This window comes from Dipodomys merriami, unplaced genomic scaffold, assembly GCF_024711535.1.
Source record: "Dipodomys merriami isolate MVZ:Mamm:240054 unplaced genomic scaffold, mDipMer1.0.p SCAF_20, whole genome shotgun sequence".
NCBI lineage: Eukaryota > Metazoa > Chordata > Mammalia > Rodentia > Heteromyidae > Dipodomys > Dipodomys merriami.
In genome coordinates this window covers 2,688,479-2,752,590 of record NW_027203382.1, presented here as the reverse complement: position 1 = coordinate 2,752,590, position 64,112 = coordinate 2,688,479, and the positions used below count along the sequence as shown (strand labels likewise).

The 64,112-nt window shown below is 34.9% G+C and overlaps 1 protein-coding gene, 1 long non-coding RNA gene and 1 pseudogene across 2 annotated transcripts; 2 read left to right on the top strand and 1 right to left on the bottom strand.

The window, feature by feature from the left end:
- Positions 1 to 7,402: 7,402 nt before the first annotated feature.
- Nudt12 (nudix hydrolase 12) lies at positions 7,403 to 21,833 on the bottom strand. The gene is made up of 7 exons (XM_070030972.1): positions 21,750 to 21,833; positions 19,218 to 19,425; positions 17,515 to 18,104; positions 15,575 to 15,742; positions 13,537 to 13,650; positions 10,891 to 11,090; positions 7,403 to 9,602 (listed from the first exon to the last, which is right to left on the bottom strand). The coding sequence occupies exons 2-7, from the start codon at positions 19,421 to 19,423 to the stop codon at positions 9,492 to 9,494; spliced, it is 1,389 nt and encodes a 462-aa protein (XP_069887073.1). The 5' UTR covers positions 19,424 to 19,425; positions 21,750 to 21,833; the 3' UTR covers positions 7,403 to 9,491.
- Positions 21,834 to 21,894: 61 nt separating this feature from the next.
- On the top strand, positions 21,895 to 44,785 carry LOC138832856 (uncharacterized). The gene is made up of 3 exons (XR_011373712.1): positions 21,895 to 21,994; positions 37,693 to 37,829; positions 44,545 to 44,785. It is a non-coding gene; the product is annotated as an uncharacterized lncRNA (long non-coding RNA).
- LOC138832779 (large ribosomal subunit protein eL33-like) lies at positions 38,831 to 42,871 on the top strand (annotated as a pseudogene).
- Positions 44,786 to 64,112: the final 19,327 nt, after the last annotated feature.

The window sequence follows — 64,112 nt, the reverse complement described above, 5'->3', positions numbered from 1 at the left end:
GTAAAAAGCAGAGCATGAGATCCTGTCTACAAAATAACAAAGAAAAGCTAAATGGTAGAGACTAGAAAGTGCAAAGCCTTTTTGAGTTCTTATTGTGGCATTGCCATGAAACAAAAACAAAAACAACAAAACAAAAACAAAAACAAAAAATGCACACAAAGTTTTAGTTGCAATGCAATGCACCAACTACTTATCAAAACAATTATTTAATGTGCTTTGGACAATATCATACCTCATAATACTAGGTAACATAAATGATCTTTAATTTATTTGTGTCGTTTTTAAATAAAATACCCGATAAGAATATGAACCCAAGACATAAAACTCCAAAGATGCTTCAATCAAAAGATTTTAAAGAAATCTCAAGTTCTTCTATAATCGCCATTTTAAAGCATTTTCTAATTCATGTTTCTCACTGAATTTCTGTTGCTTAATTCATCTAATTCAGGTTTTTTGAAATCCAGAAAAAGGCATTTATTTAAAAATGTATATGCCTGATACTTTCTTCTGACCTTCTTTCTATGTAGCTTGAGCTACTGACTGCTTTGATATTTTCCTACTGCCATAAAAAGTTTGCAAATTGCAGTGTATCCAATGATGAAGGGATGGACAATTATAGCCAATGAAAAGGGAATGAGCAATTATATTTAGAAATAATCTTCCAGGTTAACTTAATCACTTTATGATTAAGTTTATATTGAACATGTAATCAGTGCTAACATTTCATTCCTTCTTAAATTCTCTAAGGTCTGGGCAGCCTGAAGAGACAGGAATAATATGTCAGTGCATTTTATTCTGTACATACAAATATTCACAAATCACATCTCACTTAAAGGTTTTATTCTGCACTTGGTAAAAATATTGGGGAGCAAGACCACGAAAGGAGATATCATATGAGATAAAAGAGTAGAGATATCTGCCCCATTGTAGTTAAATTCCTATATGTTAGAGACTCACTTGAAATCTTGGTCACTGAACAATATTTCCCCTGAAGAGAAGAGAAAAACTGTCTTGTTAATGGCAACTCCTTTGTATAAGTACTTAAAGTTAATAATTAATACTAATAATCAGTAGTACAGAAAACAAAGACTATCTTGTGAGTATCCTCACTATAATTTTATCACAGTGATTTAAATTTTTGAAAAAAAGACTTCATTAAAATTCCAATTAAGAAGATTAACTGCTAGCAACAAAAGATTATTTTTAAACAAAACTAGGTAGTAGAGATTTTCCTGTTTGCTTTCAAATACAAGATTTTAAGGTATATAAGTAATATTATTATTACAATGATAGAAAGTATAATCATTTTTAATGTGCTGTTTCTGGGGCTTGAACTCAGGGCCAGGACATTCTCCCTTAGTTTTTTTTTCTCTGAAGGATGGTGCTCATCCACCTGAGCTGCAGTTCCATTTCCAGCTTTTTGCTGCTTATTGGAAATAATGTGTCACAGAGTTTTTGCTCAGGCTGGCTTCAAATGCTGATCCTTAGATCTCAGCCTTCTGAATAGCTAGAATTACTGAATCCCTGTGCATGGTCAAAATTAGTATCTTTATAATAGAGTTCAGTACTGTAATCTTTAAATAGAATAATGTTTTTCTTTTGCAATATGGGGCTTGCACTTTTGGACCTTGTATGGACTAGGCTAAGTGGTCTACAACTAAACTACACACTACATTTTCTCTCACATCCAAAATCTAGACCTGGGGAAGTGGTGGGGAGGATGATATCAGTGTAAAAGGATAAAGGTTTAGGAAGTAGAATCATTAGGAAGGGTAAGGGACAAAGGAGGTGATGTGGTGGGATATGATTGAAGTGCATTATAAACAAATGTATGAAGACAGAATAATGAAACCAACTCTTTTTAAAAAATATTTGATTTGGGATTATTAAAAACAGAAATTGGCCAGCATATTTTGTTTATGAAATTTATCTAAATCACAGAGTAATTGAAATTATTATAGAAAACATGCTCATGTCTTTTTTCTTTACCTCAGTTCACAATGTTTTTAGCAACCAATATAGTTCGAAAATTAAATGCAAATACCTATTTAATATTAAGTACAAAATGAAGACAAATTCAATGAAAGTAGATGAAGAAATCATTTTGGTGATTAGAGAGTTGAATGCTACAATGGAAACAAAGCAGATTATAGGAATTCAAAACAAGGTCTACTGCTCAGAAATGAAGCTGACCCTTCTTGCATTCAGAATGAATTTCAATTATGCTTAGAAGCCTAGCTTGTCAATTGCATTTTCCTTGCTTTCCAAATGCACAATTTATCTGAAACAACCAAATTAGGATACGGATAATGGCTATTCAAATGAGCATATGATGTCTTTCTTAGTGTAAATAAAAGAAGCCTAAACAGACTGGCTATTTACATTATTTTTTTGGATGTCTCTATATTATTTGTTAACAGAGTAAGTAACACAGCTGGATAGTTTGTGATTGGAAGGAAATTCATTGCTAAATTGTCTTCATATACAGCATTCAAATACTTTCCCCTTTGGTCTTTGTCTTTGCCAAGCAATTAATTTAGGACAGTGAAGTACAAAATGCAGAATACTTCTCTCAAAAAGGTGAAGTAATACACACACACACACACACACACATAAAATCAGCTCACCTGGATGAAGCCTTCATAAGTTGCTCAGCTCTGAGGAAAAATAAAGGGAGTGCAAGTATCTATTTGAAAGTTTAGAAAATGAAGGAAAGACTTGAGCCTCTGTCTTGTTCTACTTTGGATTTATTTGGGCTCTCTAATACAAAATCTAATTAGCGTATTAGTCTAATGCAGTGTCAGGAATGGTCAGTCATCCTTTAATCATTCTATTATTAACTGTCTTAGTCAGTCCTAAAAATAAACATATTTTAAAGAACTTTTAGTGACTAATGATGAACTGGTGTGCTTTTGTGGTTTATAAGCTTCAATAGAGGTACATATGAATTTCACAAGGAGAAGAGGAAGTAAAAGTATCAAAAAAAAAAAGAAAACTCCTATGATCTAGTTTGGCTGTCTATGAAGATTGGGTTAAATATATTTCATTTGTATGGTAAACAGGGAAGCAGTATGGGGTATGACATGGTAGGAACCATGTTGACCTTTAGACTCAACGTGCTCATTTGTAAACTGGGTTAAATATTATAGGCTCTGATTTAGGCTTCTGAAGCTGTAGAAAAATGTAAGTGAAAATATAGTTTAAAATAATAGTTTAGAATCTTTAAATAAGCAAAATGATATCTGTACATATGATCCAGGTTATAATTCAGGTTACCATAATAGATAGATAGACAGACAGACAGACAGATAGATAGATAGATAGATAGATAGATAGATAGATAGATAGATAGATAGATAGATAGATAATTATGTCACCAAAACAGGCCTCATATTCTCAACCTGAGTCTTCCAGTCTCAGCCCACAAGTACGAGGCTCACAGCCATATGCCATGCCACACTTTCCCAGGTTACCTTTCATGGATGTTATTAATGAATTCATAATGAAAATACTGATTTTCTACAGTTTTCTGCAAGGACATAGGTATTGGTATATGTATATATGAGATTGAAATCAATGGAAATGGTAAGTTGAAATGGGAAAGTTGGAGAGGTTGGCTACTCTGACCTCAAAAATGGAAGTTTCCTTTTTCCAAAGATGTCTTTTTGAAGTTTTAAATAAAGAAAATATTAGATAAAAATTTCCTCAGAAAGATATCTTTGGCTGCATGTGAGGAATAGATGGTAAGTAAAAAGTGACATGAGGGACAAATAAAAGATGTAGAAACCTGATGAGCAGATAAGAGCAGTGAAGTGAGGGGAGGGAAGAGAAGGAAAGGAAGGAACAGGAGAGGGAAATATAGAGATTTCAAACACGCCCAAAGTAAAAGAGAGAAAGGTACCTGGCTCAGTTACTCACACCTTTAACCTTAGTTACTCAGAAGGCAGAGAATAGGCAAAACTACAGGCCTATACAGGAAAAATAAACAAATGCAAAATAGGGGTGGATGTGTGGGGCCAAGTGGGAAAATGCCTGCTTACCAAGGGTGACATCCTTTATTCAAACCCGAGGAACACTTAAATAATGAAATAGATAAAACCAGATCATATCCCTGGGTTTGAGCTGCACTGATGTGAGAAATAAAATAGGCAAGTTAAATATAATGCTCAAACTTCCTTTCTAGGAAAGACTATTAACATAGGGAAATGGTTGGGAGAAAAATAAGAATTTTAGATGTGTATTATTAGAGATATCCAAGTAGGTATGTCTAGTGGACAGCTGGGAGATAGAAATTTGTAAACCAAATAATAAACGAAGGTGTGGTAGAAATGTGTGAAGTGTACTACGATGAAAAAACGACCAAATTTACATGCCTGAAAGAGGATATTGAGATTGAAAGTGCTTTATTCTGTATTAAGAAACTTTGTTCCAAGCTACCTGGGAGGCAGAAATCTGGAAAATCATAGTTTGAGACTAGCCTGGGCAGAAAGCGAGATCTCATTTCAACAAAACAAGTAGAGAATAGTGGTCTGTGTCTTGTCATTACAGCTGTGTGGTAGGTCATAAGAAGACAGTGCGGAGCTGGACAAAAAGTGAGATCCTAATTCTTGCTACTCAGGAGACTGAGATCTGAGGATCATGGTTCAGGAAAGTCAGTGAGACCCTCAACTCCAACTAATGTCAGAAGTGGAGCTGCAACTCAAATGGCAGAGTATGAGCCTTGAGTGAACAAGGTCAGAGGCAGGGGCCAAGCCCTGAATTCAAGTCCCACAATTGGGTGGGGGGTGGGGGGGTGGGGGAGAAAGAGAGACAGAGAGACAGAAAGAGACAGAGAGACAGAGAACTGAGATCTTATCAGAAAAATAACCTAGTGCTGGTGGCTCAAGCCTGTAATCCTAGCTACTCAGGAGGCTGAGATCTGAGGATTGCAGTTCAAAGCCAGCCCTGGCAAGGAAGTCCAGGAAACTCTTATCTCCAATAAACCACTCAGAAAACTGGAATGGTGCTGTGGCTCAAGTGGTAGAGTGTTCACTTTGAGCTGAAGAGCTGAGGGACAGTGCCCAGGCCCAGAATTCAAGCCCCATGACGGACAAAAAAAATTTAAAAAAGGAGGAGGAGCATGTAAATATTGCCATAACTATTTTAAAATATATTAGAAATATGCATAAGTTAGAAATTTATATTTGGATACACCAAACAGACAGAATGTAGATATTGTTTTACTGTTCAATCCCTAAACAAAGCTATATATGATAAATTTATCATCACAATAAAATAAAAAAATGTGTTTATTATTCGTGAGCATGTATGAAATGACTGGGAACTACAGAAAGAGATTGGTATGGCAAACCTAGACATTTGTATGAAATAAAAGGATTCTACCACCAGAGCCATGAAAACTGAGGTACACAACACATGTGCCTATTTTTTCCTCCTGGTGTCACATTCCACAGATTCCTGCTCACTTCCTATTTAGGGGTACACCTATTAGAGGTCTCAATTTGCTCACAATATTGGGACATCTTTTCTTTGGTATTTCAAACTGCTTGGTAACATTTCAGCTTGTTCCATATAAACCTGTTCCATAAACACAATTAGTAAAAACAAGCAAAATAACTCTGGAATAAAGCTGTTGGCCACCTTGAAAATTATCTCACCATCACTTCAACTCACCACTAGGTAAGAGCAACAGTAATGTAAGGTGTTCTACTGAGATGTTCGGAATATTAGTGTTCCCATGGACTACAACCTGAGGCTATAATGAAAGTTTAAGATTGAAAATAAACAAAGTAACATCATTTACTCTTTCCACTGTGCTCTTAAATAGGGAAGAGAACCATTTTATATTTCTATTCCTGGGTGGGATATCCTCATTACTAAATATGAAACCATCTCACAGACAAGTGGTAAGAAGAGTGCTCTTATCCCATCAGGGGTGAAACAAGGAGTTGGACTGATAGTTCCCTTGAGCCAAGGAATGGAAAGCCAGGTCAAATTTTCATTCTTCATGCTACAGTTTTTTCTCTTATCATCATTCTAGTTAGAAGGAAAATTGTTTTCAATAGCAAAAAGGTTTTTTTTAAAATTAAAATTTGTTTTTACAACTGTACAGCCATCCTTATTACTCTGGAAACCATTGGCTGATGCTATAGTTTGTCCGTTTAGCAATAAAAACTGAAAAGCAGCATTCTGGAAGGAATAAAGTGAAAACTGCTACTAAGGAGTACAATTATAGGAAGTGGTGCTGTGGCTCAAGTGGTAGAGCATAGTCGCCCTGAGCTGAAGAGCTGAGGGATAGTGCCCAGGCCCAGAGTTCAAGCCCCGCAGCTGACAAAAAAAAAAAAGTGGATCCAGGAATAATGTGCAGATATTTGTCAGTAAAAATAGAATGAAAAAAAAATCTACTTTTTAGCCCAGTTAATATATCTACATACTTATTTTCAATGGTTGAAAAAAAAAAACTCAAACAAGTAAAAGAATTCAGTCTGCTGAATTCATGATACAGTCTGCTGATCATTCGTATTTTTCCAATACCATCTTTTATTACTTGAATGACCTTCCTTTGGCCATTTCTATCATAAGAAAAATACCAAGTTATTGTATATACAATCTATTGCATATCTGATGACAAATTCCTTCTTTTAGAAGCTGTTTTGACATCTACCTTGAATGGACTGAAATTGAAGAAAAAAGAAAAAAAATAGAGTAGAAAAAGAAGATTATTTTCAGTATTATTTTTCAGAGCAATTCTCCAGTTAGCTCATAAATGATGGCTTTCTGGAAGATGCAGGCATTTAGTATCACTACTATGCCTGTTTTCTCAAAATACAATCCATCTCATCTACCCTGGTGGCATAAAAATTTGTGCTTACCCCTTCTAGCTCAGAGTCCCATCCTCTATTGTATCACTTGTTCCCATTTTCACCCCACTTCTAAACTGGATCTCTGATAGACTAACCCATTTCTCCAAATAAATGAAATGTGTAGTCTTTTAATTTTTAATGAACAGTAAAAAATTCAAAATGTAAAGACATACAATGAGACAACTACACAAAACACCTATCATTATGCTAGAGATGTAATTTTAAACCAAAAGATTAAAATTATTGATCATCCAAGTACATGTAAGTCCATGTGTGTATATGTCATATATGTGCATTTTATCCCAAAATACAAATTTAAAATTTAAATAAGTTTTTTTCTCAGTACTGGCAATCAAATCCAGATTCTTCTGTTTACCCCTGAGCCACATTCCTATTCAACTTTAAGGTTTTCTAAGTACAAAAAGAGACATTTCACTTTAAAAAATACATCAATTTTAAATGGAGATTAATGACCAAATTTTATTTTTTCTTTATAAAAAGAAATTGGTCAAACCATTAAAAAATACAAAACACACAAATCAGAAAATAAATAATTTAATGTGTTGTTACATAACTTGATTAGAATACATTCTTGTCACTTACACCTCTACCATTTTAAAAAATGGTTTTCATTTATATTTAGCTATTCACCTCTTAGAGGTTAGAAATTTAGGAATCATTACTAAAACAATATTTTACTTACTGATTTTTCCTAAGTACAGTAGTGTTAACTAACTGAAATAAAATTTATATCTGTATTTATTGGCACTTTATATTTTACATTTGTATCCTAACATTAGGGCAGTCTGGAATTTTACAATTTAGTGTTAGAATCTGCAAATATTAAAAGTATATATGGAGTAAAATTAAAGCAAAAGTCAGTATATTTCATGATTAAGGCACATAATTTTCAAAACAGTAATGTAGCTATAAGTTTATTATGTACATAAATGTCTTATGTAAGAATTAATTTGGTTTACAAAGCTTTTATTATTTACTATAAAACCACTAGTAAAATAATTTTATGTGAGAATGTTACCTTATTTAAATAAATTTTCAAGACTATCTAAAATTTAATTTACAAATCTGGTAAACTAAGTGCTTACTATTCCTTCTTTGAATGTTCTGTACATACATTTTTGGTAATTGCTCCATTTCTTATTACAGTTAAAAATCTTGTGTTGGGTTACACAGTGTATACTACCACATTCATTTCCTTCATCAAATTATTAAACCCTCAGAATTTCTTCTTATGTATAAAAATGGTATATGACATACTTATATTATCTCTAAGGTTTTTTTCAATTGTAACACAGAATAATAAAAAGCAAAATTATAAAAATTTAGATATTTATAAACTACCTTATAAATAATTTAAAACAATGTGTTAAAATACATATTCCTATGTTAAAATTATTATAATTATTATAATTTTATTTCTCTAAAATCTTACTGTCAGTTTTAAATTACACTTAACAGTTTAGTTCTAAAATATACTCATCAAGGTTTCTTAGAACATACTGATATAAGGTCAAAACCATGTTCTAAGTATTACAAGCACTGGTGATAATTATTATAGAATTCTTTTGTCAACACAGATATATCCATCACAACAAAATGAAATAAAATTAGAGCTTTTAACTGAAAATGTAAACATACCACAAATTTCTGTCTCTGACTCTTTCTTTATCTCACTCAGAGAACTCAGAGCCTGAGCTAGCACTGGCTTTATCATTCAAGTCTAGCTCTCTATAATGTGAGCACATCTCCAGTTTCAGCTTTTTACTTGTTAATGGAGATAGGACACTCATGAACTGCCTGGGCTGATTCCAAACACCTCTCCTCAGATCTCAAGGTCTCCTGAGTAGGTAGGATTATAGGAGTCATTGACATGAGACAAACAGATTTATTTACTATATGACCTTAAAGAATTCCTCTCAAATATGTTTAATTTCAGTGAAAAAGTAGAAAATCTTGATTTGTCTTATGAACAGATAAGTAACTCATAAGTAGGTGCATTCAGTAGATTTAGGTTTAAAGACAAGTGTCCTCTTATTTTAGTTCCCTTTTCATGTTTGTGTTATTTAAAGTTTCCTAGTAGTCTTGTTAAAATAACAAATTCTTAACACTGGTCAAATGAGACAAGAAGCAACACTTAAGGGTAGCTCTACTAGAACAATATGAAGTGGGAATGCAATGGGAAGATAAAAATAAGGTAGTAACAACTTTGGGAATAACATAAATATCAATCCAAGTTTAATACTTCAAAATTATTGTTTCATTTCTCAAATTATGAAAATCTGGTAAGACATCTAATGCTTTTGAGAGGCACTAGAATGTATTACTTTACAATGATATTTATTATTAGAAATGTGACTTCTTGGTATAAAAGTTTGAAGTATGACTACAAAACAATGTTCAATGCTTCCCCCAAATTTAGGAAAACCTGAGTAATGTTTTAATGTATTAAAATAGGAGTTCTATGGTTTAATGAACACTTAGAGAATATTTTTGGGAACCACTATGATATTCTGTTTTATGACAATAAAGATCACTGATAATTTCTGATCCCACTTGAGGAGTACCTGTATTCAAAAGCAAATCATACTCAAAGGCTAGTTCTTCAATTTAGAGATTGGGATTCATTCCAATCCAGTGCTTGATTAATTGATGCGCAATAGCTCGGCTTGGTGGTACAAAGAACTTTTGCTGCTTCCCTTTAGTAAGAATATCCACAACCTAAAATATACCATAATAAAAGAAAATGGATTAAGATCTCAGCACTAGCATATTTAAATACTATTTCCATGACTATATTATTTATCTAAAATGTGATGACCTTTACAGTGAGTAACGAGCAGAAAGTGACATCTGTAGCATCTATAATTTAGTGTAGCTTCACTAAATTATTGTTTGATTTTTCAAATCCAGAAAAGCATATAAACATGGGATCACAGAAAGGCAAATGGTATTTTCACATTTAACTTCAAACTAAAGCCAACTTTTGAGGCAGGTTCATTTCCTTTCCCCAAATTCTGAAACAGCCATCTAATTTCTCATTTTATATTCAAATTCCACTTGAATTTCTATATTAAAACTGAGCAGCTGTATATTAAAACTCCTTTTGGAGTTTTAGCATAAAATAAAACTAATTTTATATAGGCAAAGTCAGATAGGATTTCAGGTCTTTACAATAATAATATATTCCTTTCTTAAACATATCAATGTTTTGGATCACATAAAACAAGGCAGGTAATTTATCTTTCACTTTATTACTTAGGGTTATATTTTATTTTATTCTTTATAGTACAAGGGTTTAAACTCAAGGCCTTGTACTTGTTACAGAGTACTCTACCACTTGAGCTCTATTTTGCTTAAGTTGTTTTTCAGAGGGCCTTGTGTTTTAGCTTTGGCCTGACCTTAGATTCTGACATTACTACCTATATAAGCCATGGCTTACTTGTTGAAATGGAACTTGGTTTTTTTTTTTCTGAGCTGGACTTGAATTCTACCTTCTCAATCTCTGTCTTCCAAGGAGGTATGACTGTAAGTGTGAGTCACCACACTTGGCCCAGGCATGTTATTTTAAAATGTTCTTGTGAATGTATATTTGTAATGGATTTAAGCCATTTTTGTCTTTTAGAACAGTTCAAAATACAGACTTCAAAAATTGTAACTGATATTTGACTGATATTGTTTAATATCATAACCTGAAATATAAAGTATCTCAGAATAAGTATTTACCTCTTAACTTTAAATTATCATTGATTTGAATGAATAGAATCTAAATTTGAAATGGCATGAAATCATCATCATTAGAAAAATCTCATAGAATGACCTAAAACAGGATACACAGGGGGAACACACACTTTTCCTATATGGAATTATTAATTACATTGTAAACCATGCATAATGAGAGAGCTATAGCCATTCACCCAACTTACTGAAATATGCTTCCTTACTACATGCCCAAACCAATACTGTCAGGGAACAATCAATAGAAGAAGGAAATTAAATTGAACTCTACCTGTTCTCTAGTGAACCAGCGGGCATCCTCTATTTCATTCTTGTCAACTTTAATTTCTGTAGATACTGCAACAGCTAAACAACCGATCATTAAGGAAGAGGGCATTGGCCATGGCTGACAAGAGACATACTGAACATGGCCAACTTTGACTCCACTTTCCTCTTCTACTTCTCTCCTAACAGCATCTTCTATTGTCTCGCCTAATGAAACAGAGCAAAAGAACAAGTTGTTGATGAACATGCTTTGGACATTTTGTGCTACAGTTTAAAAATTTGGAAATCACTTTGGAAACATACTCAAATAAAAGAATCCTAATAGAAATGAAAAATCATTACTTTTAGAAGTAGATAACTGCATATAGACTATATATTCAAACAAAACTCACTTTTCACCTTTTTTTTAAAGGCCTGTTACATTTCAAACAATTATTTTTTATAAGAACTACAGCTATCTGTCCTACTGACCAAGTTTATGTAAACATATTGGATATGCTATCATATTTTATATTATACCTAAATTATCTTTATTATTTTTTACAAATAAATAGTTTTCCCCATTAGAATATTGAAGCTCTTTTGGAAAATTATATTATCAATTACTACAGATCATTCTTTCCAGGTCACTGAAAGTTGTAAAAACATGTATCATTTTCTTTCAAGGCAATTCTTTTCCTCTAAATTAGTGATGACTAATCTATGATAAAGTGATATGCACAAATATTTTTTATATTTTTTATTTAGTTGGAATTGGGAATTCAAATAGAGGAAAATATTTGTAAATAAAATTAACCTAGATATTTAGAAATATTTTGTTAAATACAGGAATACTTAGCAAAATATGTATTTAAATAGTTTTCTATTTTATATAGATTGGTACATTTCCTCACAAAAATTAAGAACTTATCATAAAAATGTCATTTGAAGTCATATTAGCATACTTTCAATACATTAAAAATTAGCATATGACACATACTTAAAAACTGCTAAAATCAGCTAGTCACTGGTGACTCACGCCTAATTCTAATTATTCAAGGGCTGTGATCTGAGGATCATGGTCCAAAGCCAGCCTTGTTAGGAAAGTCTGTGAGACAGTTTGAGGCCCCTTATCTGCAATTAACCACCAAAAAAGCTAAAAGTAGACCTGTGGCTCAAGTGGTAGACCACTGCTTTGATCACCAAAGCTCTAGGAGAGTGCCCAGGCTTTGAATTTAAACTGTAGGACCGCATACACACACACACACACACACACACACACACACACACACACACACACACACACATACATACATATACACACATACCCTCCTACCCAAAAATGTACTAAAATAAATTAGAAAACAACAACTAACCAAAACAAAAATAAACAAAAGTTATAAACATCTAAAATTCAAAGAACAGGAATGCTAGATGTATAGTACACATTTCAAAATACTGTTCCATCAGCAGAACAACAAAATGAAAATCACATTGATATTCTACTTTATACCTCTAAAATGATAAAAAGTCTGAAGATCCTAAGTGGGTGATAATGTAGAATAATAGAAAATTTCCCACACTGCTGGAAATACATGGCAATTCGTAGAAACATTTGAGATGGAAACTTGGACAATATCTAGGAAAGGTTAACATAGTTATATCATATGTGCTACTCATTCATGTATATAGTCTAGATACTCTTGGAAATATATATATATATATTATATATCTTAAGAGAAGCATAAAATATTCACTGCAGAACTTTTCGTAATAGTCAAGAACCTTGAAATAACCTAATTGTCTGCATCAGAAAGTGTGAATAGTGTAATATCGATAAATGGAATACAATCTAGCAATTAAAATTTAAGCTAAAACTGTTTTTTTTAAAAAAAAACAACAACAGCATACTGATCAAGATCAAGGACTCAGAAGTAAAATGGCCTTAGCCTGAATCTCTTCCCTTCACTTTTAATTAAGTTATTTATTCCCTGTGCCTTACTGTCCTCATCTGTAAAACTGCTGTAATAGTACCTTGAAGATTTATGAGAATCATATAATTTAAACATGTAAGACTTCTAAACATACCCTGGCTTTGCATGTTTACTACAGATATCATGTAGCATTTCAGATTACAGTAAAAATTGAGATTAAAATATAATCACTCATTTGTTTTACAAATACTATCAAAGCTCCTATTGCAAGAGTCATCTGAGGGCTTGGGGCATATAAATGAACTGTCCTTATCAAACTGGCATTTTAGTAAGTATAGAAAGAAAAACAATTAATGCATTCATATCACCTTAGGTGACAATGAGTGCTACAGGAAAAAAGTCATGTCGGGCCTAAGAACTGTGAATGCAGGATACAGGGATATTGGCACAATTGCATATAACCTCTTTGAAAAGGTGACAGTTAAGTCCAATGAAGGGGTGTATAAATCATTTAGATACATGAATAAAACCACTCAGATACATGTATGACAAAGCAAATACTGAATATTTGATTAATGAATATTACTAGCAAAAGCATGAAAATTACCACATATTTGGGTGTCATTAAAGTGATACATATTTGAAATATTTTAAATAACTCAGTTTTATAACATGATAATTTATATCTGAAACACTATTTTTTATTTACAAATTATAAAAATTATTCAGAAAAGGCTTACCAGGCTCAATAAATCCAGCAAGACAAGTAAACATTCCTGGGGGAAATCTTTTCTGCCTGCCTAGAAGACATTTAGTCCCATCTGGATGAACAACTTGCATAATAACTACTGGATCTGTTTAAAACAATCAGATATATGAATGACAGGAAGAAATAATTTAGAGTCACTGTGCAAAGAAACTGTCTGTAGAATAATATGAAAGTATAGCTTCTGTAGGAACAAGATTCTTGTTGTTTTGTAAGAAATTGATCCTTCCTGCTGCGATGTGGCTGACAATAAAGTATATGAGAGAAATTCCATAGAATATTGCCATTAAGCATAAGAAAGATTCTTTTTTTGTCAGTTGTGGAGCTTGAACTCTGGGCCTGGGTGCTCTTCAGCTCTTCAGCTCAAGGCAAGCACTCTACTACTTGAGTCATAGTGCCACTTCCGGTTTTCTGGTGGTTTGTTGGAGATAAGAGTCTCATAGATTTCCTATCCGGGCTGGCTTTGAACCGTGATCCTCAGATCTCAGCCTCTTGAGTAAATAGGACTACAGGCATGAGCCACAAGCACTTGGCAAAAAAGATTCTTTTGCCATCATATCCCCAACTTTTAGCAATGTTTATTCTTTTTTTATGCTATGTGAGGCATATTTTTATTTTTTAATGAGAAAAAAGCTTGAGTGGCAATATATTGACATGGGGAGAATTCAAATTTTACTAATAAATACAGCAAATATCCTCCTTTCTCTTCAATCCTTAATAAAATAGTTTTACAAGCTAATGATTCAGTTTAAGTTATTATAATACTAAAAATTACAGTTTACTACTGAAGCTACTAGTCCGGCAAATTCTCCTGAATAGATTATAATTGAAAAGGAAGAAATAAATGTAAAAATTCTCCTGAGAACAAAACTAGATGCCACTAGGCCATAATTTATTTCCTAGAGGCTTCCTTGTGTTTGTTGAATAGATCTATTCTTTTTTTTTAAGTTTTTAACGGGATAGATATCAGATATCCAAACTTACACATAAAGCAGAAACTAGAATGAAAGAAGATATAGGCAGATATTAGTAGGAAAGAGGAGCCAGTTCCCAGTTGTACTGCTTTGGTAAAGCCATAATCAAGCCCTGAATTGTTGGATGTATTATCTGTCTCCATAAGGAGCCAGATCAGCTGGCTTTTTCTTTCTCTATAGTATTTTCAAATTATGACCCATTTAAATGATTCACATAAGAAAACAGGAATTCGCAAGCCGGGCGCTGGTGGCTCACGCCTGTAATCCTAGCTACTCAGGAGGCTGAGATCTGAGGATCACGGTTCAAAGCCAGCCCGGGCAGGAAAGACTGTGAGACTCCTATCTCCAATAAACCACCAGAAAACCGGAAGTGGCGCTGTAGCTCAAGTGGTAGAGTGCTCGCCTTGAGCTGAAGAGCTGAAGGACAGCGCCCAGGCCCAAAGTTCAAGCCCCACGACCAAAAAAAAAAAAAAAGAAAACAGGAATTCGGTGCCAAGGAATCAAACCTCAAGATGACTATAGCTTCTCCTTTATGTAAGTTCCCAAGAGGACCAGAGTACACACTATGACACATGCTCTTCTTCAGGGTGAACTGGCCACTTCTTATCAAGAACTAGAGTTTATTCCTCCTTTGAATCTGGAATGGCCAGTGAATAAGATAAAATTACAAGAGTCAGTGGAAGTGACTTGGTGAGACTTCTAAGGTTAGGTTAGAGAAGGCCAGCCTCTCTTGGATTCTCTTGAGAGATTTAATGTGGGGACCATTAAGATACCTAAACTCAACATGTTGGAGGGGCCACATGTAAGCATTCTTGTTGACAATTCCAGCAGAATCCAACCTTACCTTTTTCCCTAACAACTTGTGAATGACAAAGCTAAATATTAATAGTGGTCCCTCCAGCCTTGGCACCTAGCCACTCAAATCTTTTCAAGTTAATGCTGCAGACAAGTTCACTTCTATCCAAATTACCAACCCACAGAATCCTTGATCATAATGAAAGGTCCACTGTCTACTGTTTTAACACAAACATGACTTACCAACTCTTGGGTATGATGTATTATGAACACCTTGGAGACTAGGACAGTCTTCTTTCAAGCATACTCTTTTATAGCCACCTTCTTCAATTTTCGTTGCACTTCCACAAGTTGGGCAGAATTTATATCGACTATGCCAAGCAAGAACAGATCTTGCTTGAGCTACAACCCCTTATGAAAGAAACACAAAAAATTTCATTCTTGACCAATTGTAAAAGAAAATTAATATGTGTATGATGTTCTTGAGCTATAATAAACACCACACAATATTTTCTGAATAATTATATAATGAATGGTTTGAGTATTTGTTTTTATGATTTGTACTTTTTGTTATCTTTCAGATGTTAAAAATCAGACTTAATTTTCACTTGAATAAAATATAATTCTCTTTTAAGACAGACAAACATATATATTACATATATATACATGTATATATTACATATACATATATAGGTGAAGCTTTTATTATAGATGACTTTTAAATTTAGCTTATATGATCCTAGTGTATTTACAAATACAACTTTCTAGTAGTAAGTTTTGTAAAAATGTTATAGCTGGGCTGAAGCTGTAGCTCAGTGGTTGGGTACCTGCTTTGTATACATGAGACCCAGGTTTGATCCCAGACTTTGGTAAAAATAAATACAATAGAGCAATCTTAACTTAGATTTGAATCTTAAAGGAAATGCTACTAGGAAATTATAGATGTCTATCTCTATTCTGCTTTTTTTGGTCATTAGGCTACTCTTGGTCCATGCCAAGGGGAACATACTCTGTTTTCATTTGGAGGATGCATTTATATATACATATATTTATAATATTTCTATTATAGCATTTATATATCTACTAGAATAAATCTTAGAAAAAACATACTTTGGCTACAGCTTTTTACACTGGTACTTAAAAAAACAGAATGACATCACCAGAAATATAATAAGCATTAAAACTAGAAACATTTGAATATTGAATTATTGTTGAAATATTTGAACTTGCCTAAATGAACTTGTTCTCCTTCACATACATTATTTGGGTCATGAAATTGTGAACAAATAATAAATGACAACAACAATATTTAGAATGAAATGAACAAAACATCAATAAGAACAATTATAACACTGAAATTCCATGAACTAGACAGCCTTAAATAATTGCCTATTACTTTGTAATATGTAATTCAGTTTTCACTAAGATATCTACATTATTTCAGGATCATTACATTTAGAAAAAATGGACATTCATTAACTACCAAATGTACCAAATGCCATCTAAAGAACTTTATATGAGTAATTTACTTATTTTATTTAATGGTTAGAGTAATTCTATGAGGGAAGAAAGTACTATTATCCTTATTTTCTAGAAGAGGACTGATGTACAGAGAAGTGACTGTAAAGTTAAACAGTAGGTGAGCTAAGGGTCTTGGTTTCCTTACTAGTAAAATAAGAGATAAAAATGCAAATAGCTCATCTGTAAGATTTTTTTTTTTAAATCTCAAAATGATACATATATCTCCAAGGGAAATCAATTTTTAAGTTCAGCTATTCTTTCATAGATGAGGAATATAAAATACAGTCATTCCAGACTTTGAAAAAAACTACCTAGTTGTCTCTAGAAGGGCTCAGCATTATGCCCTAAGGAAAGTCAGACATTGTTAAGTGATCCCCTTCTTAATCTCTCATTAATTGATCTGGCTACTGGTACTTCCACTCCACTGATATTCCTTCTGTCGAATCCAAGAAAAGCTTCAGTATATCAAAACTAAGATCCATGAAAACTAATGTCTTCATCTTACTGTCTTCCTTGATGAGACTCCTTTGACAAAAACTTCAGAAAGTTCCTAATGGAGATAGCCTATCTTCACTGCTTACTAGAAAAGGCATGTTATCTGGAAACTGCAAATAGCAAATCAATCCTAAAAACCAGATTATTACCAATACAGGGTTTCTTACCAGCTTCTTTTTCTTTCAACTGAAGAAGAGCTGGCATTGGAGGATGAAGAAAGTAACAATTTTCATGTCTTTGCTTAAATTCTTCAGCAGCCATGGGATCTATACCTAGAGCAAACCAGGCAACCAACCCATCATCCTCCTCTCTTGGAACTTCTCCATTATAATTATTTAACTTTTTTTTCATTTCAAGTTCTACTCCAAGAAAAATCAAGGTGATCTTCTCAGGCTGAGCCAAATAATCCTTTATATCTGTGTAATTCAGCTGACAAAGCCTGACTTCTGGCTGTTGAAAACTTTCTTTATTGCCACCTAGAGTAACCAAGGGATTTAATTCTGAGAAAAGGATATAAACTGTGGCTGGATGGCTTTCTTTCGCTATGAGCCAGTCAGTATTATTTCTTTTTTCACTTTTCCGGTCCAGTAGGGTTCTGCTAAAATAATTCTCACCTTCTTCCACCTCATTGGTTAGGAACCAAGGCTTCTTCCCACCTTTAGCATTAGCTAGTAAGTTAGCTATATGCTTATAACCCCAAAATGTAGCAATATCCAGTGCAGTTTGCCTTGATTTATTGACAATTGATCTGTCACACCTACAGACGGAGGAAAATATTGAGGAGGAAAAAGAACAAGAATTCAACTTTCAAAATTTATTTTCAACAAAATAATTCCAGATACCAACATTGTTACTCTAATGATTACTTTTGGTATCTTGTTTAGTACATGGTTTGTTACTGAGGTAAAAAAACTAATCATATAATGATTATAAGCGATGGAAGGTTAGAGACAGTGGATACTGTAAAATTCTGGATAGCTATTTGTAAAATGCAAATCAACAGTTTTATATGTCATAAATAGATAACAAAATTCTACAGATTTCTTGAAGGCCATAATAAATTTGGGAGAGAACGATTAAACCTATTCATAATTGATTTACTATAAAAATGGTTATTCTCAATAAGTTTAGGGAAGTAGCTCAGACATAGAGCACTTGATTCCTATATATCAGGTCATGGGTTCAATCTTCAAAATGCAAACCATAGGCCCAGCACTGCTGGCTCAAGCATATGATCCTAGCTACTCAGAAGACTGAGGTCTGAGAATCACAGTTTGAATCCAGCCTGGGCAGGAGAGTTGGTGAGACTCTTATCTCCAATAAACTACTCAGAAAAAGCCAGAAGTGGAACTATGGCTCAAGTGGTAGAGCACTAGCCTTGAGCCAAAGCTCAGGGGCAGCACCCAAGCCCAGAGTTCAAGCACCAGTACTGGCAAAAAAAAAAAAAAAAAAAAAAGGAAAAACACAGGCAACAAAGCTATTTGCTAAAATTATGCTATCTTTTATTATGTATAATTAATTGATAAGTTAATTATTTAAAAGCCTAAAATATTAATATGGCTACAAGAAAAATTTGAACTAGATATGGTAGTACATGCTTGTAATCTCAGATACTTGGGAAGTGGAGACAGGAGTTCAAGATTAGCCTCTGAAAAAGGGTAGAAAGACATTGTCTGAAAAAAAATTTTAAAAAAAGGCTTAATGGTTATAGTAAAAGCATTTGCCTAGAATGTGTGAAACATTGAGTTTAATCCCCAATACTAAAGAAAAAGGGAGAAGAAAGGTAAAATAAAGTTTGAAAGTAAATATGTAGGATGAAAATTAAACACATTTTTTTACGAGATAAAACGGGAGATATTAAGATGTTTACCCTTTCTCAAGCAGAAGTTGGACAACATCTGGGTGCCCATTCCTTGCAGCATACATTAAAGCAGTCCAGCCATTTTCAGAAGTTTCATTGAGAAGAGATGGAAAATGATGGAGAATTCCTGTTAGCTTGCCAATATCTCCTTCTGCAGCTGAATTGTGTAGCTGGGAGATTATTTCCTGTTTTGAACTGCTTTTTACAGAAGACATTTCTTCAAGAAAAGGAAAATAAGGGGAAAATATTACTTACAACAGCTTTTTGTGTCAATGGAGGAACACTAAGCATTATCTAACTAATGATAAAATAATGGCTTCCAACAAAATACACTCTTCAAAAGATGGTAAATTGTATGCATTTTAAAATTATTATCAGTGAGAACAAGGCATAAAATAGTGTATAGATTTGGTAGTACAGATGAAGAGGCTTGAGAGGGGAGTGAGAAATATTTCAAAGAAGACTGGGTATCTGACGTAGATCAGATAACTTTAGCAAGGATATGATAGGAATGGGGTCAAAGTGGACAAAATTAAAGGCAGGAGTTGTTAGCAGATGACAAGTAGTATCCTTTGATTCTGCACTATCAGGTATAAGCAATTACATTGCAGTTAATTAGTCAAAAGCTTTCTAAGATTCACATAAAGCATAATATATTGTGTTATACAATTAGTTCTCAGTCCACATGGTACTGGTTTTCATTCTTAGTCTACAGTGGACATTTGTTCATACCAATTGGTAATTCACATGACTCAGCACTATTCTTGAAATTACCATCTTTGTTGTGCTGAACTGCAGCATTATTTAATCTATTATTGGAAATAAGTTTTTTTGGGGGGAGGGGGTCCGGTTGTGGGGCCTGAACTCTGGGCCTGGGCACTGTCCCTCAGCTCTTCCGCTCAAGGCTAACTCCCTTCCCTATCACTTGAGCCACAGTGCCACTTCTGGCTTTTTTCTTTTATTGCTTATGTGGTGCTGAGGAATCGAACCCAGGGCCTCAGGCATGCAAAGCAAGCACTCTACCACTGAGCCACCTTCCCAGCCCCTGGGAATAACTTTTGTTGGATGCCATTTTGCCCTTGAACCATAGAAGCTTTTTCAATCATTAACTTTGTCTTCCTTGTCAATGACATTTCAACGGAAAAAGAAAGTATTAGATTCAAACTTCTTATTAATATTATCTAATTATAAATTACATGAAGGAAGGCACACAGAGTTATTTTTTGTATGTGATAGTAATTCATGTTTCTAATTTCTATTACCTTCTCAAAGTATCTTTTCAGACAATTAAACATATTTGGGATTTTAACTATATGCTCATCATTCTAAATAATTGGGTAATTAAATGAAAAAGAGGCTAGAAATCATTTTTCATTACTATTGTTTTTTGTGCTCTGAGTATAAGGTGAACAACTAATGACTATTTTTTAGTGTCTTTCCACGTTTCTTGTTTGAATCTTTCTGATCTGTTTACAAATTAGAACTGATATCTACATTAGCAATTTTTATTTTGCTTAATTTACTCTAGATTTATTTTCCCAATTTTTTTCACACTAAACTTTTTAAATACCATTAAAATATTGTGAATAACAAAAACCATATCTTTTCAGGACTACATTTTGAAACATTGCTTCAACCTTTCAAGTTATCTTTATCCTAAATTTATTTGCCATAGATTCTTATTATACAGTTTCTGCAGTAAGGTTTGCTTTGAGGAATATTTCATTTCCTAGGTTCTACTGACTTCTCCCCTCTCCAACGGTCACAAAGTGATTACAACATTGTCTTTGAAAATACAATGTTTTTCATTACCACCAATGCATTGTTTATACATAGAGATTCTTCAGGAGAAAGGAAGGAAACATTTCCATTTATCTCCTGTTCTATTTTTCAATAGAAAAGCAACCTAGGAATGCTACCATTATTCATTTCAGAAAAGCACAGAGATTCTTACAACCAACGACTTGATTTAGCATTTTCATTTTTTGGCAGGTCTCAGGGAAGGATTTAAAGCAGGATAATAAAGGGCTTCGTAAGAAGTTTACGAAGTTAGGTTTCAAAGGTCTGAGATATTCAACCAAACCAAAGTCCACTTTTTCTGATGAATAAAGAAACCAAGGGCCCAAGGCTTGTTCAAACTTGCATGGCTCCAGTGGCGTTAAACAAGGTCTCCTATGCTCCTGTCACTTAAGTTACCAACTACCAGGTAAAAAATTCCATTCTTGGGCACTCAAGAATTGCATCGATTTTAAACACAAGCCTTTGCAGGGCCTCGAGTAGTTTACTTTTCCTGTCCTACTGGGCGATTCCTTCTTGGAAGGTAAAATCCTCTCCGAAGTAGCGGTTCCTTAGCCCTGATCCCCAAGGCAAGGATTCACGGCGAGCCCGGAGGCCCAGCGGCCGGGGGCCGACGCTGCCTCGCCTGCGCCCGTCAACCCAGCTACAGCTCACGACCTCGGGGGGGGGAGGGTGGTCCCAGCACCTGGTCACCACCTCCAGGGGGCATCTGAGGGACCGGGGACTGGCTACTGTGCTACTAACCCAAGAATAACCGGAGTTGAATAGGCAATCCGGGTACGGTAGAACGGCTGGCAAAATCCAAGTGTCACTTTTCCCACACAGCGCCGGAAGTAACCTTCCTGACTTCCGGCGAAGGTCCAGAGTCCTCGCACGGCTTTATGGGAAATGTAGTTTAACAGTCACAGACAAGGATGGCGCTGTGGTGGTGGTGGTGTCTCACAGCCCAACCTGATTAGTGGTGGGTTAATGCTTCCCTTGAGATCAAGGTGTGTGAAGTAAAGGGTAGGTAGGGCATGGGAGAGCTCTATCTGTGGGAAATACTCAGTTTGTCAGTATTTCTCACTCAGAACCAATTTTGCCCTCAGTCCAGTGCAGTCGAATTGTCAGAGCAAGTCTGTTGGGCTATTTAAACCAGAAATGTTGACTGGGTTGACAACGTCAACAAATTATGTCTATTTTCTTCAGGATAATTCTTTTAAAAGTATGTGTTCAACTCCTCCCACAAAACTCCTTGTTTGGGGTTTTAAAATGGTGTAATGTATGTAAAGTTCTTAGGTTAGGACCTAGAACAGGGTTGGCACCCACTGTGCAATTATTGTTGCTGTTATTTCATTTCCTATGAATTCACTCTCCAAAGTCTACAAAAATTATGCCAGTCTGAGAATACACAGCGAGGAGGCATTATCAGTATTCAGATCCTTCTCACAGTGAACATGGTGTGTGTGTGTGTGTGTGAGAGAGAGGGGGGGGAGGAGGAGAGGGAAAGAGGGAGAGAGGAGGGAAGGAGGGAGGGAGGGAGGGGAGAGGGAGAGAAGGAGAGGGAAAAAGGGAGAGAGGGGAGAGAGAGAGGGAGAGAAGGAGAGGGAGAAAGGGAGAGAGGGGGAGGGGGAGAGAGAGAGAGAGAGAGAGAGAGAGAGAGAGAGAGAGAGAGAGAGAGAGAGAGAGAGAGAGAGAGAGAGAGAGAGAGAGAGAGAGAGAGAGAGAGAGAGAGAGAGAGAGAGAGAGAGAGAGAGAGAGAGAGAGAGAGAGAAGCGCCCACGTGAGTTTCTGGGAGACCTAGAGCTTTCTACAAACAAGATAAGCACCTTACCACTAAGTTAGCTACACGCCAGCACAACACTGTGCTCTGATAAGTGCTTTTTTTTAGTCTTGTGCTATGCTGCTTTCTGTGAGTAGTTGCTTTCAGCCTTTAAGGACTTCATTGATCAGACAGGAGGTTAGAAAAATCCATTTCAGTTACTTCACTTGTATTCAAACATAACTGGAGTAGACAAATTAGCATAATGAGCACCCGTATATTAATAATCCAGCATCAATAGCTATTATGTATACCACTCCTAGCCATTAGGATTCTTTTGAAATAACTTCAAGATGCCATATCACTTCATTCATATTTGTAAATAAGCCTTTTGGAGTTTAAAAATATGTATCTAAAACATATGAATTTTATAAAAACATAATAATGCAACTAAAATTTTAACAAAAATGTGCTAACAAAATAGATCTTCAATATCAAATCTACCCAATTATTTCTTGTTTTATTTTACTGCTTTATTTAAAATTTAAGACATTACATTTCATGTCTTAGATTCATGTTTTTTTTTCATCTTGCTGTTTAAGAAAGTTGCTTTTTTGTAAGCAACATTTAAAGAAATGACAACAAATTTTGGTTACAGAATTTGATGAATAATGATCATTTGGTCTGTTGAATCTCACACATTCTTATCTTTTTAAATTGTATTTTTATGGTGTCTTTTTCTTTTGCATTTATTATAAGGCAGTGTTAAAGTACATGATTATTTAGGTAAAGGGTTTTTTCTTTTTTTCTCTTACACAATGCATTTATTATTTTTTAGTTATATCACAAAATGTAGGAAACTAGCACATTAATCTATTTGGAACAAAACAGTATAGACAGTCATGCTGTGCACAAATTCTAGTAACCATGGGATATTAAGTAACAACAGCCTGTACCACACCAAATTTCAAATCTCACACTTTATTAGTTTAAAAACCATTTAAACAAGTATATTAAAGTTATTGCACTAGTTTTGATCTATAATTAGAAGATGTACATCATGATGATAACAATGCTTCCAATGTCTGTTGGTGATTGGTCACTGGGCCTTTCTTTTTCGGTTCACATATAGGCATTAAATATTTCTGAAATAATATGGCATCTTGAAACTATTTCACATATCTGTTCACATACAGACTATAAAGCATAAGGTTGCATTTCTTTTTTGTCTCTCTGTGATAACAGTGCATATAACAGTACAAAACAATAGATAAGGAAATGAAGAAATCTGTTAACAAAAATGAAAGAGCCCCCAAGGAACCAAAAAGTAAACACATTAAAAGTAAACTTTACATCGACCATGAGTAGCCTGGAATGTTGACCATTTCAGCATTCAATGACTACATATGTAGCCAAAGAAACTTATTGAAGAACATGTGACAAAGCTTAAGAAAGTAATGTGATAAAATAGATGATATCCCAAATCAGTTACAAGGGAAACATTTACTTTTAAGGAACTTCCATACATGTTTTGTTATATGGAAATTGTAATTGATATTAGGAATTAAAAAGTAATATGAACATTTATAAGATTTGTTTCTGATTTTATTACATTTGTACAATATTTGGTTTTCTCTTTTTTGTTATGTTATAAATAATTCTTGGTTTTAAATGTTGTCTACTTGATAAAGTTCATTCACAAATGTTCCTACTTAGCTAATTATTTTACTAGCTACTTATCTCATTAGAAGGTGCCAAATAGTGATTAATTCACTCCATAATAACTAACAGAAATTATTTTATAATAAGCCATTTCTTTCTTACAGAAAGTTTGTAAGGAATAGTAAGGTAAATACATGATTTTCTTCTTTATTACCTGATTTTCCAAATAGTTTCTTAATATCCACAATATTTAAAAGCTTATTTTAAAATTATAGATGTGACATTTTAGTTATTTGAAATAGTTATTTAAAATATTTTAATATTAATTTTTATTGCCTAGATTAAGCTGACAATGGGAATACCCTCAGGCCTCTAAGTTCTTTTAATCAAACTTCTGTTGTGTTTAATAGCTTACTTCTTTTCTGGCATGAAAAAATGTTTTAGACTCATCTTGTAGATATTCTGCTGCAGACCCCATTGGACACTCCTCTAGAAGTTTCCATATCTTTTAGTCAGAAGTGATATTTAGGTTACCATAGTATTTGTTTCTGGGTGCCCATTATTAATGGACTACTGAATACTTCTCTTCCTATAACCCTAGCCTACAAGAAACTGGATAGATACAGATCCTTTCCAATAGAAGTTCCAGGAGAACAATAATGTCCACATATATAATAAACAAATGAAATACATTCTTCATTTTATTGCTCTTACATTTAGAAACACGATAGCTTAAAAAAGACAAAGTTCTTTAGCTGTAGATACTCTTCTTAAATGGATTCAGCATGTAGTTTCAGCTACATGTTTTCAAGAATTTCTTGTATAAGTAGTCTTTTTGATCTAATTAAACTGGCCTATACTCTGACCTAGCCATCTCTTATGTTTTCCTACCTTAATCCAAAGTCATATCTACTTTCCAGAGCCCAAGCCTATTGGATCATGCTGGTCATTTCTGTACAATGGATTTTCAATTTCCCACCTTACTTACTAGTTTAGTGTTTGTTGACCATTTTTCTTTTTTTTCTCTCCTTCCTTCCCTCCTTCCTTCCCTTCTTCCTTCCCTCCCTCCCTCTCTCTCTTTCTCTCTCTCTTTCTCTCTCTCTTTCTGTCTTTCTCCCTTTCTCTCTTTCTTTCTTTCTCCCTTCCTTCCTTCCTTCCTTCCTTCCTTCCTTCCTTCCTTCCTTCCTTCCTTCCTTCCTTCCTTTCTTTCTTTCTTTCTTTCTTTCTTTCTTTCTTTCTTTCTTTCTTTCTTTCTTTCTTTCTTTCTTTCTTTCTTTCTTTCTTTCCTTCTTTCTTTTGTTGGTCATGGGGCTTCAACACTGGGCCTGGGCACTGTCATCAGCTCTTCAGCTCAAGGCGAGCACTCTACCACTTAAGCTACAGCACCACTTCCGGTTTTCTTTTTGTTTATTGGAGATAAGGGTCCTATGCACTTTCCTGCCCGGGCTGGCTTTGAACCATGATCCTCAGATCTCAGCCTCCTGAGTAGCTAGGATTACAGGCATGAGGCACCGGTGGGTGCCCGGGTTGTTGACTATTTTTCTAAATGCCAAAACCTGAATTTTTTTTTGTTGTTGTTTTTTTTTTTTAATCCCCGAGGCCTTTTCTTACTGTCATGTCACATTTTGTGCTCCTTAGGTGAACATCCAAGCCACACAATTATAATTCTGTTTGGAAACAGTCTTCAAACCAATGATGAGATTGTCACCTGAATTTGTACATAAAATTCTCAGCGTTTCTCTCCATCTTGCCAAGAGGCAATTATTCTATACTAGCTTCCAGATATTCTCAATGTGATCAAATTCTTTTTATCCAGGGTGGACACTTGATTACCATCCAACACTTGGGGCTCCCTCATTTCCCTATCATCCCTTCCTTTCTTCTCTACCATTTCCTCCTAGACAACAAATTGCATATATATATGTTTGTCTCAGGAATTAATTCTAGGAAAAAACAAAACTACAAAAGAAAATTTTCCCCCTCCTTCCAATTGGTAATCTCTCCTATGTAGCAGTTAGCTTTCTATGTACAGTTTGGCAGAGTCATTAACCCTCAACAAATAAATTAGTCCCTATTACCAGTCATTCTGGAACACGTTATATGCTGTTGCTTTTATAAGAACAGTGTAATTACGAATGCACAACGTTTGGATTGATTGCCCTTGAGATCAATAATCTGGAATCCAAACCATAAACCATTGTTTTGTGTCTCTGCCCAAAGAATCAGTTCACAAAATGGCTTTTTCATATTTCCAGTCCTTCTATGACCACGTGCATCTCTGTGCTTTACATTTAGCTGATCATGAAAGTTACCTGCTACTTCTTTGTCCTTCAAATAAATGATGCTTATAATGTATAGACTATTTCTTTTTTAAAGTATATAAACCACAATTTATATTTTAAATGGACATGTCACATGTATATGAGAGGAAAGTTTAAGAAATTAAACTTACTTTTTTGCACAGCACGGTGTCCTAAGATAAAAAGTATGCCAACTGTATCTTGTAAATTTAGTAAAATAAATGTTTTTTGTTAGAGAAATAATAATGAATAATGTATAAAGAAAAGATTTGCAAATAATTTTACTTGATAATTATATTTGCACTATCTGAACATATCCCTTGTTCTTGCTGCACTTTCTTTGTATTTTTGCATTAACACTTTATGTATTTTATTCTTTTTATTAATAGATTTAAATTCTTTTCAATGTTGAGAGTTGACTTTTTAAAATATAGTAATTGTTATAGTATTCATTGATTTCCTTTCATAGATAGTGCAACTAATAAAAAGATGGCAGATGATAAGAATGAAATGTAATGGAAATTATGCTTTAAGTATATACAACATATGTAAAATTTTAAAAACTGACTTGAACAATGCATGTGGTTTTTGGCGTGAGATAGGTTCACATGCATGAGAGATTCCAATTTAGTTATATTATATGCATATTTTTATTCTTGAATACAGTGAATTTACTCCAGTCTTAGAAACTTTGCTATAATTATTTCTTATTTTTGAAATATTCTTCTAGATTTTCTAATTATAGGCTCGTTCTTGACATTCTTGTGTCAGCTCAACTGTCATTTTTTTTTTTTTTTTTTTTTTTTTTTTTGCCAGTCATGGGGCCTGAACTCCGGGCCTGGGCGCTGTCCCTCAGCTCTTCAGCTCAAGGCTAGTGCTCTACCACTTGAGCCACAGCTCCACTTCTGGCTTTTTCTGCTTATGTGGTGCTGAGGAATCGAACCCAGGGCCTGATGCATGCAAGGCAAGCACTCTACCACTGAGCCACCTTCCCAGCCCCTCAACTGTCATTTTTTTTCCAAGAACTTCCCTGATCACTGAGTTCATTGTAGCTCCTCTGCTGATATTTTCTTATTTTAGGGTTTTTGTTTTTAGTGCTGGGGTTTTGAACTCGGGGATTTGCACTTACTAAGCAAATGCTCTACAACTTGAAACATGTTTCCATCCTTTTTTGCTTTAGTTATTTTTTGAATGGGAACTTCTGCTGTTTTAGAGGGTGATCTTGGAATTCAATCCTCTTACTTGGACTTCGATCTTTCTCCTATCCCCAATAACAGTCATGTGACACCATATAAGCTTTGTTTGTTACAAGGAGTCTCACTGACTTTTTAACCTGGAACTCATCATCTTTCCATCTATGCCTCCTGAGATTAGAAGAATGAGCCTCTATTCTAGGTATATCATTTTTGGCTTTGCTATTTTTTGTTTCCTAATGAGAATGTAAACAACTATATAAGGAGGCCGACTATGGGCCTATGTTGTTTTACTAGAACCTGAATATTTCACTTAACAAACAAGAGACAGTGTTTCTTATTTGCTGTTGAACATATGATTCTATTCTCATTTTATGTCAAATACTTTTTGCCAGTGCTACCCTGGCTTCTTGATTAACATTAAAAAAGGAAAATTCATCCAACTTTCTTTGGTTACATTTATTTCCCATTTATAGAATTTGCATAGGGAAATAATATCTGGTTGCTTCCCTCAAAGATTTCCATATCTATAGGTCCCATGGTTTCCCTTATGTGCAATAACTAGTATATGTTTGAGTCAAGCAGAAAAGGTCAGATAAGTTGATGTTAGGGAAATGAACCCTAAAATATGTATTCAAATGTTTTTTTCTTTCATGCAATTGTTTCTAACACATTTATAAGATTATTTCTTTGTTGTTTGTATGTCCCTCCCCCATGGTATAACCCCTGCTTTCACTGTATTTGATGTTGTTATAATTTGTGGAGGAGAAGGGCAAAAACAAATCGTTTAAATAGGGATGCAGGTGGACCCATTGCCACAATGAGATGTACAAGTCGTTATGTCGAAAATGAACTTTACAACTTTGGTGGGGGGGGGGAGGAGGATTGTGTGTGGAGGGGAGAGAGGATGGGAAGGGATGGGAAGGGGAAACAAAGGAGGAGGCTACAATGCTTGATAAGAAATGTACTCATTATCTTGCTCATGTAATTGTAACCCCTCTGTACAGTATTTTCACAATAAAAAAAAAGAAAAAATAGATTTCCATGTCTAATGATGTAAAATAAGTGATAAACAATCCCTTGTATTAAGATAAAGCTTATTTGTGGGCACCTAGTACATTCGTTTTGGGCAGGATCAGAAAAGGAATAGTGGAAATAAATGCCCTTACCTTTGTCTTTCTCTGCTTTCTTGGGTTTTTCTTGGAATAGTGTATTGCCAAGATTCCTTGCAGCTAGGCAAAGAATTCAACTTGTAATTGAATTATTTCTAGCTGCTACACTGTGAAAGGATTTTCTAGCTAACTCAGTTAAGAAATAGTAAATAGCCCTGGAGATCCATACTGGTCTGTAGGCAATCTGGAAGGGCAAACAGGCAGGACTGGCATTCACCCTTGAAAGAGAGTGAGCAGTAGTGGAGCGTTGCCAGATCCTTAATGGACCTTGTGAGTAAAACCAACACACATACACATACACACACTTCTCAGATGAAACAACAAGCTATAACAACAAATATTTGTGATATAAGCCACTAAGATTTCACCATGGCACAGTCCATGAGGAGACTGTATCTGAATTGGGTTTTGAAGGGCTAGTACCAATAGCAGAAGAGGATAAAAGTTTTGTCACAGGGTCTTCTTTTCTGGGTAGAACTTTGTCTCTTGGAAAAGGAGGAGCACACTTAGAGATAAAAGTAATTTACTACTCTTGATTCCAAAGAGGTAGGACAGAATGCAGTCAGTGTCAGATATGTCAGAAAAGCATACCATAAAATCTTGATGTTCAAGGGTCCTGGTAGGCCAAGAGCTGACGTTGCTCTGTCAGCAGTCCCCAACTTGTCTGATATAAGGCCTTTTGTGTTCAGTATGCTTTTGCAAATACATTTCTCCTTTCCTAAAAATGACAGCATGTAATAGCACTTGGCAGAGATGACCAAAGTAAAACACTTTTACACTTTCTGATATGTACAGACAGAAATGCCTTTAATCTTTATTTAAATGCATTCATTTATGACTTTTTATAGGGAAACAAACCACTTTTGTTGACTTTATTGGTAATTTCATCTGTCTTACAATTTTCAAAAACAATTTTCAGAGTTTTACACTCCTGAAAGTATATGGAAATTGCTGCATTTTTTTACACAAACATCAATTTAGTTTATGCATTTAGTTCACAAACAGCAGTTATTCTTATTTACAAATCATCTCTCCCCTCTTGCTGTGTGAGTAAGGTTTTATGAAGCAACAACTGTGATATGAGGAGGAGTTTGTCTGATCAGAGGCAGAATTAACATTGCTTGAAAGAACCGTATTCTTCTTGTATACTCAAGTTAATTGATGCGGTAATTTAATCACTGAGTTGCTGTTCACATTTCATGTATAAGTCACTTAAACTTGATTTTTTTTCTCTTTTAGAATGTCTAGGTTGATGAGCATTTAAATAGATGTGTAGCATTTGAAAATGTCCTCAGAAATGATTGCAGCATGACATCCATCAGATTCTGTATTCAGTTTTAGTCTAGTTATTTTGAAGCTTTCAGATGAAAAAAAAAGAATCTAAATTTAATATTCTGCAACAGGTTTTTCCATCATCAGGCCTAAGCCCCGAGGAATGCAATACATTTTTTTGAGTTTTAGTATTCTACTTTTTTTTCCTTAGGATATTTTTGACCCTAGATACTTTTCTCCTTTAAATTTGACGGAGCTGTGATCATGGCTCTGACCTCTAGCCTTGAAAGAAGACAAGTTATGCCTCTCAGGAGCGATGCCTCAGGCACTTTGCAAGAAGGCTGGCAGGGATTATTTCCCAGGCTGTGAAGCGATGACCTTCTACCTAGAGTGAATGTCTGCAGTGCACGTAAATTCCTCCAGACATGATTGAGAGCCTTAGGTTTGTTACCTGCTCTATGAATCAGTCTATTCTTTCTCTATGGAGGAAGGGTAATTTAGTGCTGTATTTAAAGCCACATGCTAGGTGCTCATATGTCAGTTAATTTACTGGGGGAGGTGAATATATTCTACTTTTGTCCTGATCGAAGGTTAGTTCAGACGTAAATCTGAAATTTTGGAATAATAATAATAAAAAAAACTAGAGTCACTTTGCTGTGGTCGGAGGGCACCTTACCTCTTATTCTAAGCAGAGAGCCCCACCAGTTTTCTTAGAGCTGGGCTCTACTTGACTAATTTCAGTATCGCTGAGAGGTTTTCCATTACCTCCTCAGCTACCATTACAACAATAATAGATCTCTGATTGCTATGGTATTTTCAGAATACATTAAAAAGAGGAATGAAATTTTGAATGATTAGTAAACACGTTTGGAAGCTGTAGGATGTTGTTTTTATTCTTTGCACAGAATTGTCAATCTGAGTTCAGTAAATTCCTAGAATTTCCAAAAGTTAGAGACCATCTCATTTTTCTATTAGAAATATCAGCATTATAAAAGCATGTATGCAGTTTCTAATGATACAGCACTATTTTCAACATTATGTGATGATTTTTAACGTTAGGGTTAAAATGCTTTTATGTGTCTGAAGTTCTTATGAAAGAAATATCCTTGAGAATACACTTATTGCCACTACATGGGTTAGCCGGTTCCAATATAAATCTAACTGACAGAATTGTGGGAAGGCTAGAGTGATTTAGAAAAGGAGCAATGTTATTGAAGGTTATGTCACATACTTGGAATGTCAGAGTAAGGAACTATTATCTGTTAAAAAACTGCCTCTAGGGATATCTTATACATTATTATATTTCATCCATTCGCATGGACTTTTCTAGCAACAGGGCTACCGATACATTTCTTAAGTAAGGCTTTGATATGAAATAAAACTTGAACAATGACTCATTCACTTATTTATTCATTCATACAATCAAAATGGATAAGTAAGTCTTACAGCATTCTTGGTGACTAGTACTTGAAGGTACAACTTAAATTCATTACCAAATGTCTTCTATTTCCAAAGGGTAAAGTTATTGGAGGTCAGTTATCTAAAACATTGCTAATTTGTGAAATCCAATTATTAAAACTCTATTTGGTACAGCATGACTTTACTGTTATATGTCATAAGTCCCTTGCTTGGTCTTGTTTCTGAACATAGGAACTTTATAGATTTGGATGCAGATTTATTTTAAAAATCCTTAGCCTTTATAATCTAAAATATAAATGGAAAACAAATCTCCCTGTCTCTGTCCCATCATCAAAATGGTTCATGGCGTAGTTTGACATTGGTCTTGGAATTCTGTTAGCTACTAACTTTTGTTACTACTAACTTTACCTTCTTTCCCCTTTGCTTCTGTTCTTCCATCTTCTGTGATCAAAATAGCATTTTTACTTATATGAAAAAAAAATAAAGTGATATAGCCAAGATACTTATATCAGATCTTTCTTAAATTCATTGTCATAGCTGGGTGCTGGTGGCTCACATCTGTAATCTTAGCTACTCAGGAGGCTGAGATCTGAGGATTGTGGTTCAAAGCCAACCAGGGCAGGGAAGTGCATGAAACTCTTATCTCCAATAAACCACCAGAAAATCGGAAGTGTCTCTATGGCTCAAGTGGTAGAACGCTAGCCTTGAACTGAAGAGCCGAGGAACAGCTCCCAGGCCCAGAGTTCAAGCTCCATAACTGGCCAAAAAAGAAAAAAAACAATTATTGTCATGTCAGGCATGGGTGGCTCATGCTTGTAATCCTATCTACTCAGTAGGCTATCTGAGGCCTGTGGTGTAAAACCAGCCCAGGTAGGAAAATCCATGAGACTCTTATTTCTACAAAAAAGAAAAAAGAAAAACCACAGAAATGGAGCTGTGCATAATAGGTCAGGGACAGCACCAAGGCCCTGAGTTTAAGCCCCAGGATTGGCACAAAAAAATAATGATTTTTAAAAAATAGTCATGCAATCAGAATATAATTTAATCATTGAGTTTTAAATAGGACAACTATATAGTATAAATGACTTCTATGCCTGCATTAGAAGCTGTACAATTGGAATTATCTTTATGGAATTGTATAGGGCCAACATCTAATGAATGATGTTAAGTTGACCTGATTTATAATTTGTGCTCTTCTTCTTATAAGCAGCCTAGCTTTGTCCTTGGTATTCCATTTGGCCGTAGTCATTTTTTAGTGTCTTTTCCACATATGTATGATAGAGGATTTCTAACTGCTTAACTCATCTCAGATTTCATCCTCTGTTTTATGCTCCAGAATACAGTCAAGAATGAGCTTTTAAAATCCAATAGGTAACCATTTATCTAAAATCCTAACTGCCCTGCATCAACTTTGGAGAATATAGAATGAGGTCTTTTCTTCCTCTTTAATTGAAATACCCTTAATTATTTTTTTCTGATAATGTACAACAATATGTGCTTCTTTATTTATAATTTATAGACATACCCAGGCCTAAGATATCTAAACATGGGATATGTTGTATATTATGTACAACTAAGAGAAGGTAGTAAGAATTATTTTAAAAAGTTCGAATATATTGTTCTTGTAGTCATGCATGATCTTGCTTAGTTACATGCACTACTTAGTTACATGCACTACTCTTAGTTACATGCACCTGGCTTCAGTGTCTTGCTCTCATGGAGCTACGAGTACATAGTTACAGAAGCTATGGCATGTCAACCCCATCTATTAGAAAAAGCTCACTTCTTTCAATTACTCATCTGCAACTTCTTATTTTCTCCTTAATTTTCAAGACTAAGTTCATGCATCACCATCTCAGCAAAACTAAGCAATATTTTGCTTCCAAAATATTCTAAATTAGCATTCTTGTAATATTTGATAGCATTTATAGTTAATTTTTATGAGCAAGATCAGGTGGAATAACTATCTTTCTCTTTTCCACATACTTAAGGTATGTCCTATACATGTAATGTGTGATTTAGGAAGGAAAGGGAGAACTCATTTAACATGGGTATTCAAGATAAGATAGCCAGCCACTGGTAGAAGGAGAATTTTATTCTAAGTCTCCATGGTTCTTAAAACAACTGGGAAATATTTAAGGAAAGTAACTGCACAATTTTTAAGTGAGAAATTGTGCTTTATGTATTGGCATCAACTGCTATATAAATGTTCTCTTTTGTTCTCTGAGTTAAAATCCTCACTTCAACCCTTTCTTATTGAAAGCTGCATTTTTGTCCTTTAGACATTTTTCTTTATTTTATGTAATGCCATAGCGCTAGCACAAGTACATAAAATATTGAAGTGCTTAAAGTTCTTTTTGAAGTGAGTGTTAGGAGAGAGCGAATCATAGGAAGCAGGTTATGGTTAAGGATAATGTATTTTGATGATATTCAAATTCATTCAGCAAAGACTAAATAAGTCAGAGCAGATTTGCTGGTTCATCAGTTGTGCAGCTTCTGCATTCTTATTAGTAAACGGTAACACATTTTACAAAGACTCTATCTTTTCCCACAGGGCACAGCTCTAGGTTAAGCCTAAAAAGCAACTTTCATTATAGATCGCTTATTGAAAGTGGAGTGAAGCAATTACAATATCTCTCTGAAGAGGTATATTGGCCAGACACTCTACTTTGGAATAGAGTATTATATTGGATTAGTTATTTAATACTTTAGCTATTATTGAAACTTGGAAATTTATATTGATGCTCCCTTGGGCTTATTGATATTGTTAGAAAAGCAACTGATATATTATGAAAAAAAGACCAACATGCCTCTTAAAAATTAAAATGTAGACATTTTTCTAATTGTATTGGTTTAAAAAAATAATTTACAGTAAGGAGGAAATTTGTTTTGATAATTTGTAGAAATGGATATTTATCCTTTTTAATTCCCTACAATAATAACTATTTTATGACATATTAGAACAAAATATCCATCCTTCTGATGATTTATTTTTGAGACAATTTACACATAAAATATACAGCTGTTTCTGAAATTATTATTTCAAATTAGAATAAAAATTCAAGATGTTTTTTCATAATGAGTCAACAAATTCTGGCTCAATTGCAGCAACAAATAATCTCCTTGGAAATTAAGTCTCTTTTCTCTTACAAATAGATTTTTGTCACCTTTCTCTGGTATTTAGGGGTAGGATGTTTTCATTTTTACTTCTTTGAATTTAGAGATTCAAATTCAGTTGTTTTCATTATATTCTGTGATTCTTTCTTGAAGCCTTCAAGTTTGAATTTTTTGCCAGCTTATGAATTATTTCAAATGATGAAGTGAAATTTCCCTATTTAAATAGCACATCTTCATTGTAAAATAAATGGCTTGAAAGAAATATTTTAATAACATTTCAATACAAGATATATTTCCTTCAATAAGTACTTGCACAGAGTTGTTATATGTTTACAGATGTCATGCCACAAGAAGTTATTTATATTACTATATATGATTATTCTTTTTTTCTTAATGGTGTGCTGGACATTGAACCCAGGACTTTATGCATGCCAAGCACAGTATCTATCACTGAGCTACACTGCAGTTCGAATGACATTCATTCTTGAAAGGTGCAACAGAAACATGCTAAATATACTTTCCAGATGCATTCCTTGTATGGTGCTTGTTACCTGTTCTAGGTGTTGTATCTGTGATTTATAGTTTTATATAGATAGAGTGTATATTTATTCATTATCAACAAAAATAAAGTTTAGAGACATACATTTCTCAAACTCACTAATGAAGTAAAAATTAACTCTTAAAAGATGATATGACAATGAAAGAAATTATAGCAATGGAATAAAGGATTTAAAGAAACAGCCTTCTCATTGACAATGAATTCTTATTATCTTTTTAAAAACAACTGCATTCCTAATTCTCCTTATTTTAATAGTATCTGCATGCTAATATTTGGCTGAAAAGGAATTGTAATGCTGCCTAGATCCAGCTTTGCTCTACTATAACTCTACTATAACATTGGGCCAATAATATAACATGTACCTAAGAATTTTCATCTCTGAATAGTGGGATACTTAATATTTTCCCCCATAAAATTTTGTTATATGAATTAAATGAGGAAATACATATGAAAAGCTTATAGTGATATTGGTACATATAATTAACTATTTGGATTCTTAATCTATTTATTGTTATGGAAACCAGAAATAACCTTTTGAAATCCAATGACCACATAGTATACTAAAGTGACCTGCAGGAATAAGTTCTCCAAGTAGCACAGTCTTAATGGTGTGATTAATAGAGACATAACAGTAGTTTTCAAAATGACCTGGGTTTTTAACAGTTTAACTTCATGCATTGGTTTATAAATACAATATGAATCCATTAATCTTTCTGCTCCTATTGTGACTTTGTGTCCTTCTCCTTCTAAGTCAGAGGTCACAGTTCTACATTACACCCTGATATTTAAGCCATTCATATGTATATTCTGGTGAACCATTGGATCTGAAGTTGATGTGCATGCAAGTAATTACAATTAAATACTTTTCTATTTGGCAGTACTAGGCCTTCCTTGCAATTGCTAGGCAGATACTCTACCACTTGAACCGTGACTCTAGCTTTCTTTTCCTTCAGTTAATTTCTTAGCTTTTCTTAGTTTTTTTAGCTTTTCAATGCAATATCTATTTTTTTATTGTAAAAATACCATACAGAGGGGTTACAATTACATGGGCAAGGTAATGAGTACATTTCTTATCAAGCATTGTTGCTTCCTCCTTTAGTTAATTTTCAAGTAGGATCTCATGTTTTTGTCTGAGGCCAATGTCAGACTATGTTCATCATACCTATAACCTCCCTCGTGAATGTCACTATGCTGGACTTTTTGGTCGAGATGGGATCTCAGGAACTTTTTTCCCAGATCAACCTTAAACTTCTATCTTTCTGTCCTTGGACTTCCTACAAGCATGGATTACAAGGGTGAACCACCAAAGGAGGCCTCAGTGTAATGCTTGGTATGAGGTTCTTTTCAAAATATGCAAGGGGAATGTAAAATTTGTCAGGAACTTTTTCTCAGCTGTTATTTTAGTTTTTAGTAAAGTTCTGATACTAAATTAGAATGCCTTTGAAATATACTTTAAGAAGTCTTTTGAGAAATATGTTGGCAGTTCTTAGAAACTTGAAGTAGTAATTATTATGTGTAAAGATCCTTAAGTCATTAACAGTATGGTTGCTTAAAAACTGAAAGGGCTTATTAAAAATATAAGCTCATTAGCAATAAGTAAATGAACTTCCTAATGAAATATTTACTTTCTCACCAATTAGCATTTTGATAATGAGAATATATTTGAGTCCTCTATCAGTCCATTCTCAGTAGCATACATTGTGGTACTGATCAAACCTCAAATTTCCGTGATAATCATTGAACTTTTTTTCCTGGTACATGTTTGTCCAGGTGGATGTGTGGGCAAGAAGAAATTCAAGCTGTGGTGGATCTGCAAGATGGAGCTGAAATTTCTGCCTAGTAGCCTGGATTTCTTAGCTTGTATTGGTCAAACTAAGCCATTGAAATATATGTATGCTTTAGCAGTCTGTTACACAAACATTAGACTTCTTAAAAACATAAAGAGGTCTAGGTGTCAGCTGCCATGGCTTACTCCTGTAATCACTGCCACAGTGATGGAAAGTTCATAGTCTAAAGCCAGTCTGGGAAAAATCTTGAGACTTTTTATGAAAAATATCTAAGGGAAAATGATTCACTTTGAATGTAGCACAAGTGGTAAGATGCTGCAGGAATAGGAGTTCAAAACCTCAGTACCACCAAAAAAAAGGAGATTTGAAATTTCTTTAATAATAATATACCCCTCCTAAGATTTTTACAAGCATACTCAAAATTCTCAGTAATTTTTTGTTGTTTCTTTTTACTATGTGTTGGAGAATCTGAAGGACTTTCATAAAACTTAAGAGGCAGCTAAAGCGTCACTTTGAAGCTGTTCAACTGGTAAAGAAGAAAGAATTGGGTACATTCATATTCTCATGTACATATTCCTGTGTTACTTTAGGAGCATTATTAGGTCAGTATTCCCATTATACAACTAGCCACCTCCATAAGGTTCAAGGTTTCTGTAAGTCATTGTTCTCTAAAATGAAAAGAAGCAGAGAAAGCCTTATTCTTTAATGAAAATATTTCAAAGTCATGGGGTTGGGAAGGTGGCCAGAAGTGGTACCATGGCTCAAGTGGTAGAGTGCCAGCCTTAAGCTGAAGAGCTCAGGGACAGAGTCTAGGCCCAGAGTTGAGGCCCCATGACCAACAGGAAAAAAAAATTCAAAGTCAGATGGCCATGGATTACACCTATAATCCTATCTACTCAGGAGGTTGAAATCTAGCATATGATAGTTTTGAGGCCAGCAGAAAAGTCTGAGAGTCCATCTATAAAAAAAAAAAACAGCGAAAGTAATGGAGGCCTGGCTCAAATGGTAGAACACCATCTGCTCCAGCAAGCTGAACAAGCACAGTGTCCTGAGCTCAAATTCTGGTACTACCAAAACCAGAACAATGTATTTCAATTATTTTTCAAACTTTAAAATGCATATTAACCTTATTAAAGTATGTGATATTCTTTAAAATCCTATGTAGTTGAGCTGTAATAGTATAGCAGATTGAAAACATCAATAAATTTTTCCAACTTTTTCTTTGGAAAGTTTATGCAAACCTACGAAAGATATGCAAGTTGGAATAATTGGTTTTTGTATACCTTTCAACTAGATTACCATTTTCCCCATATTTGTAATGCTTTGATGTTCGTTTAAATCTTCCTTCCATTAATCACAGTTCCCTCAATTTAAAGGAAATCACTTAGTTCCTTGTAGAATAATTTTATTGGTGTCCCTTTTTTTTTTTGTATTGAAGCTCTCTCTTTTGTGTAACATACAAAATGCTTTCACAAGCAGGGTGCTGGTGGCTGGTACATACTTGAAATCTGCGTGGGTGGCTGAGATTGGGAGGATTGTTGTTTGAGGCCAGCTGTGACTTATATATGAGACCCCTTCTCAAGCAACAGCTAGGCATGGTGTCATGTACCTGTTACCCCAGGTATGGGAAGCTGAGTCCAGTTAGAGCTAAGCAGGCCAGGTTCAGAAATTCTAGCTCAATGGCAACAATGGCATATGCCTATCTCTGTGGCTATAACAGGAAACCTAAAATAGTAAAATTGTGGTCCAAGCACATGCTTAGGCTGAGAGAGGAAGATCCGTTCTAAATAATAATAAATGCAAAGCCCAGCCCAGCGCCTCACATTTGTAATCCTAGCTACTGGGGAGGCTGAGATGGGAAGATCTTAGTTTAAACTGAGATCCAGCCCAGACAGGAAAGTCCATGAGACTCTTATCTCCAATTAATCACCAAGAAAGCCAGAAATAGAGCTATGGCTCAAGTGGTAGAGCATTAGCATTGAGCACAAAATGTTAAGGTCATTTTGTCAGGGATGTAGGCAATTAGTTTAAGCCACAGAACTGACATGAAAGAAAATGAGTGTAAAAAAGGGCTGAATGAATGGCTCAGTAGTAGAGTACCTCCTTGCAAGGGGGAAGATCCCCAGAGGCCTTACCAGTCACCTAGTACAGCAAAGATAAAATTACTTGTTGTCAGAACAATCTCTGTCATTGGCTTGTATACAAATTGTCTTTAACATCTGCGTTGATACTTATTTTCCAGACCAATTTGCCTATGCTATTCAATTTTTTTCTTTCTTTTTTTTTTTTTCTCCCTATTTTTATATGCTGGAAATGTCCAAGAGTCTACAGCAGGTGGCGGTGTTAGCAAAGGCTGTGCTTTGGTAGCTAATCGGCCTGCAAACCTACAAAAGCTTTACAATTAGTGGGGAAGAGTTCAGATAAAGATCTACATTTCTCTCTAGCCAAATTTCTTTCAAGAATTGCTTTAGGAATCATGATGGATATAGAGACTAAGTTTTGTTTTAAATATGGGATCAAATAACTGAAATAGGCAATTATGCATATGTCTATATTGCTTATTTATAACCAGAAAAAAAAAAGAATGCTTTCAATGAGAAGGATTAGTGGTTTTACAGAAACATTATTTCTATTGCTGAAAGGTAGTTAATTTGAAAATATGTGGCAAACATCAGAGAAGGTACTTTAAAACAGAACTCTTCTGGTTCAATAGGGTAACAAATTTTAGGGAGTGTTTGATATTGAGTGAAGTAGTTAAAAAGTATTCTTTATTGGCAATTTGGTTTATAGGCCATCTTTTTGTGACATTTTTCTTCTTTTATTTTAAAGAAGCCTACACAAGAAAGTAAATATTGTTTTCATTTAGCTATTCAATTTGATATTTTCATAATTTTAAAAAATCACTCTACCAGAATTTTAAAGACTTTGAAGATGATGTACCAGGATAATAAGCTTCTTTATTGTTGCTTGGATGTCAGTACCTCTATGTGGAGATTTGAATTTAACTTTTAAAAATAATCAACCTTACTATGTGGTTTCTATTTCCTTCCATTTCATCTGTTTTCTTTACTTTTACTTGCCTACTTTTGGATTATTTTATTTCATACTCTTCCGAATTATCTTGTTCATTTTACTCCTTTTATCCTTTTAGAAAATACCACAGAAATTGAGACATTAATCCTGTATTATTAATTTCTAAATCAATAAAGCAGGATACATTTGAATATAAATACATTCTATATGGTGTATTTAACATGTTTCTATGTTACAATGTTCTAATGTTCATGCAGTGCGTAGATATGAAACAACAATAGATTAGTTGGTTATTAGTATGATTATTTAGCTTATTGACAATTCAGAACAACTAAAATTAGAATAGAATGAAGAGACCACATAACTGCATGGAATTGTTGCTTGGGTGAAGAACTGAGGTATAAAAGATTTTATTCAAAGGGAGACATAACAGACCTTGGCATATATTTGCTTGCTATTTCTCTGACATAGGAACAATTCACTTGCAATTACCTTTATTTAGTTAACCCTGTCATACTCCTGAATTATCTACTTCCTGTATTTTATTAAGAAGAAAATGACTGGCAAATATACTAGCTTTTCCAAGAAGCATGTGTTTTAGCTGTTTTTCTAATTAAATGGTTTACTTCATGCCTACATTTGGTTGCTCTGTCATTAAAATTTGGTTAGCCTTCGAAGCCTATCTGGGTTCATGGTGTATTTGAAGCCATTATTGTTTCTACATTTTGAGACTATAGGTGGAAAAAAATGATAAAAATATATAAACTGTATCAAGATAAACCTGAAAATCATCAGGAGAGTTGAAGGGGATACAAAGTCTCTTAGGCATAATAACAGATTCTCCATGGAACAGCTCTGTCCCTGAAAGACAAATAAGACAGAAGTAAACCTTACATTTTTCTTCAAGGATGACATTAGAACTAGGAAATGAGATGGAAATTGTCTATGTATTGTATGTGGGATAAATCATTTTTTAAACAGGAACACATTGCCTACTCTTAATAGGCTATCAATGGCTTATTGAAGTTATTAGTTAACTCAGACAAATTACAGCATACTTCTGAAATTTAGTTATGATTAATTCTTAATCATTACTCTATTAAAGCCCATTATTTACATATAATAGTGTTTAGTAAAGTTTGGCAATCACGGTTCCTTGAAAATTCTCAAGGCAAGTGCACAGTTGAATGAAAATGCCTTAGAAATAGGATTTTTATCAAGTTTGTCCTGTGGCAATCTATGTTTTAAATTACAGCACAACTCACTCCAAATCAATATAATGAATTGATTTGTAAATGTTTCAGGAAGGACTGCTTTCTTTGGATTTTGTCTATTGAATGTGCACTGCGGTTTAAGCATCTTTTTTTCTGCATAATTAAGTCTATGTTCTTGGCATTTTACTGTGCTTAAACTGAGTTTTTTAAAAGCAGAAATGTATGTAAAGCAATATTATGCACATCCATTATTCTGAGCCTTATAAATATTGAAGTATATTTTCTTTATGTTGAGAAATAGGAGAGAAAATAAAGCTGAATTCCCTGAACTTCAGTGTCCCTTTCTAAGGATATTTAAACTGTTTTACTTCTGGAAAAAAAAGGAACATACTGCCCACAAATACTTAAATTTTCTGAATACACAATAACATCCATTATTGTTATAGCTATGTCTTGTTGGATTTGCAGTATATGGAAATCAGAACAAAAAAGAATAAGATAGTGAGTTGAATTTTCAGAATTATGAAAATATTTTGGGTGTATATATAAATGTAAAGTACTCATAAAAAAGTAAATCCGACTACCTTTATTAAGATGTATGATAATGCCTCCTGCAGGACAGGGACTAGGCTAGTGTTCTGTGATCTTTATCTTCTTTTGTGAATAGTACTAGAATTTGAACACAGGGCCTGGTGTTTGCGAGATTGGTGCTCTACCAATTGAGCCACACCTCTAGTGAGACCAGTTAAACAGCTCACACCTATCCTGTGGGGTTTGGTGTTCTTCCTCTATATATGAGGAAAGGTAAGGTATTGAATCCAGAAATGGTACTTCATGGTACTTCAGCTCCCAGGGGATTAAAGTGCTGCACCGCCTTCTCCTCCTCAGCTACTGCAAATGACAAATCCAATCACCTGAATTCTTGCCTCTAAGGAACTCATTTGGTGGTTTATCAGGCAAGTAAACCAATCAAGAAAACAAGTTACCTTTCTCCGTCATCTTGGAGCTTGTAGAGGCCGACTAGGAATAGGACTTCTAAAAGGCAAAATGTGTGGTGCAGGGCCGTTTCTGCTGACTATAAGTGGGGTCTCCAGAACCCAAGGGAGCACAGGGCTCTCCTTACAGCTGAAGGTGTTTGGACAGGAGATGTGCTTAAAGCAAAAATACCAACACAGTAATTCCTGGCTGCAGATTAAACCAAACAGAAAAATAACCGGGGAATCTGAGGAAAGGTAACTCGTGCCCATGGAAACAATGGCATGGGTCAGGCCAAATTCTGAAGCAACCTTCCTGCTAAGGCCATTGGACACAGTATCGGAGTGATGCTGAGCCCCTCCAGAATTCAAACCAATGGAAATTTAAAAAAAAGTAAATCTGTGTTCTTCTTTTTTTTTTAACCACATGAAAAATCCCTTCGCCCGCTTCTCCGTCTTATTTTGGGAGTTACCAGGTTTGAACTAGGCAATCATTCCACCATTTGAACAACAGCTGGGATTACAGGCATTTACCCCAAGTCTCATTTTTGTTTTTCTTTGGGATAGGATCTCACTAGGCTTTTTTTGCCTGACTGGACTTCCAACCACTGTGTCTGTATTTCTGCCCGGATTAACAGGCATAAACCACCAGACAATGAAAGAATTATTGTTGATAATAGCAGCTAAGTGTATAATTATAGTATGTGAAAAGATACAATGCTGAAGAAATAAAAACCATTGTTGTAAGGCTGATTTTGAAGAGCCAGAAATTTTGGTCTAAGTGCCTTAGAACTCCTTTTCAAGCAACTTCATTATTAATTTCCCAGAAGATTGCTGTTCTTGGTAGATTTAATAGTTTCACAATTATTCTTTATATTACATAAAATATTCACACATCAGAAATCTGTAGGGCATATTCCACAGGGTATGTTTTAACAGTCACTCGTTTCAATGAACACTAACAAAGCATGTTCCATTAAAATACACATACTCACACAAGTGATTTTCAGTTGTCAATGATAACTCAATGAGAATGCACAAAAATCCAGTAGTGTTCATCTGGCAATTTCACATCATATGTTCCAGTGTATCCTAAAAATATATATATAGTGGCATTGCAAAATAGCTTACTTTTAGAATTTTAGATCATTTGAAAGTATAATTGTGGAAAAACAATTTTTTTTCTGGAGCTATCAATAACCTTCATGATCTTAATTATATATTTGTGTCATTATATCAGGCACCCAGATTACTTTACACATAGGAAATAGTAAAGACAGGTACCTTGTAAGAGCTAGTGGTCTTTGTAAGTGATCTTGTATCTACTGTTAAACATAATTATATTTCCAACTGGGCCACTCAGAATTTTCTTTTTAAATGATTTGTAATTTAGACATCCATGGAAACTCTCAAACTTGGCATGGCTTTTTTCAACTTGATGATATTACATTTCCTCCAGCTTCAACTTTCAGTGATTCATGCACTGCTGCTGATTGCTCTTTGTGCTCTTAATGACAGAATTTGTATTTTTAAAACCAAAATTATTAATTTACTGACATGCATAAATTCTGGAGTACGTTTCTGATAAAACTATGATTGCAACGTAAGTACCTTAAAATGTGTTCCATCACTCTGGAAGGAAACTGCGTAGAAATGCCTGGGTTTTCATGCATATAGAACACAGCAACTACTTTGCCTTCGTGTCAGTTTGGCCAGCTGTTCCTGTCTGTTGTAGACTGGAGCCCGCTTTGCTTAGCACTATCTAGCCTGAACTGGAAAGCCAAGCTTACTGTTAAACTCTTAAACTTTTTCTGAAAATGTTTCTAACAATGAAGCTGTAATATTTTTAAAAAATGATTTTTTTGAATCAGGAACAAATAAGCATTGCTTCTTCTTATTATTGGTACCAAATGAAATATAGTAAAAAAAAATTAAGTAACAACTGATCATTAGAATTTTTTTTAAAAGAGCTGTGGGTTAAAATAATTTCAGAGACATGCCAAATGTGTGTGTTTGCATATATTTGTGTCCAATCTTGTTGTGGATATAATGAAGTAAAAATTTCTGCTGTTCTTTCTGGATTTTTTTTTTTCTAGATTAGGACTCATTTCTATGCCTTGTATAAACAAGTCCAAGCAGAACCGATGCTGATTTCATCAAGCTAATATCAGAACTTAACAACTGTGATGCCTGATGATGGCCTGACTGGCGAATCGTTTTGTGGCTTGATGCCAAAAATCTTAAATTCTTATTAACTTGTTAATGTGTCAGACATAATTGTAAAGTATGGAGTGCTCTTTATTATTATCCTCACAAAATAAATTCTATATACTTCTATTTTCCCAACAGTATGAAGAGGTGTGAGCTTCCATTAATATTTTGGATTATGAAATTACAGATTTAAAGGTGCAACATGTGTAAATGTCATTATTCTAATAAAAATTTAGATTTACAAGATGAAACCTTTCCATAGACTTGAAGAAATTGCTCTCAATAAGGCAAATCCTAAAGTGACCAGTAGAGGGGGCAGAGGCATTGTAGAACTGATCACTGAATGAGAAATAACTGAGAAGTATGGTCTTTGACCATAAATTGCTTAATATTTCAGAAAACAAGCAAGCCTTTCAAAGCATTTCTTTGAACATGGGTTGAGTGTGTGTTCATCTGAGTTTAATTCTGCCTTTCCTACATAATTTCTTTGGAATGTTAAGTTATCACTGGATTTTTTCCTTAGAAACCTCAAATCACTTCTAAAGCTCTCTGAAGGGAGAATGGAGTCAGGAGCAGGTGGCTCACGCCTATAATTTTAGCTACTCAGGCGGCTGAGATCTGAGGATCACCGTTTGAAGCCAGGTGAGGCAAAAAACTCCATGAGACTATATAACAAATTCCTCAAAAGAGCTGAAAGTGGCAGTGCTACTCAAGTAGTATTATGCTCATCTTGAGTAAAGATCAGAGACAGTTCCCAGGCCCAGAGTTCAAGCCCTAGGAGGAAGGGAGAAAGGAGGGAGGTAAGTTGGGGGGGGCATGGAATTGCAGCTGCTGCTAATGAAATAAATACATTTAGTAAGTCATAAATTACCATTTTATAGAAACTTAAATTCTAACTCTTGTTCTTTATCTGAGCATTTGATTTAAAAAAGAAATTAATCCCTAGAAAAAGACTTCATGATAGGTTAAGAAAGGCGAAAATGTGCTAGGCACCAGTGGCTCACACCTGTAATCCCAGCTACTCAGGAGGCTGAGATTTGAGTATTGTGGTTCAAAGCCAGCTCGGGCAGGAAAGTCCATGAAACTCTTATCTCCAATAAACCACCAGAAAACCAGAAGTGGTCCTGTAGCTCAAGTGGTAGAGCCTTAGCCTTGACATGAAGAGCTGAGGGACAGAGCTCAGGCCCAGAGTTCAAGCCTTATGATTGACAAAAAAAAAAAAAAGTGAAAATAGAAAACAAAAATACCTTCTACATAGACACAAAACTCAGAGAGCCTACATTTTAAAATTTGGCCTTAACATTATTTTATCTTAGGTGAGATAATTTGGGTGAACATATCTGAACCTCATGGATTATTCGATCCTTTATAAATTTTAAGAAACAAAACCTAAATAAACCCACTAATTTGAAATTAATTGTAAATGTAAATAGATATTTGACAGAAGAAAAATGGAATTCGCTCCGAACAAAACAGTTCTTTTTATCTTTTTATGATGTTTTAATTGTATAAATACTTAGTGCTATTAATTTTAAAATTTTTATTCTGAAAAATAGTGTCTTTTGTATTTATAGTGATACAGTTTGGAAATAATTGTGAACCTTAACATATCAGTGGCTGTTGGTAAATTAATTTTAAGACAATTTCTAAAAGCATTGCTTCAAAAATAATCTTTTTTGGCGACTTAATGTTAGCTTTTTAAAATGAAATTAATTCTGTATAGTTTTTTTTTTTGTCGGTCGTGGGGCTTGAACTCTGGGCCTGGGTGTTGTCCCTCAGCTCTTCAACTCAAGGCGAGCGCTCTACCACTTGAGCTACAGCGCCACTTAAAATGAAATTAATTCTGGAAGTTGTTACCTACTAAGAGATGAGCGAATGTTCACAACATTCAAGATCTTTTTTTTTTTCCTGCTGGATGCTTAGCCACAGGAGTCCTTGAACACATCACTACCTTCTTTCTTTATTCATGATTATCACCCATATTAGCTAACAAAGAGAAGTTGAGGTTACCTGGTTCTTTGCATTGGTACCTACCAGATAGTCAAATTCATGGAATTCTCCCATCTAGTATATATCTAGATTATAGCCCTAGAATTCTAAAGTAGTAATATCTCCATTCATACCTCTGTAAATTTTTTAAAATATTATAGTTTACAACTTTATAATTTTATAAAATTATAATGAATTCTTGGGTGGTAAAATAAACCATAGATTTATGCATGAAGGTTTAAAATTACCATCAGGGTTTGGCGACAATCCAGTTTCTAATCTGGCCTCTCAATTTCTAGTTGATACAGAGAAAGTTGTTATTCAGTGAAGAAAATTAATAGTCCTGCTGAACTCTGTAGTTTGACTATGATTTGAAAGATCTGCTAGGATTCATACTGATTTTCAGAATTAAGAAAGATAACATAAACACAGCTGTATAAAATAACAAGATAACAGAGTTAGACAATTGTACCTTGAAATTAATAAAACAAAACTATACTAATCCAGATTTCATACTTGTGAGAGAGCAAGTTGGGAAGGACATTAACCTTTAATCTTAAAATGGGCTGAAGCAGTAAATACTTCAGCTTGAACCCACTGATTCACATTCAGTTGTTATGTTAGGCATTGATCAATCTGTTTCTTTTAAGACCAATCAGTTCTTGGTATATGGACATTGAAAGAGATGAGGACACTAGATATCTTAATATTTTTAATATCCATTCCTCTACCCTGCAATTGTTTCTGGATACTGCAAACTTGGGTATAATTGAAATGTGAAAGGTGGTATTCTTTCTGATTTAATGTAGACAGACATAGGGCTTCCATGGCTCATTATGCTACATTGACTTACATTTGCCATGTAAGTCAATTCAATTTGTACCTCAATTGTACATTTTGTGCTATTTTGATATTTATGTTGGTGTAGCAGAGATCTGCATTTAAAAACTGATAAAAACATGCCACACTAGATGGCATTTAACAGAACTGGTTTTATATTGCTACTATCCTGTTTTTCTTTACCCATAAAGCTGCAGGGAAAACCAAAGCTTGTTAGTTCATTTAGGTCACTCTGCAACTCATCCTAAGGACTCCATCTCATTTATCAAAACAGATTAATATTAACCACCTGTAACCCTCTCAAAAGAAGGAAAATCTAGAAGCTTCCTTGGTGACTTATCTTTGTGTAGAGAGATGTTCACGAATTTGTACAAGGAGGTAATGAAAATGAATGAAACTGGAGAATACCATTTAAAGGAAGTAACCTATATTCAGGACAAAGGTCACATGTTTTCTGTCATCTGTATATGCTAGGTTTAAAAGATAAATGTACTCAAACACATAAGTGTAATTGTGGGACTCTGAAAGAATTAGAAGGGGGCATGTTAGAGATTGAAATAATACCAAAATACAGTGCACCTGCAAATGAAGAGAACAAAATTCACTTGAAGCCAGTGAATAATTGGGGTGTGAGGAATAAGGAAAGTGCAGGTAAATGAGTGGGTGAAACATTAAAATACTGCCACATATGTGTGTTACTGAACTATTAGCATACCCTAAAAAAGCATGAATGGAGGAACATGTAAATCAGGTCCTATCTGGGGTATGGTTGCTAAAATGAAGGCAGAGGAAACAAAGGGAATAAAGGAGGGTGAATGTGAAAATCAAACAGGGAGTCTTGTTGAGATTAGTTTGGCTGAAGGAAGAGGGGAGGAGACAGAGTAGACAAAGGCCACTGAAAAGGTACATAGTGTCGACATATGGACATGTCAAAATGAAACCTCTCGTACACTAATTGATGCTAATAAAAATGTTAATAGAGACCCAGAAAAACAACAAATCAAAGAAAGGTTGGACAAATGGGATTGCATGAAACTGCAGAGCTTCTGCATGGCAAAGGACATAGCTAGCAAGATCAATAGAAAGCCCATGGATTGGGAGAAGATATTCACTAGCTATACAATAGACAAGGGTCTCATATCTAAAATATACCTGGAACTCAAAAAATTAAATCCCCCAACAACAAATCCTCAAAGAAACAACTGCCCAATAAATAAGTGGGCTAAAGACTTAAAGACTTAAAGACTTCTCTGAAGAGGAAAGAAGGATGGCCAATAGACACATGAAGAAATGCTCAACCTCTCTAGCCATAAAAGAAATGCAAATCAAAACAACATTGAGATACCACGTCACCCAGTTAGAATGGCTGTAATCAAGAACTCTAATAACAACAGATGCTGGAGGGGATGTGGACAGAAGAGAACCTTACTGTATTGTTGGTGGGAGTGTAAACTTGTCCAACCACTTTGGAAAGTAGCATGGAGATTCCTCAAAAGACTCCACATAAAACTCCCCTATGACCCAGCAATTCCACTTTTGGGCATTTACCCAAATGATCACAAACAAGGCCATACTAAAACTACCAGCACAACTATGTTTATTGCAGCCTTATTTACCATAGGTAAGATATGGAACCAACCCAAATGCCCCTCAGTAAATGAATGGATCAAGAAAATGTGGTATATATACACAATGGAATTCTATGCCTCCATCAGAAAGAATGACATTGCCCCATTTGTTAGGAAATGGAAAGACTTGGAAAAAAAGTAAGCCAGGCCCAAAGAAACATAGGTCCCATGGTTTCCCTTCTTTGCAATAACTGTTATATGTCTGAGACAAGCAGAAAAGATCAGATAAGTTGATGTTAGATGAAATGAACCCCAACATAAGTATTCAAATGTTTTTTTCTTTCATGTGATTGTTTCTAACATATTTATAAGATGATTTCTTTGTTGTTTTGTATGTCCCTTCCTCACGGTATAACCCTTGCTTTCACTGTATTTGATGTAGCTCAGTGGTGGAGTGCTTGCCTTGCATGCATGAGGCACTGGGTTGATCCCTCAGCACCACATAAGCAGAAAAAGCCAGAAGTGGCGCTGTGGCTCAAGTGGTAGGGCGCTAGCCTTGAGCTGAAGAGCTGAGAGACAGCGCCTGGCCCAGAGTTCAGACCCCATGACTGCCAAAAAAAAAAAAAAAAGCAAAAAATTCTAGTTTGAGATAAAATAATCATTTAGGATGAATTACTCTAAAAACGAGGGGGAGATAAATGACTTTTTAGGGCTCTCTATTCTGCCTGAAATAATCATGGTCTTGTGAATGTTAAATGAAAGGCAAGGAAAAATAACTGGATGACTAGGTATGTAATTTGGGGATGAAAAGTTAAGGATAACGTTTGAATATCTCTCTTTTTCCCTACTTAAAAATAAATCATGATTTCAATTCTACCTTTTCCGCTGGTCATATCTATTTGTCTGCATTCATTTTCTCCCAAACTCTTGTCAATGAACACAAACTTTGGTCCTAGCATGTCATTTAAAGCATTCTCAGAGACTCAATGACAAGTAAAGAAGGTGAAGGAGCTGAGTTCAAGAAAATAAACCTGGACAAGCCTAAAGCCTTGAGTTTCAAGTGGGTGATGTCTTTAAGACAGCGTGGATAGTGGTAAGTCAGAACAATATATTTACAAAAATAAACATAGAAAATGACTAACTGCTTTATATCATATCAAGACCTTTTCTCATTCACACCTTTAATTTTAGCTCCTCAGGAGTGTTGGCATCCAGAAGATGGAGGTTGGAAGCCAGCCCTAGGGAAAGAGTACATGATACTCCATTATCAAATATGTGTCAGCAAAATTCTAGGCTGGCAGAACACCAATTAATCAAACAAAAGTGTGAGGCCCTAAGTTCATATCTCAGTATTGGTGGTGAGGAGTGGATCAGAGAAAACACATAAACCTCTTTGTATCAAACACAGTCATTCTTTACCATTTCTGTTGTTATGAATTTCTTAAACTCCTAAGTCACCATTTTATACAAATGTGTGTCCTATTTTGCTCTTTGTCTATAAAGATGGACAGCTGATTGGGGTGAAGGAATGGATTTCAACAAAGAGGCTAGAGGGAGCTATATTTTTCTGGCAACATAAAACATCATTAGAAAATTTGAAGAAAACAATATACAAAAAACAACCCAAGTAGGAATTACATTTGAATATGATGATAATTTTGGACTAGTCTCTCTGGAGATGGTCTGTTCAAGAGTTTTGTGAATGTGATGCTATTTTAATGAAATGAGCATGAGAAATGCATCATATTACTACATAATCAAACTGTGATAATGTTTGCATTGGATATTACATCAGTGTTCGATGATCTGCTCTAATTCCAGATAAAATTTAAGGTGTAAGTCCAAAATTATATGACTTACTTGCTTTATTTTCTTCTAATGTGATGCATTGTGAATGCAGACTTCTAGGGCATTCCTGCTGCTAGTTTTCAGACTACATTGGAGAGAATTGGGGAATAAAATGTTTTTATATGTGTGTATACCTCCTCAAGGATTGGTGACCCAGGATGCTGCTATGTAATGCAGTATCTATTGTTATTGGGATTCCTTTAAAGGAAAACACTTTAAACATTTAATTTTGTAAAAAAAACCCAACTCTGTTGCTTTTAAATTTTGAATATTGTTTTACATGTATAACCTTGTACTTTCAGTTGTATGGAGTTAAACTTCTTAAAAATGATGAAATTCTGGTTTGAGCCTAGGAATGAAAATGAAAAAAAATTCTAAAATGTAAAATTATTACTCTATTATTTTTTGAAATGGATTATATAACTTTCTAGGCATTTATTTTATGTGATAGTATTGCGATTTTGAGCTCAAGCCTTATGCTTACTAAGTAGTAGATGATTTAACAATTGAACAGAAGCTCCTGTTTATTATTATTATTATTTTAATTTTTGCTGTGGTTATTATTCAGAAAGGTTATTAAGTTTTTCCTGGGTAGTGCCTGTATTTTAACCATTTTAATCTAACTTTTGTTATATTCATATGTGATGAACAATAACTTGATAATTTTATTTCGGTCTTATGTTTTATTTGTGGGGGTTACTGTATAGATCTTCAGCCTATTTAAAAATTGCTTTCATATCCTTTCTTGTTTTGAGTTTGAATGTTTTTTTTTTGGTATCTTTTAGATACAAGTCCTTAAAAATAAATCAATAGTATATACTAACTGTAAAAAATAATGAGTTCTCCGTAGTGGCTCACACCTGTAATCCTAGCTACTCAGGAGGATGAGATCTGAGGATTGTGGTTCAAAGCCAGCCTGGGCAGGAAAGTCCATGAAACTCTTATTGCCAATAAACCACCAGAAAACCAGAAGTGCCACTGTAGCTCAAGTGGTAGAGCACTCACCTTGAGCTGAAGAGCTGAGGGACAGTGGCCAGGCCCAGAGTTCAAGCTCATGACTCACACACACACACAAAAGAGTTCATTATGAAATCATTTCACTCATGTATACAGTCTACTTTGATCATATTTTCTCCCTATATTACTTCTCTTTCCCCCTTTCTCTCTGACTATTGGCCCCTTTCCACTTCCTTTTATTCTTTTTTTGTTTGTTTTTTTGTCAGTCATGGAACTTGAACTCAGGACCTGGGTGCTGTCCCTGAGTACTTATGCTCAAGGCTAACACTTTAGCACTTTGAGTTACAACTCCACTTCTTGTTTCCTGTTGGTTAATTGGAGTTAAGAGTCTCAGGGACTTTCCTGTGTGGACTGGCTTTGAGCTGTGATCCTCAGATCTCAGCTTTCTCAGTTGCTAGAATTACAGACGTGAGTTACCAGCACCTAGCCATTTCTACTTCCTTAATAGTCTTCTTTCTACCCTCCTTAAAACTATCCAAGTTCTGAATACACATAACATGATGATCTCCAATTTCATTCACAGATACTAGTCTCTTATCAAATATGTTGTTTGCAAAGATCTTCTTAAGATATGTGGTTTACCTTTCCATTCTTTTAATATCGTCTTTTACGTTGTAGAAGATTTCAGTATTTGTTAACTCTGATCTCAGTTTTTCTTTCATGAATCACACATTTTACATCAGTATCTAGAAGCTATTAGCAAATCGAAGTTCATCTTTTTTTTTATATTATCTTACAGGAGATGTATAATTTTGTGTTTCATTTAGGTCTATGATATAGTTAGAGTTAATCTTTGTGAAAGGATACTACTCTGTATGTAGATTCTTTTTGGCATCTGTATCCCCAGTTATTTTTAATCACAAAATTTATATATAAAAAAACAACAAAACAAAAAAGGTGGCTCATACCTTTAATCCTAGCTACTCAAGAGGCTGAGGTTTGAAGACCTGAGTTCAAATTCATCCAGGACAGGAAAGTCTATGAGATTCTTATTTCCAATTAATTAGCAAAAAAAATGCTGGAAGAGGAGCTTTGGTTCAAATGGTAGAGTGCTAGGCTGGGACACAAAAGCTCATAGTTCTGAGTTTAATCCCCAGTTTAGCCACCCTCCCCACTGACATGAAAAAAGTAAAACCAACCAAGCAAACAAAAATAAACACAACTATGCTTTCTCTTTTGAATTTCCTTTTGTCCTTTATAAAAATAAATTGACTCTATTTGTCTGAGTTTGTTTCCATTCCATTTTATTCCATTCATCTGACTTTTTGTGAGCAATTCCACATTATCGTAACTGCTATAAGTTTATACGAAGGTTTTGAAGGCAGGTAGTATCAATCTCTCAACTTTCTTCTTTTATATTGCCTCTTCATTTTTTTCACATAAACTTTATGATAACTTGTAAATATATGCACACTAACTTTTTGAGATTTTTGGTTGAAATTACATTGACTCTATGATCAACTTGCTATTTTAACAATATTGACTCTTCTTAGTCATCTGCATGGAGTGTTTCTATTTAGAGCATTTCCATCAGTGTTTCCATCATACTGATCTAGAACATATTTTGTTATGCATATACATGGTTTATGGTGTTTAAATTTCAAATTCCACATGTTCATTGCTGCTATATAGGAATAGACTTGAATTTTTTTAAAGTTAGTATTTTATATCCTTCAATTTTGCTACATAGACATTTTGCTATGTTACATTTTGCTAGTGGTTCTAGGTTTTGGGATTTTTTATTGTTGCTGTTGGTGGTGTCAATTTTTTACATAGATAATCATGTCCTGTGTGAAAAGGTTTCATCTCTTCCATACCAATGTATACAACTTTTATTGTATTAATTTATTAGAGAGGATTTAAAAACTTTTTATAGTAATAGTAAATAGGAAATATTTGCTATGTTCTTATCATAGCAAGAACTTAATTTCTTATTACCACACACACACACACACACATAAACACATACACACAAACACACAAACACACACATATAGGCTTTTGTGGAGAGTAGATTTTTATTATCATATTGAAGAAGTTCTCTTCAATTCCTTTGCTGAGATTATTTTATCAAGACTTATAATTTGTCCAGGACATTTCTCTCCATCTATACAATTTTCTATTTTAGTTTGTTGACTGATTTTCCCAGTGTTGAACCAATCTTGAATATCAGGAATAGATTTTAATTGATATTGATATACAATTTCTTTCCTACATTTTTGTGTTCAATTTGTTAATATTTTGTTTAGGACTTTTTAATCTGTTTATGAGATACTGCTTTATAATTCCCCTTCTTTTAATATATATCTGTATAATATAGCTATGTAAATATCTTTATTTACTGATCTATAATGATATCTGTGTAATAGTGGCTTCTGCTTTCTCTTTTGGAAGACATATCTATTGGCATAGATTCTTCCTTAAATGTTTAGTAGAATTCACCACTAAACATATTTAGATCTATTAATTATGTTTTAGATTGTTAATTATCAAAGTAATAGCCTTTAAAACTTTTATTCAGAACATGGTACTTCTCTACTTAAGACTTGTCAATGATGTTCCAATGGTTGAACAAAAGCTTGGCTTTTTTCCTAAATTCCATATATTTCACATTCTGGGTTCTGCCCAACTCGCCAATGCTGTATCTACAATTTTTCTCTGCTTTTAACTACAATGAACAGAGTACTCTTTTTTTTTCAGGGTACCCTTTTGAAGGTATTTAATAAGGTCAATATCAATCTATCCTAGGGCTGTTTTCTTTGAATTCTTTTATCTCAGATGATGTGTTTAATACTGAAAAGAATTCCTTTGAGTCCTCTCAAGTATAGTCATGGAAAACTACTATAGTAGAAAAACTTCAAACTTGGCAATTATCCATTTATTCTCAACAAAATACTTCTGATTCCAATTATATGGATTCTTCTCCTATCCCCCTTTTTACTAAGCAATTTTCTGAAGGACACCCACTGAGTGTCCAGTAATTCAAACTAATCTCATAATTAAGGGCTGAGTTCCATAAGATTTTCCTACCTTTGATGCCAGTTGCAAGTCTCAGATTGTGATCGCTAATTTAAACCCATTGGCTATAAACCAGAATTCCTCTGGCTCCTTTACTTCAGTTGGGTTAAATTTTAGAGTTGCTCGCAGAATTTGTGGAAGCCATTATTTTTATTCTGTTATTATAAGAATGTCAGAAAAGACACCGAAGAGTGCCCAGATGAAGATACGTTCTAATACCCTCAGGTATTTAGGTAGCCAAAATCTTCTTAAATTCTGTTCTTGTGGGTCCTTAGAGTGGCCTTATTGCTTATATCAATATCAGCAATATAATTATGGATTATATCATTAGCCTTCTAAATTACATTCTCCTCTTTTGGTACTGCATCGTGTAGAAGCCTTCTACCAGTTATCATCCTCTCCAATGTGCTCCATTCCTTTTCTCTACTGTTCTTTCTATCTTCAGAGTCTACTGTAATGTCTTATTGATTACATTCTCAACATTTTTTCATGTGAAGACCTACCTAGGAGCTGGCAGCATTTAGATGAAATGCTGATGTCCCACATATAATTCCACTTAAGAAATGAATCTAGCAAATAGCAAATGCTTGATAAGCACTTGATAAAACAAGGTTATTAAAACATTGCTGGCTGCTAATGTCTTTGGACATTATTTTGTTTAGTGCTTGGTATGCTTAGTACTTGATGATGTGATTCTCTTTCTTTTAGAGTCTCAAGCAAGTCATTTTCATCTACAGAAGTCTGTGGCTTCTGGCACATCAAGCTGAGCTGTTACCTCTGTCCATAACTAAAATAGAAATCAAATGCACAGAAATCAAATGACACAGTTTTAGCTTTTATCTATTTACATATCAAGATTTTGAACTCCTAAAGGGAAAACTGACAGTGTTTTTTTTAAATCTAGATATTCATAGTACATGGCAAAAAGGTGGTTGGTGCTTGACTAGTATTGAGAAAATATTTATTTCGATGATGACTTCTCTTTTATTCACAATGTAGATGCAGTCACTCACAGTGCAGATAATATGTGAATTCTTGCCCTCTTTTAAAACAGTTTTGTGGATTTCAAATGTATTTATATGTCTGTATTATTAACAATAAGTAAATAAACTTATTTTACATTTAAAACTAGAGAAGTATTGTTTTCTTTATTTTCTTGAGATCAGATGCCTCTCATAATTTGAAAGAAGTTAAGGACATTGACTAATAAGGAACATCCATCTTGTTACATAATTTATCATATAGTTTCATAGCTTCAGGCACAGTACAAAAACATATAAGTACCCTTGTTCTAAAATGAGCACAGCCAGGCCCTGGTGGCTCACGCCTATAATCCTAGCTACTCAGGAGGATGAGATCTGAGGATCATGATTGAAAGCCAGCCTGGGCAGGAAAGTCCATGAGACTCTTCTCTCCAATTAACGACCAGAAAACCAGAAGTGGTAGCACTTTGGCTCAAGTGATAGAGCGCTAGCTTTGAGCTGAATAGCTCAGGGACACAGCCCAGGCCCCAAGTTCAAGACCCATGACCGACCAAAAAATAAAAACAATCATAATTTTGATTAAGTTTATTGGACTACATGGAATAAAGTAGTGATGTGATTTTGTTTAAATATTTGCTAATATTCATATGCAAAAAACCTCAAAGCTTATATTCTCATTCTATCTGAGGAAAAAAAAACACTAAAAAGATGGCTTTAATTCTGTAAAGAAGCAGAATTCACTTTTAGAATGAATTTGGTGAATCCATCTTTATCTGTTGTGTCAGGCATTTTCTACCAGAGGTTTGAGTTTTAATATTACCCAAACACTCAGAGGTCTTAAAAAGTAGTTTTCATAGAGCATAGATGTCTCATACCTGCAATTCTAGCTACTGGGGAAGTTGAGATCTGAGGATCTTGGTTCGAAGCCAACTTTGGCAAGAAAATCTGAGAGACTATTATCTCCAATTAATCAGTAGAAAGCTGGAAATGGTAGAGTGCTAGCCCTTAAGAAAACTAACTCAGGGACAGTACCCAGGCTCTGAGTTGAAGCTCTGGGGCTTATACAAAAAAGTAGTTCTCATTTGTGTCAGAAAAGAATCATTCCAATATAAGTTGTTTCTCATTTGTAGATATTTTCCTTTTTCACTTTTACTCTCTTAATTTCCTTATTTAGTTGTTCCCTATAAATTATTACCCTATAAATATTACATTATTTTTTGAAAAGATTAGATTAATGTATTTCCTTCCAATATATTTTAATTTGGGGATTAATGTCACAAAAACCTAAGGAAACCCTTACATTAATATCTGTTGCCACCCTTATGATCATCATGACCTTAAAAGTTTCTACACCAACTCTATCATTCACAGGTCTACCTAACTGCCTATAGAAGTGGCCCAGTCTGAAATCTACAAAGAAGCTCCAGGATTCCCTGAACTTCTCAATTCTGTGTGTTTCTTAAGTGATTTCTACTTTAAGTGGATCTAAGGAAAAGTAGAATACTATACGGCTTTGATTAGACAGTCCTTTATGATTAACTCTCTAAGAGAAAAAGCCTCAAAGCAAATCTTATAACTACTTACCTTTCCTATAATATGTCATTGCAAAACACATTTTGTATCATTGTCTAGTTACTTTCAGAAGTCCAGGAATCTCAGATAACACAAAGTTTATGGGATCTTAACTCATATACTTTGACTGTCCTCAATATAATGATACCACTTATGTTCCACACTCCAAACTTTCATTGTATTCCTATAATTTACCATCAAATTGAAATTCCTTGTGTAATCTGTTTATAAAGATCTTTTTGCAGTGTTTGTAAGTAACATTTTTAGAACATCTGGGGATTGTGGCCATTATTTTTTCTACCATTTGATCTATCTTATATTTGTACCATCTTATATCATATGAAATTAGCTCTAACAATTATTTGATTATATTTGAATATAATCCATTTAATATACCACTTCTTCATGGTCTCATATTATCTTAATGTTCTCACTTCCTCTGTAGCCAAGACTTGGATTCTATTGTCTTTTATCCTACTTATCACTTTGTAGATATTCCCAGAATTTCTCTCCCCCCCACCCTCACTACTTACAGGCTGTATCTCTGATAAAATCCAACCAATTTGATGTGAACCACCTATATACCTCCATGTAAGTAGTGGGATATACTTGGGAAAAAAATACAGATTAAAGTGGAGTTTTTGGTATCCTCTTCCTAGTTCTTTCATAAATAGGGAAATTAATAACATACCTGTGATGTCTTTATTTTCTCATTCACTTCACTTAGAGGATCAGCTGTGACTTTTTTCTTTCACAGATTGCAGTCTACAAATTTACCAAAAGCTTATTTCTCTTAACAATTTACAAAAATTACAATAAGTTGTACTTTGAGGAATGCTTTTTTTTTTTTTTTTTTGGGTCCGGTTGTGGGGCCTGAACTCTGGGCCTGGGCGCTGTCCCTCAGCTCTTCAGCTCAAGGCTAGCGCTCTACCACTTGAGCCACAGCGCCACTTCCGGCTTTTTTCTTTTTGCTTATATGGTGCTGAGGAATCGAACCCAGGGCCTCAGGCTTGCAAGGCAAGCGCTCTACCACTGAGCCACCTTCCCAGCCCTGAGGAATGCTTTTAAAGCTTTCGATGAATGGACTGGGAAGGTGGCTCAGTAGTAGAGTGCTTGCCTAGCATGCATGAAGCCTTGGGTTTGATTCCTTAGTACCACATACACAGAAAAAAGCCCGAAGTGGTGTTGTGGCTCAAGTGGTAGAGCTTTAGCCTTGAGCAAAAAGAAGCTCAGGGACAGTGCCTAGGCCCTGAGATCAAGCCCCAGGACTGGCAAAAAAGAAAAATAAAATAAGCAAAAGCCAAAGAAGAAAGCTTTTGATCAGCTTCAGATTTTAGTTTTCTACATATGTCAATAAAACTATTGTTTTATTGTGTTAATCTAACTGGTAAATTATAAGGCATCCCGAGTGCTTTATGCCTTATACACACATATAATACTTAAACAATATTTCATCATTAGTAAATGATTGATAACATTTTATGGGAAAATTTATTCAATTTCTGAATACTTCATATCTTCTTAATATCATTTTTTGTGCCATCATTTTGGCATTACTAAGATTCTCCATGTAGCATTTAAGTTTAGTTTATTCCTAAAGCAGAGTAATAAAACTGAATCTTTGGTGTGATTTTTTTTCCACTTAAGATAGTTTTGTAATATACATATATTTATATATGCTTTGTTATTTTAACTATTTTTACTCTTCAAATGATATATTTTGTTTTATTGGAGTCAAATTTGATATACCAATACCAATCATATAGTTTATACCAGGAATATTAATAGTTGCTCTGGACTTCTTAATTTCTTAAACATTACTATGAATTATTTTACCTTTTTAAGTCACATCTTATATTGAGTGAATTATTTCTAAATTCAAAGACCCAATTGTTTTATTGTGAGGAACCAAATGACTTTTTATTTCTTTTGAATGATGTTTTAATGGCAAGTATTCTCTATTTTAACCCTATAAACTTTTCTCTTGACAATTTCTCAATGGAACATCAGGCTACTTTATTTTTAGTAATTGCTTTCCAAAAGTTTTGCAATGAAAGTATCATTAGTCAAATTTATTTTCATGGAGTTGATTTCAGAGAAAAAGAACTTTGGTGAAATGTCCTGAAAAATATTCTTTGAATCACAGAGGACAGATATGCTAAGAATAAATTTAATGTCGAGCTGAAAAATAAAGACAAATTGCTGACAATCTCATTTGAACACCTGATTCCTGCTGTGCTTAAAGATAGAGGTTGCAAATTGCGTTCCCAGGGACACAAACTATGCACTGCAGATGAGCATGCAGAAGTCTGAGGAACACTGCTCTTGGGGCTCACACCTGTGTAAGGAAAGCGAGAGAAACTGGATTGTGCAGAGGAGAAAGTTATACTTTGGAACAAGAAGAACTCCAGACAATCCCTTTCTAGAGATTGGAATGCCTTAGCCTTTAAAATGTTTATTTTTATTATCTTCAAATATTTGTACAAAGAGCTTTCAATTCAACACAATTTATGTCACCTTGGTCACTGTCACACCTTTCATCATTCTCTTCCTCCATTCATCTCAACCTCATTTTTGTAAGGTCTGCACAGGGACATCTCCCTACTTCTTGGCTAAGTTTCCGCCCAGTATCTCTTACCCAGGTAACTGGCAGACCTGGAAGCAGTCACCTTCCCCTCCTGCTAGGTCATATCCTGGGTCACCTCTGGTCACATGCCTCCCATCTGACCTTAGGAGGGTCCCAGACCCTGAAGTCACATCCAGATTCAGTGTGGCCACAGCAGTTCAGTAAATAAACTTCTTTTCCTATCTGAATAGTGCATGGTGTTCTCTTCATTGGCTACTCAATGAAACCTACCTATTTACTATACCTTACAATTTTATATAATCCGACTTTCACATATGTACATTGAATTGTTAGGATGTATTCCCCCACCATTCGTCATCTTTATTCATCTTTTCTTTGCCTTTAACACCCTTGTCCTCAGGCAAAACAAGCACAGCTTGCTGTGATTATTTTATTAAGCTGTTTATTGTTCTAAGAGTCATATCATGGAAACCTTCCTGCTTATAACATATTTCACTCTGATCCTGTATATATGCAGATGACCTTGTATTTGTTTTCATGTATGTTTATATTTTAGGTCTAACTCTAATATATGAGAGAAAATAAGCACCTTTTGCTTCTGTGAGCCTGACTTCACCCAATATAATTACATAACTATGTAATTATATAGTTAATTATATAGATTACTGATTGATATCTTTGCTGTTTACATAAGTTGGATATGATGAATAGTGCTCCTGTGAACATGGTTGTGCAGATGACTTTACTATATCTTGACTTGCAAGAGTGGTATTGCTGAATAAAAAGACAGTTGTATTTTTGGTTTTTGAAGAGTCGTTATACTGCCTTCTACAGTGGTTGCACTAAGTTACATTTCTACTGACAACAGCTTATTAGGGTTCCTTTCCCCCTACATCCTCACTAGCATTTATTGTCATTTGTATTCTTTATGATTTAACATTTTCACTGGAGTGAGACAGAATTTCCTTGTTTTGATTTATATTTCCTATTTTGGACAGGGAGCACTTATTCATGCAGTGTTTTTTGGGCCATCTGTAGGTCTTCTTCTGAGAATTGCCAGTTTAGTTCCTTTGTCCATTTACTCATTGTATTGTTGATTCTTTGTAACAATAGGTGTTAAGCTTTGTGTATAGTATGGTTATTAGGTCCTTCGTAGACATATAGCTAGCAAATATCTCTAATGCTTAATAGAATGTTTTAGTATTGATTTGGTTTTGGCTCAATACTACTTAGCACTAAAGGACTGAGGGAACTTAATTATAATTGGAAAGTTGCATAAGAATCATGTAATACCTATGAACTCTGAAGAGCGAGACAATCCATTGAAACACAGTTAAAGATAACAAACAAATTTATTTACACTATTTACACTAGAAAGGGGGTTTGCGACTACCTTGTCCTGAGCTAGATACCCAGAACCAAGGGCAGCCACCAAACCTCCAAGCCTCCAATAGGCAACCCAGACCTTTATTAGTTGGTCTGCAAAACACCAATGTGTCAGTCTGCAAACCTCCAACCCCAGATCTCCAAAACTCCAAAGGGGAATGCTTTTCCTTTTCTTCCTTTCCTCCTTCTCTGCAGGCCTCTCCACTCTCCACAGGCTTGCCCTGTTTTGCGCCCGGAGGTGCCTCTCCACAGGCCTCTCTAGAGGAAGGTCCCAAAAGTTACCCCTCAAGAGGTCCCAAATCGCCTCTGGAGGAGGCCTGCCCTACTCTGCTGTGGCAGGCTTTCCCCTCCTGCTGTCCCGCTCCTCTCCATCTCTCTATTCCCCCACTCCAACAGGACTACTCTCCACTCTACACCCCCTGCTCCCCTCAGGACTCTTGGTCTTTCCCCTACTCTCTACCCTACTCCCCCGGGTCTTGGCACATGCAACCTATCTATACCCACGTAGGCTGCGCCCCTCCCCCAATAATTGTTTCCAACCTCCATTCATGCTCCTCCCCCAAGCTGCTCCCTGTCCAATGCCAATAGGCAGCTCAGAATGTGGGGCTCAATGCCCCACCCCCTCCAGCAGCACACCCAGCCTCCTTTTGGGTGATGTCAGCCTCTAGATGCCCCACCCCCTGCGGTGATCCAGTCCTCTGAGCGGTGAGACTCTCCTCTTGATGCCCTGCCACCTCTAGTAGGTCAGGCCAAGCCTCCCACTGATTATAGCCGTCCCCCCTCTACCCCCGCCGGTTATTACATAATGAGAAGAGTAGGAGCTAAGTCTCTAATTAATGGAAAATCCTTAGGAATCTTGTGCCGTGGGGGACCTCTTTTGGGAGTGCTCATGCCTCTTTGTCATGGGATGTATTGAACAAAATTGCAGAGCCAGTTTTATCTCTTTCTTATATAGTGCATCACAGAAAAAAGTTTTAAAATTTAAAATTCTCAGCATATTTTCTCCAGGCCATGTAGGCCTGTGTATTCACCTCCCTACCTTTTGGCTAAGTTTCTGCCCAGTATCTGTTAACTAGATAACTGCCACACCTGGGAGCAGTCATATCCCCCTCCTGCTAGGTCTCATCCTGGGCTACCTCTGGTCACATGCCTCCCATCTGACCTTAAGAGGGTTCCAGGTCCCGAGGTCACATCCAGATCCAGTGTGGCCACACCTTTCCCCCACCTCACCACACCTCTGCCCATCACTGGCCTAAATAAGTCCTGGCCCTGGGGTGGGGCCTGGCAGGTGGATACCTGCCTGAATACCACGTGCTGTTCTCTCCATTGGTTACCTAATGAAACCTACCTATTTAATATACCATACAGTAAGGGAATAATATGAACTGATTCATGATTTAAAATAACTACTCTAGGTTTGGGGAACATATGATTATTGAAGAAGAAAAGTGGTGGAGAGACAGGTCAGCTAATGTCTTAATACAGGAGAGAGGTGATAATGACTTGACTATGGGGAGAAGAAGAAGTGTTGAAGATGGAACTGTTACAATTAAGCTATATTTGGGACACATGAGCCTAAAAAGGATAAATGATTGCGATGGTAGTGAGGGAACTGAGGGATAAAAATGACACTTCCAAGTTCTTTTTTTTCTTCTTTAAGCAGTCTTCATATAAGCTAGTATGTCTATTCTATTCCTTCCCAAATCATGTAAGTCTTAATGAGCTCTCTTCCAGATACTATTTTTGGAGACACTTTCTGGAAAATGAAGTCCAATTTTGGTTGTACATGCTTTCTTTATGAGAAGCAGGCATGTAAGAACTCTGGGAACTGCATCTTCTATCTTGATCACAGCTGTACAGCCACATTCTTTAATTCTTGCTATTAATTGCCTTAAATTGTTCAACCTATGTTTCAGTCCTTCCTGCATCCACTCCTAGCCTCCAGAAAAATATTTCTGTCCTTCAAATAGTAACAACTTTTTTGAGAGCTTGTTTGGAGGTTCTAGCAGGGGAGCACAGCTACTCGTATACCCTTGACCAAAGACTGTTCTCTATCGGGGATGGTCGTCCTCTTCGACAGAGCTCGCAGCTTCGGGAGGGACGCACATGGAGCAGTGAGGGAGGAAGGGGACACCCGCCTAGCCAGCCAGATCAGCTGAATCAACCCTGGCGATCAATGGGGTGACAAATGTCGCAGCCAGATCACCCTCAAATCCTAGTAACAACTTTTTTTATTGCCACCAGTGGAATTAATGATTGTACTTCTATATCCTTTTGTACCTCTCTCTTATATCTTACTGGAGCATATGATACATTATGTATTCATTGTTTAACTTTTTCTTCTCTTTTCTTTTCCATTAGAATGTGAGCAATTTAAAACTAAGGAAAAATCATGTTTTTGTCCCTGAATTCCTAGCACAGAGTCTGATACATTGTAGGCTTTGATAAAATGCTTATTGAGTTAAAGGCACTGTAATAATTCATACTCTATTTCAATTTATTTTATTTGGTAACCATTTTCTTAAATAATCAAAATATTTCATAATAGATCAAAACAGATATATACATAATGTACATTTGAAGGGACTTACACAAATTTTCTTCATGTATTTGTAATTGCTACCATTCTTGTTTTACTACAGTTA

Bases quoted from the DNA above. Each gene is read 5' to 3' on its own strand.
- Nudt12 (XM_070030972.1), bottom strand. From the start codon at position 19,423: ATGTCTTCTGTAAAAAGCAGTTCAAAACAGGAAATAATCTCCCAGCTA. The intron at 15,743-17,514 runs GTAAGAAACCCT...TTCTTTCATAAG, and splicing joins GTTGAAAGAAAAAGAAGCTG to GGGTTGTAGCTCAAGCAAGA. The intron at 11,091-13,536 runs GTAAGCCTTTTC...CTGTTTCATTAG, and splicing joins TGCTGGATTTATTGAGCCTG to GCGAGACAATAGAAGATGCT.